Source organism: Ochlerotatus camptorhynchus, unplaced genomic scaffold (genome assembly GCF_037179485.1).
Source record: "Ochlerotatus camptorhynchus isolate MF236.1 unplaced genomic scaffold, CSIRO-AGI_Acam_v1.1 ptg000658l, whole genome shotgun sequence".
Classification (NCBI taxonomy): Eukaryota; Metazoa; Arthropoda; class Insecta; order Diptera; family Culicidae; genus Ochlerotatus; species Ochlerotatus camptorhynchus.
In genome coordinates, this window is record NW_027041137.1 from 325,188 (window position 1) to 397,276 (window position 72,089).

Sequence of the window (72,089 nt, forward strand, 5' to 3'; positions counted from 1 at the left end):
TTGGGCGGAGCTCTGGCGTGTTGGGAGGGTTCTTGTCCTTGGGAACCACCTGCACGTTGTTGGCGGCGTACCACTCCATGGCCTTTTTACCGTAATGGCAAGATGCCAAATCCGGCCAAAACAGTACGGAACAACCGTGTTTCTTCAGGAAAGGCAGCAGACGTTTATTCAAACACTCTTTCACGTAAATTTCTTGGTTGACAGTCCCGGAAGCTATGAAAATGCTGCTTTTCAAGCCACAGGTACAGATGGCTTGCCAAACCAGATATTTCTTTGCGAACTTTGACAGTTTCATGTGCTTGAAAACATCTGCTACCTTTCCCCTTCCTTTTGCCGTATAAAACTCCTGTCCCGGAAGCTGCTTGTAGTCGGCTTTGACGTAGGTTTCGTCGTCCATTACCACGCAGTCAAACTTCGTCAGCATCGTCGTGTACAGCCTCCGGGATCGCGCTTTGGCCGTCGTATTTTGTTTATCATCGCGATTTGGAGTCACTACCTTCTTGTAAGTCGATAGTCCGGCTCGTTTTTTGGCTCGATGCACGGTTGTAGACGATACACCCAGCTTATTTGCGGCATCTCGGAGAGAGAGGTTAGGGTTTCGCTTGAAACTACCGGCAACTCTCTTTGTCGTCTCAGCGGCTTCCGGTTTTCGATTTCCCCCCGATCCAGACTTCCTGGCTGTCGACAAACGTTCCCCAAACACTTTAATTACATTTGTAACGGTTGATTTGGCAACTTTTAGCGATTTTGCCAACTTTGCGTGCGAGTAGCTCGGATTTTCGCGATGCGCGAGCAAAATTTTGATACGCTGCTCTTCTTGCTTGGACGGCATTTTGATAACTGAAGAGTGAATTCCAAAATCAAAATAGGAGCAACATTCTACACACACACACCTTCAAAATGAGGGGTGTTTAGGTTTTTTAAATGCAAAATTGAAAGAAATACGTCAAGTTTATATTGACCAAATTTTGACCGTATCACCCTTTATATTGATTGTACTTGCTTGTAGAGGCAAGGTGGAAGACTCCTGATTCATATCCAGCCACAGGTCCAGGACGACTATGCTGAACACTGGCGGGAATCGGCACGACTGGGCTGGAGTAACCAGGAGCTTCCAAAGAGCGGTCTATTGTGCGTCCCGGAGATGAATTAGGATTGTTCGAACAGTAAAGCGGATGTTGCGAATGAGCAGTATCAGAAGTGCTTCTCAACTGGAAACAGCCGGCAGGTGCTTGAAGCGTTGCACTGGAACACGGAAACTGATCAGGCAAATGACTGTAACTAATGTATGCATACTTGCCTGAAGACGATGCTTGGGAGACCCCACCACCGAACTCGACCGCAGGGCCAGAACGACTCTGATGGCAGGAAATAGAACGACTTTGATGGCGGGAAACAGCTAGCGCGACTGGATCGAGTGGTTCGAGGTCTCCCATAATGTGACAGGCATTGCGTTCTGATCTACAGTGCTCCGATTTACAACGCAAAATCCAATTCTGAATCAGCAGACTGGGTCCAGTCCGGAAATGGGAGTTGAGAACTCGGAAGGTCCCGTAATAGGAGAGATCGTGATGGTAGGCGTGTTCAAACGAGGCAACCACATGTTTTTTGAACCGTCTTCAAATTCACGGAACAAAATTCCTTTCGTCCATGTATCCGATCTAAGAGCAGCTTCGCGTAGTTTGGTTCCAACTTTGTACGAGATGAAGCTCATACGGCTGATGTCGGATCCTTTTTTGACTAGCGGCACAACCTTAATCTGATCTTCGCACTGTACACAACCTTTCACCAGCTTCTCGATTGATTCCGATTTCACGCTAGGATGAATACGAGAAAGGTACAGCCAAAACAGCCGTTTTAATGGCGGTTGACGCATGAAATCAGAGTTTGTCGGAGTTGTCAATGCGATTCGTTTTGATAGCTGAGCGATCTGCTGTTCTTGCTTAGCCATTTCCTTCCTAAGCTCAGCGTGTGCGATTTCCTGTCTCTCGGTGATAGAATTAATCACACTGCTTAACGACGAGACGGCAGTTTTGAATCGAGCACATTTCATCAGCTTCGCGCACTTGTTACACATCCAAAACAGGTTCGGGCTAGTGTGGACAATGTTCAGAAAAGCCTTATTCAGGTTTGTGCCGCCACACTTTAGGTGAATCATCCTGTCGCAAAAAGCCATGCATGAGACGGATTCTTCATCGCCTTTAACTGGCTTAGCGCATTGGTCACAGGCGGAAGTCATGCTGACCCAGTTTCCAAAAGTGATTTAGAAACAGCGGTGGAGATACTCTAATACACAAAGAGGAATTGGATTCTCGACATCGCCCAATGCTAGTCGTGTACAATATGTCCGATTGGATAATTTTTTCACTGTTTTCACAACACAAAATATGCTCTAATTAGCCAATTATCGTAACGAACTACACTTTCCACTAACAACCAGTACAATATTATAAGTATACCGAACGGAAAAAAACGAATAAAGGGCAACCCACATTAAATCCGTTTGCGTTGCGTTGACGTAAATTTGACAGTTAGACAATAGATTTAGCTGTCACTTTGCCGCAACGCGTCCGATCCGGATCTAATGTGCGTGGGCCTTAACGATAGCCCGTGTGATAAAAAAAATGACAAATTTAGCTGCGCAAAATCACGACGATGTGAATAACAACAACTCTATATGATCTATGATGAAGAACAATGAGGAGGACCACACAATGGTTGCTGCCGAGAAAACAGACGATCGCGTGGCACACATCGAGAGTATAATCGCTATATTCAGAGAGTGGCCTGCTTTTGTCGACAGCCAAGTGAACACTGATAATTCCACTTAGTTAATGTTGATATCCATGTACTTGGGACTATGGGATGAGCACCTTCTTAAACTTTGATATGTCTTTAGTGGGAATGACACTGATGAAGACTGAACATTGTAGTCGAAATACGTATCACTCATGGATACCAACATGAATAAATTGGAATTAAATGGAAGGTAGTTTACCTGTAGCTGAGCTGTTTTGTTCAAGCATTTCGCTAACAACACAATTTCATTATTTCAAAATAATTTTGGCTACAGACCAGGTTATATAGGCAAATTTAGCTGCCTAAGTCTAAAATTGCCCGTATAAGCTTAACTGCAGTTTGTTGGGAAGCGCACATATGAGCAATATATCACTGCAAACATACAATACAGTATCGAAAATATTATGTTTTAATCCAGAATTAATCTTCGCCCTTAAATGTGGAATAGAAAGGGTACACGACGTTAGGCATACTGTCGTTAGGCATACGGATGTTAGGCATACGGACGTTAGGCATAAAGGACGTTAGGCATAATCTACCCATTGAATTCCAGAAGGATGATAATGGGGACCGTGTATTGATTACTGACATCGGTGGCAATAATAAAAGAGCGTTAATTTTTGGGACTCATGAAAACTTGCGACGTCTTGGACAGGCAAAGTATTTGGTTGCAGATGGTACGTTTGCCACAGTTTCTTGTTTGTTTCGGCAACTCGTCACTGTTCATGGAAGTATCGCTCCCTCACATCAGCACACGGTTCTGCTAGTATTCATTCTGATGACAACAAAAACATAATCGTTGTATCGAAAAGTATGGGAGTAAATCCTGGAAGCATCAGATATGTTTTTGTTATTGAATGAAAAATCACAGAATTCACCATTCTTCATTACATGAGCTGTTCTTTGACGAAAACCTTTTCTTCTTTGACATTTCCGGAGAACTTCGAGATTAGGGTGTAATTGCTTTTGTAAACAAACACTTCATATGACGATTTCTCGCGAATTAAAGCTCAATCTCAAAAACTAACAACACAAACAGGCAGATGAATGGTTCCTCAATCATTTGGTATAGTTTGTTCACGAGATTTTTTCTTTTATTCACCATCAGCGATTGACATGTCTGTTTACAAAAGCAATTACGCCCAAATCTCAAAGTTATGTGTGTATTACAACAAATGTGTGCTTTATTATTCCTATATGCGATTGATTTCAAGATGTAGTAAAAAACTATGCTGAGTTTTGTTGCCAGATTACTTAACCGCTATCGCTACTAATCTTGGATCTAAGTAAATATGTAGTTACGTCACTTATGATATAATAAATAATGGATTTCATTGTTCACCATGCTCGAAACAGTTTTCTAGAGTTGCACAGCAGCAAGGTATTTTATGCCAAACGTCCATTATGCCTAACGTATATTATGCCAAACGTCCATTATGCCTAATGACTTTATACCTAACGTCCGTATGCCTAACGTATTTATGCCTAATAGGGTACACTCGAATAGAAATATAACAAATTCAGAAACAAATGATTAATATCCAAGCAATTATGGGGAAACGTTTATTTCATGAAAACAGTGTTAAAATTGTCACTTTTTATTTGTACATTTTTCAAAAGTTTTTTTTATGAAAAATTTGAAAGCATTTAGTATTAGATTCATAGAGTTATTTCCTATCGATTGGTGTGTATGGATTTTATTTTAATCTATAAATGACAAAGTTATACGCGTTCAAAACCTAACACCTTTTCGAGACGGTCGTAATTTTTGATTTTCGATTTCCCTCTATACCATCCCGTAAGACGTATAGTAGACCTCTTCATTTTAACATAAATGTTCGGGATGCACCAGGTCAACCGTGATTACTGTTCTTCATGTTAATTTCTGTGCAAATTTTCAGCAAAATCGGTGATGATTTAGAGGTGTTTCAAGTTAATTTTATGTTTTTAAGGTAATTTACGGTTTATAATATTTGTATCTCGAGACTGAAACAACGAAAACTGCTGTAACAACTTTCATAGCAGAGCTTAATGTTTTATCTACCAACTTTGTGGCCAAACGTTGACTTTTCAAAGTGTTTTTTATTGAAGTTTGACTTAGTTTCATGCTCGAGGATATCTTAAAAAGTGAAGAATTTTAAAGTATTTGTTCTATGAATTTTCCACCCATATGATATAAAAATTTGTAGTCTACGGCATACTGTTCTAGAAATTTCGTTCACACATAGTTTTCGTGTAGATTCTATAGATTGAGATATAAAAATCAGAAAAGAGACCGTTATAGCTAAAATTCACAAGACAACAGAGCCAATAAAGTTTCAATTAGATTGACAGATCATAGCTGCATTGCTTTTGAATGCTGGCCAATGACTGTTTCATTGATAGATGATAATTTTAGAAATATGAATCCCCGGTAGACGTGTTTTTTTTATCAAAGGCAAGTGTCACTCGAGCCATAACAGCAATTTGGATGGATCGAGTGACACTTGCCTTTGATAAAAACACGTCTACCGAGGATTCATATTTCTAAAAATATCAAAAATATCGCATCTGTAAAGGATCAGCAATTAATGAACTGGAATTAAATGGAAATTACCAATCCATCTCTCTTTCTTTATTTAAATTTTATAAAAAATTACTTTAAATAGAAAAGCTTGGAAGAGTTTTGGAATACTTTCACACAAATGCCATCTCCAAAATCATCAGAAAAAAATCTCGAAATGTTAATAAACCAATTCAACATACGTACTTTTATCATATTTTATTGAAAAATTCATAACAGAAACATTCAATGATGAGGATTAAAATACGTTGGAAAATTGTTGTGTTTCTGAATGAGAAATATTGCTTTATCCAGAGAAGAAATCCAATTGATTTGTAACTTTTTTTTTCATGCGTAAACAAATGTGATGTCATGTTTGAGCTTAGTCCCCGTATGTCACAAATTGACACGTTTCATCAAACTTCATATCTCCCCATCTTAAATCCGTGACGAAATTTATGGATGTTCCCATTAGTAGACACAGGCAGCAAACTTCTACCGTATGAACAGAGCTTCGCCACCCACTACGGACAACGAATAAGGCAACAGACGCTAATCGCACTTTAAGCTGATTGTAGTTGAGTACTAAGGTACACCTAAGTATGTAGTGGTCGAACCAGACAGTCGGTGGTTGTTTGGCTCGTTGTCGCCGATTGCCACCGCAAGCTGACTGAAGAGTGAGTGTGTTAGTAGCCTCCCTTGTCCGGTGGGTTCGGAGCTTTTCGAATCCACATTCATACTTCCATGCTTCAGTACGGTTTCGTGCGCGAAGGTGAAAATACCTGTTGGTAGTGGACTGAGCATTTCGCAGATTGCTCCTCCATCGTGCGCGAAGACACGCGTTTGATTGTTATATTGCATGTATCGCTACTTAATACTTTTTTTTCCGGCGTGTCACCTGACTCAATTGACGGTGGTTATTGTTATAATCAAACTTTCCTTTGACGGAAGATCCGTGAAGTTGTGAGTGAATTATTGATTTTACGTTCGTTGTTCGTTGTTACTACTCGCTGAAGGTGAAAGGTGGATTCCCCGAAACTCGTTTGCGAGGGAGCACCACAGTTCTGTTTTTTCGTGTGAGAAGGAAACACCGAGAAGAGTGTCAACTCTGCTCATCGCAGGAGGCCGCCGAAGTGGTTTATCAATAAATTTAATGAGCCAAAATCGAAACGAAGCAAGCGAAAAACGAATAAGAAACGAGTGCATTAATTCAGTGATGGGAAACAAAGAAGAACTCCATAGTGCATAAATTATCAATAAACGCCAAACGAATGCTAATCTGGTGATTATCCTCAAATTCCTCCAAATTGTCCCTAGTTACCGAACGACAAAAACAAGCCCAAAGTTGTCATTTTAGTGTTTGTGCATCGAAAAGTGGAATGATTTTATTGACCTCAAAAGAAGTGTAAACCGTTTTGGTCAATGGTGAATCAGTTTGGTCGGTGAAAGAGAAGAATTTTTATTACACTGAACCGACCACCGTTAGCCGAGTTAACCGTGGAGAGAAACAGATGCTGTAGGGTCTCCTCAAAAAAAAAAAAAACGACGAACAGTCGAACAAACAGTAGGTGGAAGCTTTCTCTGAGCAGCGCCAATGCAAAGCAACGGGAACTAACGCAGCAGGTAGGCAGGCGGCGTCGGCGGTTTTAATCTAAGCCTCGGAGCTAATCTTAAGTAAACAAAAAATGAACAACAGAATGATTCGTATTATAGAGCAGCTGGGAACGTTTGTGCTTCTTTTTTTGTTTTTATTTTTTTTGGTAGATTAATTAAAGCTTATTACCTCATCTATTTGCCTAATATTATTGCTGCACTTCAAAGTAAGCGTAGCTGCTTGCGAGCTTTGCAATGCTTGAATGCTTTTATTTGTGAAATCAAATATTTGTTTTTTTTTTCGACCTCACCACCACCACAATGATCGCAAACACGTGCCATCGGTACCAGATCGTTTGCTTATCTAGTTTATTGTGGGCGAAATAGAAGTTTGTTTACATTGATTTTCCGTCTGCGCCAGTGGGTACATGTAGACCACTTGAGTCGGAAATGCGCGATAGTGCAAGTCCGCGGAAGGCGAACTTATCCATATGGTTGTGTTTACCATTGGTCTGCTCGGCGACAAAATAGGAACTGTTTGAAGAATGCATTGTAGGCACGTGACAAAAACAGACCATACAAAAAATAGCTTCTTGCGTCAGATTATTTGGAAACCGCAGCTTTCAAAGCATGTAGTAGTACTGTAAAACCCTTAGTTACCATAAATTGTATGGTTCAAAACAGTATATTCTATTGTAATTTAATTTTCATTAACTTTTAGCTTTATGGTTGTGATCAGTAGGCATTGTAACTCTAAGTTGTATTGTATTTCTATTATATTTTTTAATACAAATAAGTGGTGGGGGTGACCCCGGCGTAGTGGTTCAGACCTCTCACGCCAATGTCATGAGTTGAAATCTCACCCCGGGAAAGTCACGAATGACCTAAGAGCGTTAAAGTGACCATAATAAAAAATAGGAATCAGAGCAAATTTCCTAAGATGTTTCAGTTTTAGCTTTTTGAGACACTTTTGCGATGACTTATTATCATACGTCATTTAGGCAAATAAGAGCTCTTATAATCACTAGCAACTTTCTCCATTATACTAATGGGTAAACATGACTAGGGTAGGTGTTCCAGTAATAAATGTGTACCTATAGTTGCGGTATGGAGTTCGTGCCGGAATTTTTCATCGGTAGCTCTCCTAAAATAAAGCATATTTGCATATTTCAATCTTAAAATATGCCCAAAAGTGACGGAAAATAATTAATTTTCCTTAAGATTTTCAGTCCTTTGCACCTATAGTTGCGGTAGTGTTCCTATAATAGTGGAACCCATGAGAAACCAACGCATTCCACTATTATAGGAACCAAAGTTAGCAACTACCACAACTACTGGAACAGTGTTCCTATTAATGGAGGACGAGTTTTCTAAAATTGTATGCAATTATATTACAAAGTAATATTTTTCTATCAAAATAAAGGTTGAAAACTATACATTGACGAACCTTAATGGGCAAAGCTTGATATTCGGCCGAATACTATGGTGGCCGAATATTCGCTGCATCACTAGTTGTGAGTTTAGAAAGTTCAGAAAAATTGGAACCATATCTTTTTGATCAATAATTGTCCCTATTGGTCACTTTTTCATTGTTTTGAAGTCACTATTTTTTTGTTATTTTAGTCACTAAAGTCTACCAGCCCTGTTTTGTTTGACAGTAGTAGCAGTTGCAAATTAGTATAAGCTTGAATAAGCACACAATTGCGTGAAGAATTTCCCTACCACAAACGGTTGACAATCATCCGATTGTTAAATAAATCCCAATAAGGGGAAAATCTACGGACATTCTAAAGATTGCTCAATCTATTTCAGACATTCCGAACAGTTTTGCAAATCTGAGAGAAATTCCATGGGAATCAAATAACATTGAATTTTTTGAACGAGCTTTTAATAGCAATTAAAAAAATCTGGTAGCATTCTTAGAGGATTTTTCGATGATTTATAGGGGTATTTTGAAAACAAACTAAATGGAGTTCTGATAAGAAACTCATGAAGAGAATTGCAAGCACATTTTAAAGATATTTTCAAGAGAATTATGGAAGGAAATTTTCCGAGAAATTTGTGTGGTCATATTCAAGGGAATTCTGAGAATAATTCGAATAGGGTTTTTGATCTAATTTCCGTCCTACTAAGGACATGCCGCACTTTACCACGCTTTTTGGAAAGCGTTTGAACAAAACATGGAATGTTTTCATCAAAGATAACTTCTAAATTTATCCACCTCTCCGTACGTACCGTTGGATTTGGTAAAGAGTCAAACAATGTTGAGATATTATTAAAAATCTAACACTGCTTCTTGTGTGTGTGTATTCAATCTAACCCCCACTGGCCGGCAGTGGTATTATGGAAGAAATTTGCTTACAACAATCCTTGATGTAATAATTTAAAGCAAGTTTAGTCCGGGAGTTAGAAAGCGATAGCTCTACTGCAGATTTAGCAACCCATTTCAGAATGCCTGGTAATTCACGTCCATTCCGAGGTTACTTTCACATACAATAAGCCCCGCATGTAAACACTACCGTTATCATATGAATAATGGTACTGCAAACACACTTCCAGATTTCGAAATGTGATGTTTCGAAATCTGGCGCGTATTTAGTAATATATGGAAATGTGCATTTATGATTGATTATAAATCAGATGGATCTCACCAAATTCTGCCTCCGAAAAGGACCGGTTTGTTCACTCGCGGTAATCGAAAAAATCTTCCGCGTTGTTTTTACAACCCAACACGACATTTTGAATCACATTCGAAGTTTTTCATTTGCACCGAATTTTTGCTTGACACCTCATTTGCGTGCATCCTCCGGAAGGCAGCACGCCAGCACCAAGAAAAAAAATGCGCCGTAAAACTATGCTGGGGAGGGAGGCAAAGCACCAATAACAAGCGAAATGAAAAACCGACCGACGCGACACCACAGCAACACAGCTACTCGAAACAAATTCTTGTCCCAGATTTTTCACGTTAATTACAATATCACTAAAAAACCTCTTAAGACGTGATAGATCTTAATTTACACTTATCCACACGCGAGAACTAATATTTTTTTGATTTGGTACAATTAAAAAATATGCGAAAAACAGATGAAATCAGCGCCAGCGAAAACAAAACCAACCGTTCGCGGGCAGAGCCTACTGCGTTTTTTTTTTTCAAAAAATCTAACACTGCTTCTTGCTTCTAAATTCGTCCTACGCGTTTCAATTCCGTCCAAACGCATTGAAACGCCATTAGATTTTCTTCGTCCTACGGATAAACGGAGAAAAAGGGATGCGCTAGGAGCGCTTGTTTTGTTTTGAGAACAATGAACGTAAATATGCATACAATGCGCTCTAATAGGATTTATGTCGTAGCTAATGAACTAACGCATCGGAACAAACGTATTATTGTTTTGTGCATGGTGAAATCATTGATATTATTGATGATTTCTGCTCGATAGAACGGAAATGGGCGATTACGACGAAGTAGCGCTCTTCCCTATAATTTATTTCTTTATTATTATTATTATTGTCCATCTGACTTGATAGTCTCAATGAAACACTTAAATCTAAATGTAGTCACTCATCAAAAATTAAAAATTAGCCGACAGCAAACGATAACGAAACCTGGAGGCATTGAAGTCAAAGTCAAATAGGTCAGAGGCTTCGTTGAATTGATGAATCATGGCGACAAAGGAACTGTTTGCAGCATAGTTGGTTGCATGTACTACTTCATGTAGCAACGTTCTCGGATGGAGTGTTCGGGCAGGAGCATACAGATTAATTTTGGCCAGTAACTCAAGAACATCATATTCTGCGAGCAAAATTTTAGCAACAAAGACGACCTGCGATATGTTTCGTCGCTTAGCAAGAGTATCCAAACCCAGTAAACGACAGCGGTCAGCACACGGTGGTAAATTCATCGGGTCACTCCATGGAAGATAGCGTAGTGCGTATCTGACGAATTTGTGTTGAACAGCTTTAAATCGTCCACTCCATACTGCTTGGTAGGGATTCCAGACAATACACGCGAATTTCAGTAGTGAGCATACAAATGAACAGTAAAGGGCTTTAAAACACAGAGAATCACGAAATTCCTTAGATATCTTGAACATGAATCCAAGTTGACGATTAGCTTTGTCGATCGTGGTTGAGAAGTGGCGAGTGTATGTGAGATTTTCATCCAACATGACACCGAGGTCTTTAACGTGATCGACACGTTGAACTGCAGTCCCAGCAACGTTATAATCAAACAAAACGGCAGTCCTAGTTCGACGGAAACTAATTACGCAGCACTTTGAGACGCACAGGACCATAAAATAACGTTCACACCAATCATTAAAGATTTTAAGAAAGTTTTGTAGTTCTAAACAGTCGGCATAGTCTCGAACGACTAGATAAATCTTCAAGTCATCGGCAAAAAACAATTTACCTCCACGTAGTAAAATAAACGTTACATCGTTCACAAATAAAGAGAGAGCAGTGGTCCCAAAGTGCTACCCTGTGAAACTCCTGATCTGTTCGAGAAACAGTCCGATGAGTAGTTTCCGATGCATACAGTAACTTTACGTTGCACGAGGTACGATCTAAGCCAGCTGCAGAAGGAAACAGAACATCCAATTTTTTCAAGCTTTGCTAGCAGAACGCCGTGCACAACTCTATCAAACGCAGCTTTAAGATTAGTGTAGATGGCATCCACTTGAAGTTTCTTGCATACATTTTCCATACAGAACGACGTAAAGCTGACGAGATTAGTTTTCACGGAGCGGCCAGGAAAGAAACCAAATGAATCAATTTGAGACAATACTTCAAAAAAGTTGAGGAGAAATTGGAAGAAGGCTCAGAAAGTCATAGCATGCTTCAAAGACAGTTCTGAAATGAACTTCAAGCGAATTTCTAAAGAGTGCTCCAAAGTAATTCGGAAGAGTTTGCCAACACAATTCTAAGGAATATCCCATGAGAATTTTATACATGATTCAGAATTACGAAGGCAAGCTGAAATCTTTATCGGTACCTCTAAAATAATGCTAAGTTTATTCATCAAAATCCTTCAAAACGAAAAAAAAAAACGGAAGATTCGAAATATGTCTTAACTAAGAGGCAGGCATATCAAGAAGACTATAGCATGCAAAAATGACATAGAAAAAATCGTTTTAATGAATAAACAAAATTGCAAAAATTGTCTGGGGTAATATTGACCTCCAAGATACACACTCAGAAATTATTACCGACTTCGGTAATTTTTACCGAACTTTCAACAGCTGAACTGTTCGGTAAAATCAGGCATTTTAATTCATTAGATTTAAGGCTCCAAAACAAGGTAAACTTCGCTATAACAGCAAAGCTCGAATGTGTAAACAAGGCTTACAGTATTTTCAAATTAATATTAAGTGAAACAGCTTTTGAAATGAGGATCAAACTTTTACCGAAAGTTCAGCAGTTGAAAGTTCGGTAAAAATTACCGAAGTTGGTAATAGTTTCTAAGTGTGTACAGACCCCAAGATACAGACAAAGGGTTAATTGATTTTTTGTGAGAATTAATAAAAATATCATCACAGTTGACAAACAGGAGTTTTCTGCTGATGGGGCAAAAATGGATTACCAATTAGGATCCCAAATTTTTCTTTTCCCTCATTTGTTTTCCGTACTGAGTACCAATACTACCGACGCCAAGGAGGCAGCTCCCACTCCCACACCTGGACCCTACCTATCGACCTCATGGACCAATGGCTTTACTTTCCTTCCGAAGGACGGCGTGTTCAGAGATTTGCCTCAGAAAATCCCGGCGGTGCCGACTGGGATTGAACCCAGGCCTTTTGGGGTGATAGACAATCATGGTTACCACTACACCACCGGCGCCGATTATATCCCATTATTTTGTTCAGGGCAGTGATTTGCAGACTGTGCTCAACGAAGTGAAGAGCACGACATTTCAAAAAATGTTTCAAGGTTTTCGATTGTTGAATGTTTTTTGCAAATCTTGAATCTTTGGTTAGGATGGGTATTTTCTAAACTATTAAATTTTTAAAATTGTTAAATTGCTGAACCACTTTTATTTTTAGTTTTTGTTTTTTGTCAATTTCAAAAATGTTTGTGCTTAGTTATTATAATTTTTCATAAATCTTGGATTTAAAATAAGAAAATCTAAGCCTTAAGTCATCATAGCTAGAAATCTAAGATTCTTTTCAAAGTCTTTGATCTTAAAAAAAATACTAAGCCCCAAAATCTAGAAAATTAGGCTCAGTCCTTGAGTACAGGTCGGATTCGATTATCCGCAGTTAACCCGCTTCACTATCATTGTCGATTCCTCGCAATCAATATCATTCAAATCAATATTGCTAAAAGATTGAAGATTTATCTGTTCCATGGTGTAAGTTAATGGTCGTTTGCAAGAAATCAGCGATGGAGTTGAGAAGTTACACGCCAAATGACGAATCGGAAAAACTCGACCTTCTCCTCATTCATATTTACAAAAATTCGGCCAAAGTTGCAGAGACAAATAAAGTCTTTCTGGGATAAATCTACATTGTATTCTTGTTTTTGTAATGTTGAGTAAAAATTCAAAAATAGTGTTAAAAACTCAAATATCTCAACAAAAAAAATCCTATTTTTTTTGTTATTAAAAGAAAATCTTATTAAAAAAAAAACACTGCTCCAAAAATATATTTTGGAATATTTGAAACCATGGACACTTGAAAATTGACAAAAATCGTTTAACAAAAACTTTTGCGTGAAGTGAAGAACTTTTAGTTAAATATTTAAAAATTTAGCTAGGATGCTTTTGAATGTAATTTCTACACAGGAAACAATATAAGAGACATTTTAAACCGTTATTCGTGCCAAAATTACATGAAAAGCTTGTTAACAAGAAGTTTACAAATATGACCAAAAGTTGACGTATCGTTAGCATTTTTCATGTCCTTTATTAAAAAATAAATAAATTATAAATATTGAAAATATACTTTTTGAGATAATTCAGTTTGTAACACTTTTTTGAATTGTTACTCAAAATAACAAAAAAATACCATGTATATTTTCCTCAGAATAATTTTACTTTTCTAAACAACTTTGTCTCAGACGTCATTCCGATCAGAAGTGACGTTTTGGGGCTACAATTCAGTGTCAACATTACAAAGAGGCGTAAACCATGGCCCACTTACACGGGAAAAAATCCGATCTCCGAAATGAGAAAAATGACTCATGATTTCATGATGTTATGAAAATACACCATGAATAATATTCATGATATCATGAGCAACTTTTGCGTAACGCAGGAAACATTCCCAAAATCATGAATCATCCGAGTTGAAATCATGAGCTAAATTCATGGGTTTAACTTTTAACCAAAAAATGTAAAACGAATAAAATAAAGCATCAGACTGGATTCGAACGAAGAACCTTGAGATCATTAAATCCATACTTTGACCACTAGACTATCAGTACTTGTATAAGATGGAAGACAAAAGGCGTATAAGAGATACATATGTAGTGTGGTTTATGAACACGGTTTGCCAAGTACGTGTAACGCCTTGATTCCACTGCATTACGAAATCATGAATTTCCATGACGAAATCATGAATCATTGTTATGATTTTATGGGATGGCAAGTTTTTTCAATTCATGATTTTTTATTCATGAAAATGGAATCGGATTTGTTTCCGTGTAGTAAAGGAACAAACTCTTTTGCTTATAACAGCGCTCCTAGTGGACGTTTTCGGAAGCTTTTGACATCTATTTGTTGACAACAACAATAACAATAACAGTGTATTTTTTCAGTTCATAAAACGCTCTTGTTTTGGAGACAGTCACCATGCAAGAGGAGCGTAGAAAAACAATCGTGCACGGTCACCTGGAAAATCCAGCGTGGTCCGCGTCCATGGTGGCTAAAGTATTTATTTTTCCTAGAAACACCGTATGGCGCGTGCTCAAAACGTACAGGGAAACCTTTACGACGAATCCGAAGCCTCAAAGAAAACGCCGGAGTAGAACTGCCAACCGTCAGCTCCATGGAAAGGTCGTGAGGTCCATCAAAAGCAACCCAGGTATGTCCGATCGCGATTTGAGTAAAATCGATCAGTCAATCAGAATACCGTAGCTAGAACCCGTGCTTGAAAGCTGTCTGACAACCTGCTGACCAAGTGACCAAGTCCGGTGGGTGCATACTTATGGACGATGAAACCTATCTAAAGGCCTTCGGACAGTTTGCAGGACCAACATTTTACAAGGCAAAGGCTCGAGGAGGTGTCCCTGGCATATTCAAATTCGCTCGCAAATATATGATCTGGCAGGGCATTTGCAGCTTCGGCCAAACGACAAAGGTTTTCGTCACTGAACCGCATCCCTAGTAGCACACTTGTCGCAAATCGGTGGTAGAAACTTCGATATGACTTATTTCAGCCACAAACAAGTTGCTGCAACTGATTGTGACAAAAGTGTGCTACTCGGGATGTCTCCAGAAGCGAATTCTGCCCTTCATCCAGTCACATCATGGTGTGGTGACATTTTGGCCAGATCTTGCGGGTTGTCACTACAGCCGGGGAGTCCAGTTTGTTCCGAAAACTCTCAATCCGCCCATTGATTGTCCCCAGTTTAGGCCCATTGAAAACTACTGGGCAATTATGAAGAGGAAACTGAAGGTAAAAGGTACAGTCATCCAAACGGCAGCTCAGATAAAAAAATTGGTCGGATAAAATCGCCAAAGCAGTGGACGAGACCGTTGTGCGCCGCTTGATGGGTCGTATTGAGGGAAAAGTTCGAGAATTCCTTCGAAACCGCGACGAATAATTCGTTTCGATTTTTTTTAATATAAGGAATAGTATGATCGTGAATAAAAGCTCTCACATAAAAATTAACGATACCAACTGGTGGAGAAATGTTTCCTCTACAAGCTAGCAAAGTTAATTTGGAGAAGTGAGCTTTTTTGCGAAAAATCAACGGTGAAAACCATTGTTTTAAAAAAAATTACGCTTCATTGTTATGTTAGCACTTAATTTATTGAAAAATGTTAAAGACGCCATTTTGGAAAAAAAAATTACAAGCCGCATTCTTGCAAAAATGTGAAAGATTGTCCATAACACATAATTATGCAAAGTGTCATGGAAATCGCAGAACGTGTTGTCTTATATTTGTATTTTTATCCTATTTGGCTTGGAACTGATCAATTGTAAAGTCAACTGCGGATAGTCGAGTCCGACCTGAACAGCATATTTCTTGACACAATATTTTTTTAGTAAACCAAACATCATGAACATTTAATCCGTTTCCCCCCAATCTCAAACCTCATAACCTGCGATTTTCCAATTTATCCTTTTTTTAAATTTATTTTATTTTTAACCTATCGCACTAAGATCTATCAAATACTTCGAAGTCTCACAATATTGATTTTGTTTGTATAATTTGTTTAAGTTCCAGAGTCTCATCACTGCAATTCAGTATTTGAGGTACCTGATGAACACCCCTTTCTTTTTATTTTGTAAGGTCTGGCATCAATTAACATGTTTTCTCGGAAACTTCAACATTTTTCTGAATATTAAAATAAAATACCAAAATATTGTCCTTGTTCTACAATATTAGCAATGTTCAAACAAATTAAATCCTAATTTTTTTTAAATTTTCCTTATTCCTGATTTTTAAATCCTGCAATCCGAAAAAAAAACTTTGGTCCAAAATTATCCGAACAAGAAACTTTGCAAATTATATTGAAAACCAGAATGTTGAAGGATTTTCGGTGTCCAGAATATTTAAATAAAATCCAGGATTTTTCTACTTCGATTTTGCGTAACAGTTACAAAGTCTAAAAATGCTGGAAACTTTCCTGGTAATAAAATCTTAGATTGCTCTGCTGCTGCTTTAGAATGTTAACTTGTTCCTATGAATCAAACATTTTGAAATGTTTCAGTATGATTTATCAAAAATTAATACCCTTAAATCAACAAAAAATTCCAAATTAAGGAACTTTTAAATTTAAATCAAATGTCTGGACATACATGTCTTGTAAATTTTATCAAGGTTTTTGATTTTATAATAGTTCTATAAAAAATCAAATATTGCAAAGTTTTGACGCTATCAGAAAGGTTTGCAATGGTTCGCCAATAATTTTCTTCTGGTATTATAGTTTAAAAATGCTCCTAGGGTAATAAAGCATGAAAACCCCTACTCTGAAGTCTCTGGGGGTGATTCTAAGAAGTTTCTTAAACCATTCGAAATAAGTCTAGTGATCGATTACAATGGACATAATAACAAAAATCAGGCACAGAAAATACTTCCAGATTCCAAGACACTCAAGAAAATAACCATGATCCAGGATCTAAAAAAAAAACATGTATGATAAAAAATAAGCAATGTCGTTTGGAGACTAAACTTGTAAAAGGATACCACTCAGTCAACTACGGTGAGTGAACTGAACAGATGTAACTCGTAATACTGTGCAACCTCAAGACACGTTAACTAAAGATATCAGCATATCAATCTGAAGACCACAGTGGGTACAGCCTAAACAATATAGCACCGCACATTTTCCCAGCGCCAATTTCACACGCACCATTCCGACAAATGTCCATTGCTCGCTTACAAGACCGACAACAAATTGATCCATCAACCACCATTGTAGTGTGGCTCATTCAGACAACGCAAAAACACACAAACAATTACAGCGAGATCAAATTTCGCAAGATAATGTCAACCCGTCGCGCCGGTCGGTCCACCATCTGTGTGTCAACTTAAAACACAATAACACTCCAATCACGGCTGGAGTGGTATTAGAGATCATCAGCCTCCGGCTCCACTGGGGCTCCGCAGGTGGCATTCTGTGCAAGATCCAAGAAATTAATTTACGCCGATTTATCTCCTTCGCCTAATTGTAACAGTCAGTCAGTCTGGTTGTTTGAGATGACGGAAAAACGCCCCATGGGAAGATTTCAATTGAGCCCAGAGTGTCACAATAGATAGTGGAATCCCACGTGTAAAACATATTCAAACGAGGATTATGTTCTGTTAGTATCATTTCTGGATTAAAAGCCTAAAATGCAACCATTCGATGAAATTATGGTCAGCAAACGTGTGCGATTGTTATGTAATGTGATATCCATGAAGACTAAAAGTTCGCTGGTATGAGTCTGCAGTTTATTGCAGAATGAAGTTCCAGACACGTTCTCGGTGTAACTTATGGTGCGGAGTAATGCGGAACTGTAGTCTCGCTTGACGGTGAATAACAACATTCCTCCTATCCATTATTGGAACTTACGTGTCATTGCATTTAATTAGTAATCTCTGTTTATGGTTTTTACGAGCCTATGAGCGAGGTGTCATCTGAGTGAATACGCAAAAAAGCCCATGTCGAAGCAGCTCGGGAAAAGAAGCCAATTCACTTTCAATTACACGTAATCGTATGTGAGTTACATCTTTTGGGCTTCATGTGGCGCACAAGAAGTAGGCACATATGCGCCAGCCCAGCCGTGCCGGTTGAACCGGATTTGGACAAGACTGGTCGAGTATTTTAGATCGATGGCAGGTTACCGACAGCTGTGTTGCGTTGGTCATCACCGGTGTTGGCTATTGATGAATCATAAATACAGAAGGATGATAAGAGTGAAGGCATGGCAATGTACAAAAATGACTGTTTGCATTTGATGTAAGGACAATATACAGTCATGAGTGGATATTTCGTTATTCACACATTGGTAGGTGAACTGTATCAAGAATTTTTATTTTACACTGGAGATGTCAGCCACCAACAAGAAGTTTTGGGCTGCCTATAAACCACGTACAACTGTCCCACTGCGGGGGTAATCTACCATACATATCGATGTTGAAACCAATGATTTTTTTATGACTCATCGTGCTCCAAAGTCGTATTTCAGCGACTGTGTTTGAATTTTTAGCAATCGTCAACGACCTAGTCACGTTCGCAAGAAAGCGCGTTTGCATACCGAATCAGAAGGTGTTGCTAAATTATGCAACTGTCTTTGATTTGCATCCGTTTCACTGCTAAAATGACCTTCACCAGTTTGAACTCCAAGGATTGACCACAGCCCGATGAATCATGCAGGATCGGTATGAGAGAAGTAAACTACATGCTCATGGAATTTCCCATTCACTAAAGTTAAACCTGAATTCCTCTAAAGTCCACGTTAATACAGCAAATTAAAGACAATCTATAAAAAAAATAAAACTAGCTCATGAGACCCCACGGGCAACCAAATCATCTCCTCAGCATGACATTCACAGCTGTACCCACCACAAAGCGTACGAAACTTGTTTTGGAATGATCTGCCGTACGATCTTGTTCCGTCAGTAGATCGAAGTAAAAGACACGCATTAATCATCGTTCGTCATTCCAAGTGCCGGGTGGAAAAAGCGCCCTCAAATAACAAGGTCGTAAAGAGTGGTGGACTCCTTGCTGTCCAATCCGATCCAATGTAGAAAGTGGGAGAAGCATCGTAAACACATGCTGTGGACTCTTGCAGAGCTTCGGGAGATGATTAGTCATCCCGCTACTGCTGCTGGACTTCTCGAGAGACTTTATGGAGAAGAATGAAAAGAAAGCAAATTGAACCTGTTTTCGCAAAGGTTGGTTCTGGTCTTCAGGGAAAGAAGCATGGCTCAAGTTGTGGAATTCTGTGCATTGCTTGGACATGAGTCATTACGAAGGCAAGAAGAAAAAGGCATAGGTGATCACTGTTCAATCACGTTGAACGATAAGATGATTAAAGAGAAAACACAATTGTCGATCTTAATTTTGCTCGATTTTATCAAGCTGAATGAAGAAAGTATTTCCAGCTGTTTTACCATATCTGCCAGTGGTGTAGTGGTAAGCGTGACTGCCTCTCACTCCATAGGACCTGGGTTCAATGCCAGTCGACCCCGGTAGCATTGGTCTCAGTACGGTAAACAAGACCGTCGGAAAATAAATCAACAACAACAAAAGTACAAAGTTCAAACAAATTCATGCTGGAATTCAATATAATTTCGCATTTGAATAAATAAGGGAAGAATGTCCGTTCGGCAGTGAAGCCTTCAAGGTCGCGTGATTTGTTCGTTCGTTCTTTGTCCACGCTACATAGCATACATATACCATGGAAACTAGTCAGTCAACTTTGAGCTGCTGCTCAAGTCGAGCGGTGGTAACTTTGCGGTGTGTTGGTTTAGCTGCTTGCGACAGCTACGCTCAATTGGCTGACGGTTCCAGACAGTTCTACTATATGGTCTTTGTTATGATTTGCACAGATACCACGAGGCATTTGCATTCCGAAGCATAGTGCTAGTAATATGAACGAACAAGCATTACGTTCCGGCAGTGCAGTTGTGGAATACTTCTGGCATTGCAGTTTATTTTTTATGATTGAAATGAGTGTTGAGCACTGAGATCTGTTTTGAGCAAGTCACTTCACTTAAGTTGCCATTTAAATCATTTTAATCACCACATGTCACTCGAATCGCAGGTAACCCCCAGTGTTGTTGACATTCTACACATTTTCACGTAGAACTACGTCTTTTGGGAACAATCCCCACTCTTACCTGATTGCAAGGACGTGGCCGGCGTCGTTATCTACCTTTAATATACGGAGTCACTGAAACTTGTACAATTAGAATGGTCGGTCACTACCAACCCCATTCAATTGTTTCTTTTTGCATTTTTACTCATTCTGATCAAGCACGGAGTAGCAACCATTGATATGTGCAGTCATTCTAAGGTAAGCTAAGCTAGAACTATATCTTTCGGGAACGTACTGGATTTTCAACTGAAGAAATCTTGACAAACTTTAAATGCTTTTTATAATTTGGTTAATAATGGAGGAATTTTGATTAATCGCAGCAAAATCTTGTTAGATTTTTTGGCAAGCACTGCACACGAATCCAGTCAGTAATGTTTAGCTGGAAAATTCGAAAATGAGAAAATTTATTCCGAACTTGTACAGACTTAGTTCTGTTAGTCCCATTTAATGATAGAAAATGCAATTTTTCGATTTAATTGATTCCTTACGGATAACGTTCATTTGAATTTTAACCGACTTTTTCAGCAAAAAATACTGACTCCTGTAAAATAATCTAATGTATCATAACAAATTTCATGGTAAAATTTCACCAACAACTTACTTACTTTCAGCTAACGGAAACATGTTTACTTTTCACTTTGGCATTAAAATATTTTGACACGGTCTTTAAAAAAACTTTCAAGATCCCGAGTTAGGAAAAACAAAATCAAAACCATTGGACCAAACCAAAATATCGAACATTATTCAATAAACCATGATTCCGGGCATAATACAAAATTCAGGACACAAATAATAACCATAACCTGGAACTGAGATAATTTTTCAAGACGAACTTAGTGAAACTAACGAGTTTCAAATATATCTTTGATTTTCCCGTAAACAAATCATTCATACGTTCTAATCTAAGCTAATCTAACACCAATACAGCCAGTTCATGAAAGTATCCTGGAAAATGATAGATATAGGGGAAATGGCTCTAATGTTGGCCTATGGATCTAAGATTGGGCCCATCGCTAAAAATCTGCTATTTATCAATTTTATCTAGATTAACGCGTCATTGGGACGGTACTAATGGATATTTTTGGCTACTATTGAAAATTTAGTCGATTGCTGAATTTGAACTATATGGGCCCAAATTAGGGACACTTAGGCCGACATTACATACATTTCCCCTACCTCCATCCTTTTTCAGAGATGCGCAAAATATATCAAAACGGCCAGGCCTACTGTGCAGCATTTTAGGGGCAAGATGATTCAGAAGCATCGGGCCTGTTTAAATCAAAGATTTAAACACGATGCTTCAGATTCCAATAAATTTATGAAACGTGGACATCTCGTACCGATTGGTCGTTGGGAGCATCTAATCTAAAAAATTAAATGATGCTCCATTTCCTCGAGTGGTTGGGACATGAGCACTAGCTCTTGTATTAGCCCTATATGGCTGATGATTATGGCACCATTACGCGCTTTCTGAAAAGAAAAAAAATGGAATAAAAGGCCGTAAGAGAAAGGAAAAGGCGGAAAGAACCCAAGTTCTATCTTCCCTTGCGTAAAAACTGAAAAACAGGTCTCTAATCAATCTACAGGATTAGTTCGCTAAAACTCACAATGACTCGCGAACTTATCCATTTGTGTGCTTCATAAAACCTCGCAAAAATTTTCAACGCTGAACACGAACGCTAGCTAGATTCCAGTAGAGAGCAATAGAACGAAAATATATTGTAAATTTAAAAACATATAAATGAAAATAAAGTGAAGATCTCAGCAAGTTTCATAAATTTTGTACTCTTACTGTTCTGCTGCACTACTGGCACTTCCAATACTTTTCCGGGTTATTGCGAAACTAGTTCAAAAATTCTTCAGACAAATCATGATCACAAAAATGGAACTTTAAGGTGTTTTCTATATCTGTTTTGTAACTCTAAAACCAGAAAAAAAGCACTAGGACGACCCTCTTGCCGAATGAACCAATCTATGTAGGAACTTGGCCATACCCACTCGTTCCCAACCTTTGACAATAGCGCACTAGAAATTTGATTTCTCATCAAAATACAGCACGAAAGGCTCTTTAAAATGATGTCTAAGATAAAGTTGTAGAAACCGAAGCAGGTGAATATATAAACAGGAACGATCTCACCAAATGAACGATGGTTTACCAGTGAAGCAAAAACTTGGAAGACTGTTACATCTCCTAGTTCTAGCTCAACACTTCAAACCATTCCATCGGATCTTCAAAGAAACTCTTGAACAATCCGCCTCCAATCCAATCAGAATCATCGGGCCAACTTGTCAATCGCCTAATAACAGTTCTGACGAAAAGGATGCTGATAAAAACACTTTGAAATGCATTTTACCCGATCACTTGCACTTGCTTTGCACTAAAGTTCTGTTCTAGAACTATGTTATCGAGTGGCACATGGTTTCGGGCTAAAACGCGATGAAAAATCAATGATTGAGCTCAGTAAGCAAAATTGGTCGCCACAAGGCCAACGAGCTCCTTAAATCATAGAAAAATTACGATCAAGTTCCTGTTCAACTTGCTGTCACTAGATTTCGATCCCAGCGGTGATCTTACCGACGTTGACAACAACTGCTCTTGAGAAGGATTTTATATGTAATTCCGATCAACACATTAGCCTTAGTGTCAGCGTTGCTACGGTATACTTCGGATACTAGTGACACTCACGTCTCTTTTGAAATTCTTTGTCAGACTGTGTTCATGAATAATGCTAGGAAGTTAACATTATTTCCAATCTAAACAAGAATACCAAAAGCATGACTGTCACTATTCCCGGCCAGGCATATATTTACTGTAACTAGGGATAGGAAAGGAAATGTTGATGTAGTACTTACTCAACGAGAAGCCACCGAATTAGTGACACCCTCATAAGTACTACGGAGTTGGAGTATTGGGTACAGTATTGGGTCAGGAAACACAGCAAAAAATAAATTTTAATATAACATCCAAGAGGATTTACTTAAATCATGTCGAAAATCTTTTTTGTGGCCACACAAATAAAAAAAAAATGCAGTTAAAGCAGCTCTATGTCAGATCATGCAATGTATTAATAATTACTGTGTCCTTTTTGGCAAGTAATATTATTTACACCATATTTTCGACACGATTGAAGTAATATTAAAATTAATGTTTTGCTGTGTACGCCTCAACCAGGCGATAAAACCAAAAGCATATGATTGTTTTTTTTTTAGGAATTTGAAAATAAACCCACGATCTTATGCACAGTAAGCAAACGCAGCAGCCGCTAAGCTAGCCGAGTTCCTCAATTTGTTTTCCTAGCACTGTATTAGCGAAATTTATATGGAACATAATGTTACGAACTAAATAATTAAAAACAAGGATCTCACCAAAATAATCCTCGAAGCTCCCGAATACAGTTCAGAAAAGTTTCTTAGATCTTGATTAAGGAAAACCGCTACTCGTTGCCAGCCCTCGGAAAGAGATGCATCAAATGTAACAGTTCGGTGTATCTCGGCATCACTATAAGCCTGCTGGATTCACACCATCGTGATCATCTTGGGATCTTAGTTGCCCATCAGCTAAGACAGCTCGAAGCAAACACCGCTCCTGGATCCTACTTTTTCTTTTTCACTTATCATCCGCCATGGTTTGATCTATTTCGATCCCATCCATGAGACTTTGAACAATTGAACAATCGGATGTTTGTTTGAACATGATTAAAATGGTTAAAATCACCAAACGAAAATCAGCAGCATAATATAAAACGTGTCAACTTTCCAGCCGTAAACAAAAACTTAAGTTCAAAACCTACAAAACAAGGTAAACTGTATCCTGATGAATATGGGTGTGTAAGTGGAATACCTGTATAAAGAGAAAGAGAAGTATTAGTGGTTTAGTAATTTCCATTTAATTCCACTACAAAATTTGCTTATCCTTGACAATGTGCAGACTTCTTCAGTGTCGAGTATTAGTACTAGACACAGAAGAAATCTGCACTTTGTAGACGAAATACGCGTATCTGTTAAGGATAAGCAAATAAGATAGTGGAATTAAATGGAAATGACTAATCCTTCGCTATCGCTCTTTAAGGTATGTTGTGTTGTTACTGGCAAATATTTACACCTATTTTTTCTCACAAAAAAAAATCAAATCAATTTTTCCATTGCATTTTTGTCTTAATCCGTGTGATGAAGTAAATCCAGTGATGTTTCAATGCGAAATTTAAACTCGTAAGCTCAAATTAGAACCAAAAAGCAGTGTCAGATTTTTAAAAAAATATCAACAAATTGTGTCTCTTTATCAAATCTACCGGTCATTCGGAAAGGTAAATACATTTAGAAGTCATCTTTAATACAAATATTCCACTTTTATGTTCAAAACCCCGTTTCCAAAAATAAAGGGATGAAGTGCTTACTAGGTCATAAATTCGATCTAAACCCTACTCATAAGCATCTTGTAGGCGATTTTCTAAAAACATATGTGAGAAGCTTACCTTAAAACAGGCCTGCTAAACGTTTTTGGGCAGACTGGAGCTTAATTAAGAAACCTCTTATTAGAAGATTCTTTTAGGGGAAGACCGCTTGCGGATTAAATACGGTTGGTACTGCGGTGAGATTTGATGCCTATGTGTCATAAGCCTGTGTATCGAATATGATTTCTTAAAGCCCTCTATTCATAGTGTGGACGTCTGCCAAAAGCTGTTCCAATCGAACTGTCAAAAATCGCTGCTCAATTAGATCAACTTTTTTCAGTTTTCTAGTTTCAGTTATCCATACTTTTAATAGAGGGCTTTAGGGGGGCTCATAAACACCTTTATGACCTACTAATCATGTGTACTCACTTCTCAGTATCCTTTCCAAAAAAACTGACTTTTTAAGAAACAAGTTAACCCTAGAGACTTGGTATTAAATAATTCTCGCTTGCCCGTAACTATGTTCCTCGATCTAAAACGACACGAGAAGGGTAATAAACCTGAGAAACTATGCACCCGCATATACGTTTCGACTAATCTAGCTATTCTTAAGGCCTGGGGAGCATTTCAGCGTTTCAAATGCACAACTGTATAACAGCGCCCTCTTCACGCGATTGATTGTCGGTCGATTGGCTGAATCACTAATTCAGTGAAATGGTTCCTCTTCAGCAAAATTGAAGGACTTAGGGCCAGGAAAGGTAAGGAAGGTTTTTTACCACACTCGCTTCGTTGTCGTATGCGACAGTCTGTATTCGTACCAGTGATGGCATCATTATTATAGCGAATTTGTTTATTATCCAGGTTGGAACCAATTCCAACCCGTGCGAACCCAAGCTTATTGTCAGTGCCAACCTCAATCCGAGCCAGGTTACAAAAACAAACGATCACACTGACGTTTGACAGACAACAAGCAGACCCACTCTTGATACCCGATCCAGGTTGGAACTGAACGAAAAACAAATTCGCTATTAGTAAATTGATATTTTCCCGCTCTCATACGCTCTCAATATCACGATTGATATTGGAGCAAAATATAATGTTTGATATTGATTTTACAAGCTCCTTCGATATTGTGAGACTATTCACAACGTGCAAAGTTGAAGCCTCGATTGAAGCTGAGAGTTGAATCGACACAGCCAAATGATTCCATTGCACCTCGTTACCTTAGAAAGAGAAGATTTAATAGTGCTATCTCTTTTTTTATCCGATGGCAGACACAAAGTGACTGCTTCCAGTCGTTATGGAAGTTTCGGTTGCGTTCGTGTGTAAAGCAAAAACCATGAAACTCAATCTCACCACAGTTTGGAGAGATTTGCAGCTGGTGAGTTTTGTTAGCTTGTTGTGCCGGGCTGCAACATCACAGCTAGCCATATCAACCGCAGTTATGTGCTTGTTGATTTTTTTTCTACGAAAATGAAGCGTGATCTTGGGCTTTAGTGAGATTTGATTTTTTTTTATATTTTCCCAACACTGATTCGTACACTCATACCACAGGCAAACAGACATAACACTCGCAAGTTGTTCATAGAACACGCATTTAACAGTCAATTTAAATGTTTTTTAGTTGGTAGTACCGCCTCCTGTGGCGCGCCTAGTCTATTCCCTTGCGTTTGACATTTACACTACCGCCATCTGTTCAGTGTACTACCCATCACACCCATCACTGAACAGAAGGCGGCAGTGTTTTAGCATCGATGTTTTCTAGTGAGAAATATTCAATGTGTTATGTCTGTTTGCCTGTGCTCATACTCTACCGTCGTCTCTCTCACAAAACAGAAACGGTAGAACAACATTCGAGCAAAAGGAAAATGATCAAATAACTATCATTTTACCATGCGTTATTTCGTTCTAATTCGTCAATTATGTGTAAATTCAACCATTTCTGGTCAGAAATGTTGTAACTAGGAAATAGTTGCTAGCTATTTTAAGAATTCACACGTGCACAATATTACCAATTATTATCAAGAGGAAAACTACAATCTTTTCTTTATTACTTACTTTTGTACGTGTAAGTAATAAAGAAAAGATTGTAGTTTGGAAAAAAATATTGCTTCCAAAAGGATGTACTTCAATCATGTCGAAAATCTGATGTAAGTTTTATGGCCACAAAAGTAAACAAATGCAGTAAAAGCAGCGTAATGACGGTTAAAAAAAATATTTTTTTGCTGTGTATTCACAAATATTAAAAATGTTTTTGTGAAGAAGTGCAAATTTTTGCTATTTCCCAGGAATCTTGAAAATTTAGCCTGAAATCTTGGATGTTTTCAATTTTAGAATTGAACTAGAGATCGAACATTTCTTATATTTATAGTATGGTTTCATCAAAAATATATTGATCCTTAATATTATGAGAGTAGTAATGTTGCAATTTTTGACGTAGGACTACGTCTGTGATTTCTATATGGGGGTACACTTTGTGAAAACCGAAAATGAAACATGTAACAAAATTATGAAAGATTTTGAACATTAATAACTCAGCTGCCCCTGGACCAATTTCAATAATTTTATCACCAATCGATCAGAAATAATTCTACGCATCTGTTAAATTTAAGACTTTAACAATTTCCCTAACACAGATTTCAAAGTTGAATTCCATCCGGTTGCACCAAACGGTGTTTATTCAATCATTGCGTGGTGAGTGTGATGTTCTCCAGTACACGACGGAAGGCTGCCTCAAGCAGAGAGCTGCAGCCCACATTAGCATCCATAGAAGGAGGAATAAGCCGCACAGCTATTGATCAGAATCAGTAGCTCGTGAGTCTCTGTGGGCCATCTATGTCAAGCGCATCATACTAAAGAGTATAAACAGAGATAACCCCGCTCAAATTCCTATTTCTACACAAAACACAAGCTCCTGCTGCAGTTATCAAAAAAGATTTATTATATAAGACCACGTAGTTCTACGTCCCCATTTAGTCCCTTAGCTTTTTTAGTCTTGTAGTTTTTAGTCTTCTAGACCATTTTGAGCATATCGGATCGACATGAAATTAAGAAGCATGCAAACTGAAATGGGCCATTTGAGATGTTATCTATAGATTTTTACCACAACAGATGATAGTCGTCCCGAATCGAAGTAATTATTTTGAAAGAAAAACTACTTCGTAATGATTTTAGATTAAATTGATTATAATTATGACCCAATTGCTCAAAGATGAGATTAGCCGCATTGTGACCGACGGACAGCTCCCCACACAAAATAATTAATCCCAATTACGGGGTTCATCCACAGCAAAAGTGAGAGGGTCTGAGCCGCAGCTCTACCTTCACCTGAACCTTTCCTGATGAAAGGTTGCAGCAATTATTATTTTTCATCGCTGAAACTAGTTTGGTTGATGTCTCATCACACTTGGAGGTGAATTATACGCCAGGTCGTGAAATTTCCGAAAAAATTGTTACGATCGGTAGGCAATCATATCTAAATTATGCGAAAATTATTTGTTTTATACGCCATCAGTTAATTCTTTGCAGAAATGTGAGTCACCCGTTGTGGTCGGTTTCGCAAGAAGGCTCTGCATGATTATCATCTATCGAACTGGGGAAGCCTTCAAGCTGCCGGAGATGCATGTGATGCTGACTAATGCGCATCTAGTGGCCGGACTGATCATCAGCTGATGCTGGGTGATTCAATAAATGGTGTCATCATTTTATCCGTTGTCGTCAAGCCTAGTTGTCGGATGACTCCAGTCATCACTTTCCATTGCTATTATTTAAATCAATTTTCGATAATTCATGCTAATGGTCATGCGTGTACTAACGCACATTGAAACTCACTTGAAGTACGATCAATCAGAGTAGTTGTACACAGGACCGTACTCAGTGAGTGACGAATTTACGGGTGGTGGGATTACTTAACTAGCAGGTTGTATTTCCTGGTCAAATAAAAAAAATAGTTTCTCACTCCACCTTCTCTGATTTGTATGAAAGTTTGCATAATTGTTTGTGATGGTAAATTATTCATATTTTAGCTAAAATTCGGCCATTTTGACTTTTGCAAAAAAAAAAATCAAAATGGTGAATTCGAAATTTTTTCTCAATTCAGTGGAACTTTTCAGAACCCAAAAATTTCCCTATACTGGGTGTTGTGTGTTGTCCGTTGTCTAGTGTTAAGTTTTCAATCTGTGCAACCTCTGGTTGCAGACTGTGTCAATTGTCTTTATAACTTGAAAACTTTACATCCAATCGAAAAGACGTTTGAGACAAAGTTGTAGGAAAAATAAAGACGGTAATATTATTCAAGTGATCTTGGGTAAAAAATTGAAGCTTAAATAACAAAAAGTAAGAGGTTGTATCCAAGACACGACCGTAGATTTGACGTAGGATTACGTGCACGGTATCAATATTCGGTGACTGTGTTAGGGAAACCACTTTTTCCCATCACGGAGACGCCTAGTTTCCGTGCACAAAACGCACGGAATTTTTGGTTTATTCAATAGATAATAAAAAAAAGCAAACATTTTTTGGAGTTAATTCTTGCTAAAATTTTCCAATCGTACTCGCGATCAATCATATAAATTCAAGATTTTGTTTGCTTTTTTCTAGTGTCCTGGAGAAAACCTTACGTTAATTCGAAGTGTTTCAAATATTAATTCATTATCAAAGAACTTTGAGGGTTTTGTTGCTGGCAGCAAGGCGAGCGAACGTTCAATGAAAATTAACTCTTAAACGACGATAATTTATGGTGATGCTGAGCTATTAGGGTGTTCAACACACATGAGACTGTCGAGCTGTATGTACGACTCACGAAGAGCTACTGAATCCAATCAATAGCTGTGCAGCTTCTTCCTCCTTCTTCGGTGAATGGACGCTCATGTGGGCTGCAGTTCGCTGCTTACGGGCAGCCTTTCGTTGTGTACTTGAGAACAATGGATGGAACAACCAAACGTAAACAATGGCTTTAAACACAAAATACTCAAGAATCAAAACACTCTCACGCAAACTAACAATGCCATTCGATAAAGGAAGTTTGCTCTATCAGATGGCGGTGTTAGATTGCTTGGATGTGCTTTGATTCTCGAGAAATTTGCGTTTAAAGCCATTGTTTACGTTTGGTTGTTCCGTCTATTTCAATTGTTGGTCTAGAATGTTCAACGCCACGTGCCGAAAGCACTGTTGCTGCTGCAGCTGATGACGACCGACCGGACACCACTACACATGGTGATTGAATAAGCACCGTTCAGGGAGACCGAATAGTATTCGATTTTGAAATCTTTGTTAGAGAAAGTGCTTTTTGCACGCAATCGGTGATAATTTTGATCGCCTTTACACCAGTTGGACATTTGTGTAATTTTCAATAGTGATCTATTGAAAATGGATAAAGTATTAATTTTACGGATTCGTTGAAAAATTTCCAACCGATTGATTTGATAAGAATTAAAATCCACAGATTGACAGAGTTATAAGTGGTCAAAACCTGACCACTTTTCGTAATGTGGTTGATTTTGGTTTTTTGGAATTGCACCCCCAATATGTTGCCGAAAGACGTAATCCTACGTAAAAAAAAGAATCAAGTATGATGAATTGTGCAAAACAACTTTGCGGATCTTCGTCACATATTGCCAGTAAAGGACGTCACTTGTGAGTGATGCATTAGCAAATTAAAATTGATAAAACTGCCTGCATTAGTCAATGAACCAGGAAAGGTTAACAAATCTCTTGCATTTTTTTCAAACAGACCGAATCTTTTAATCAAGCTTCTCTTTTGGTAAAGGGTGGAACGGTCTAAAAATTGGTCAATCATGATTAAATACCCACTGATTATGTTATTGTATAAATGATCAAACTTTATTTCTTTTTGAAGTTCAATGACTACAAAATACAGGTAAATTATTTGATTAGGCTTCCGATTTTCCAATCCTTGGGTACGACTTGCACGTTGTTGGTGATATACCATTCCTGAGCCTTTTTCCCGTAGTGACAGGAAACGATGTCTGATGTAAATCACCTGCCAAACCAAGTATTTTTTATTTCGGGAACTTTGACAACCTTTTCAGCTTAAACTTATCTTGAACCTTGCCTTTTCCGGTATTATTACGCAATCAAATTTCTGCCGCAAACCAATCTGCGTGGAAATAATTTGGAGCAAAATTTTGATACGCTCTTCCTCTTCGATGCCATTTTGACAACTGAATGGAAAATGTCAAAAACAAAATAAAGACAACATTCCGTATGCACAGTCCTCCAAAACGAGGGGTGTTCAAGCACGATTACAAAAATATCGCCGAATTTGAGTCGACCAATTTTTGACCGTTCCACCCTTTAATAACTCGGCTACAAAAACGTTCCCTGGCATATTTGACGTAATTGAGTAACCATTTGAAGAACGTATATTCAAATGTTCATAAGTACTTTTGTAAACACTAGCCATACTAAAGTGTTCGTTTAATTTGAGAATAAGTTCTATCTCCATTTGTAGATAAAACAACTTTATTCACTTTCTAGTGCGACCTGAGGGATGGATTTGCAATATTGATGTTTACAATACAATACAATCATTACAGTAAACGCAAGTAACATTTTAAGTGTTATGAAGTACTACAAAGCTACTCTAAATCAACATTCATAAAACGCTGGTCAAGGCTGCTTTGCCATTGATGCATCCACCAAAACTTTTTATGACTAGAATCTGTCTAGTTGGCCCATCCTGGAGAAGGTTCTGAAGCTACAATAAAACCTATTTGGCAACAATAAAAACCTCTCTTGAGCCATTGTTATATGGTGGTGACATAAAAGTTGATATTCATGGACCATTTGTGATAAAGCTATTTTGATTTCAAGAAATCCATAACAAATTCATAAAGATTTAAAATGACTTTTATGAAGAAAACTTGCAGACTGAATTGTATTTATCTAAATCCATTTTACTTGATTCTAACCCGTTCAGATTTATGACAGTATTCATGGAGGCAAAGTTGCCTGCAAAAAATTGAACGTCAAAGTTTGTTTATCTTTCGATAGTTGCGCTGTGCGATCCAGCGTTTTTCCATGCGATTTTTTTCCCAATGGATTGGAAACAATCACGCTGAAAGTGTGCGATACTGTGTAACAACATTTCGTATTTCGAACAGCTGAAAGTTCAATCGTTCCCGAAAAAGATCCCCTCTTTCCGGATGGTTCCCGAAGTGCACCATCAAACGATGCAGGAATGTACGCTTGAATGAATTTTTTTTCGAAGAGTTTACCCTTTCGCCGAACAAAATCTCCGCTAACTGACAGTTGCTGTGAGAACTGATGCAAGTTATTCCGATCGACATCTATTCGCAAGATCTGGTCTGTTTTTAGACTGATTCAGCAATGTTTTGTGAATTCAAGTGCCACGCTCACTTCACTCTTCTCCGCCAGATGTTCAGTCGTTGCTGGTACCGGTTCAGCCGGACGTGCTGGTTCTTCTAAAGAAGTAAATTTTGCTGAAATCCCTACGGTCGTTAGCATCGCTTGAACTTTTCATCCTATTTCGTATGTCCTTCGAGATTTCCATGTCATCAATTTGGCTTTTATTCACTAATTCGGAGGATTCATTAGCTTGGGGACATAGAGATGAACTAGCCTAAGGCTAAAAATCTCTTTAATAAAGAATTAAAAAAAAATAGCTTGAGGACAAAATCGATCTGGTTGGCAGCATACCACTCCAGAACTACCTTGGAGTAGTGGCAGCTGGTCAAATCGTGCTAAAAGATGGCTTTGCCACTATGCTTGCGGATGACCAGCAATACACGCTTTTTCAGGCATTCTTCGATGTAAACTTGGGATGTCATAGTCGAGGATGTGACGAATGGTTCCGTTTTCAGGCCACAACTGCAAATCGCTTGCCAAATCATGGCCTTCTTCGCGAACTTGTCGGTAAACACGAACTTGAATCTTCCCGGCACATTCCCACGTCCAGTCGCGATGTAAAACTTTTTTTCCTCATCGATCAAAGTGCAGCCCTTGTGTTTCGTCAAAACACGGTCGTACAAGAGCCATGCACGCTTTTTGACCACGGAATTCTGCTTCATGAACCGGTTCGGATGTTTACTGGCTTGGTCCGCACCGTTTGAAAGTTGGCGTTGTACCTTTTGGCCACATCTCGGATCGAAGGACCGAGGTTGGCTTTAACGCACCTCAACACCGTGCTGCGCAGCTAACGATCCCTGATTCTAGTTTTTTCGTAGGTCCGCTGATTCCTTTCCACACTCAGGGTTTCTTTTTACGTTTTGAGTACTCGACAAACTGTTGTTTTTGGCATCTTCAGCACTTTAGCCAGCTTAGAACCGAACCACTCCAGATTTTTCAGGTGTTTGTGTACAAAAATTTTTCTTCTTTCGAGTTCCATTTGACGTTATTTATGAACGCGATCGACTACTTTGATCAAACTTGCACCAGTTGTTTTCTATAGAAGTGTAAACAAACCAGTGCTGCAAAATATCAATATCAATAACTACAAAATGCTGATTTTCACTAGCCACTTGATGTCAGTATCCGTTCACACAGTAGAATATCAATATAATTAGCCTCAATGTCAGTTTGCAAATGACATTGACATCGTAAAGGGACTACTGATATTCAAAGTTCTGCCGCAAATGTTTCTTATGTACGCCAGCTAATCGAATACCGATCGTTAAAAAACTCATCAGTAATATTCTTGGGGCAATATCTGATTTGCTTTAGATGCACCTCGAGTAACTCACATTGCTCAGTGAGAAAGATCACTGTCATTTGCTTTCTCTCTTTTCGCATCACAGCAGCATATGAAGGTGCCTTCATGCGAAACCGAAAAGCTACTGTCAATCAAAACAACAATAAAATGAAAAACATGTTTACAGAACTCAATAACTCAGCGAAACTCGGAGACACTTAAATTGATTGATTTGATTATCCTGCATCATCTCTGCTTAATAACCTTCGTTCAACCCTTACCAACTGTGAACGTGAACGGAACCTATTGCTGCCTAGCTGCCTTACCAAGGGCGAATGCTTGTCCGGCTTGATATGGTGGAAAAACTCGATCTGCCTGACCAAATACTCAAAAGCCGGCAAATTACGTACCCCGCACGTACTACAATACTCGTCGAAGCAATCCCGTTCCCATGGCTTGGAAAACTACCGCTGGATGAAACTGCGAACTGAGCTCTGAATTACCACTGTGCCGTTCTACTGACGGTGGACATCCATCCTTCCTCTTTTGGTGCTTCTTCTGTGCCTTCCGGATGATCGTGATACAGTTCCGTCTCTGCGATACACCACCGTGATTTTGCTGCGGCCGTCGACGGCAGTCTCCTTTAAAGTAGAACATCACTACATACGTGTGTTCTTCGGTTTCTTGTTGGCTAAATCCATAGCGGCCCAGGTGTAGAATTTGTTGTTCGGGTCCATCTATTTTATGAACAGCGCTGACGATGCGATCTTGTGAACTTGATCACGTCTCATGATAATCCTGTACTTCGTCTTCCTGATCGGTTTTCACTTCGATTTCGTCCGGTTGATCGTTGATGGGTTTGAAGTCCGGACGAGGATGGCACTCACCGGAAACATTGGTAGCGGTTACTTCAACGTCCTCCTCCTCTTCGGCTTCAGAAATGACGGCGGCTGCTCTGGCTGAACATTCCGCTGGGACTGGCTGCTGAGAAGGAAGAACAACTGCAAAGCTGGCTGGAACTATTAGTTTTTGCGGGTAGTAACCTGACACCGGCACAGGTTCTTCTGTAATATTCAAGCTATTCGAAAGCCTAAGAATACACTTGGGGTTACTTTGTTTACAAACAAAACTGACGTGTAAAATGAGAAGCATATTCTTAAAGGGAGCAAACGGAGTAAGCAGAGAAAAAAATCGCTGAACGTCGATTAAATATTGCGGAACATTGAGTTACTCGCGAGTTAAAAAGCAACTCAGAGTAAATCTGTCTCACCCCTTCGTAATATTAAAACAATGCAATGGTTATACCAAAAAAAAGTTAACTTATTGAGTTATTCCTAATCAAAAGTAAGAATTTCAACTTTTCGCTAGTGATATTCATATGGTTAGTAATATCAAAGCCTGATATTATGCTTACTACCAAGGTTGCTTCCACTCACTTGCTATAAAAAAAAAATATTTTTCGGAATTATGCAATCATTAGATGTTATAATGATATGTTGTACTTGTAAGTAACAAGAAGAGGGTGTAAAGTATGTGTTTGATTTATAAAACCTGTCAATTTCGCTTTCAGAGCGTCACAATCAGCGATCTTGTGATTCGTGAGCGTTCACTCAGATTGAGCGCTCACGAGTCGTAAATTCGCTGATTGTGACGCACTGAAAGCAATATTGACAGATTTTATGTGTCAAACATATACTTCATGACCTCTTCTTGTAACTTACAAGTACTAATAAGCATTATACTATTTCATGATTTCATAATTCCGAAAAACATTTTTTTATAGCAAGTGAGTGGAAGTAACCCTGCTTACTACAAATATCAGTGTCGGTAGTGAAATTCAGTGCTAGACCAATAGCTAGCGAGGGGCGTACCAATTTACTTTTAGTCAGCCTTTATCTCGATGGTCCCTTCAATATTGTGATATAGAGAGTTAACTGTAGTACAAAAAATACCGTATCATAATTGCGAAAATACCGCGCTGGTAAAGCCAATCAAGTTAATATTTTTTTAATGAACAGATGGACTTTGAAAAAAATTATAGAGACTGGACCACAAAATGCATTTTAATTTGTTTCTATGCCCAAAAGATAGCTGAAGCAAATGTCTAACTGTCATGTTTGTCGCAACGTACCAAATCCGATGCCGCTCTTAACTCCTAAAGGTGGTGTTTAACTAATAGTTTGCGTGGACGAGACATTGTTTATAGAAGGTCAAAAGACCGTTTAATTCATCCTTGAATTATTCTTTTTGAAATATTTAAATCAAACAATGACATTTTTCGAAGACGCCAGTTTTAAAATTTTACAAGATCCAACCGACCGAATTTTTGGCAAAATGTGAATGATTGCCCATAGCAAACATTTATTCAAAGTTTCAGTCGACTTTTCTTGGAACTGGTTTATGTTGGAAATTTGTTTATACAATGCATTTATTTTGTATGCATTAAAATTTACCCTGGAAGAGTTTACCACCAAACGAAGAATCCTGAGTACGGCTCTGGCTGTACAGACCCATTAGGGCCGTCATCATCGTCGTCGTGGTGGTTTCACTTTCTTCCCTTTCAACACACCATCTCGCGGCCATCATTGACCATAGCGCGGTGCATTTGGGGGAATTTAATTGTAATCACATAGGTTTTTCCTCCGAAAAACCGGTCATTGCCTTCCGACTGACAACACCAACAAACCTAGCACCCGGCAGCAAACAAATGTGACCTCCATGCTGCTTCCATCCACTGTAATGAAGTGGGAATTAGCATTTTCCACACAGCAACACTTTCCCGACAAATCTAGTAAAGCAAGAGATTTCGCCGATTTCCCGTTCGTACATAGTCGACAGCTGCTGTAGAGACAAATGGTTGGAAGTCTGCACCGACTATGGTTGAACGTTGAAGCTTTTCGTGGATTTTCGCTTTCGGGCGGCAATCAGAAGGTGGAAAAACGAGTTTCCCACGTCTTGGGTACAATTGTACATTGCGACAGGATGGGACGATGGGGGAGAAGAAATTATTTTCACGAACGCGTTGCATTTCGCAAGTTGGACGTGTCAATGCGGAGGTGGTTGAAGGGACTCGCCGCTGCCACAGTCACGGAGGTGGTGTAATAAATTTTTGTACACAGACGTCGTCGTCGCAGGAGAAATTCATTTTATTCTACAAACAAGTGACTCAAGGTTTCAGCTGCTTTTGATTTCGTTTGTGAAATTGCGGGTGAGAAATCAAGTGAAAAGAAATGGCATTATTGCTGTTGCCGGGTTGGGATGGTTAGCATTGAAGTGAAGGTTTGGCTATGAATATTTAAGTTTAGTGTGGAATGCATAAACGATCGAAAAGTATGATGTTGTGTTCGTTTTGCAGAGTTTGTAAATGAATTATTGTTATCTGTGTTTCGTAAAATGCACGTTGAATATGAATTGAGACTGGCGGAAAAAGGTTGCGTAAGTTTATACTTGCTCCACTACTGACCGGATTCAGTCTTTCTGATATTGTTGCTTATTTTACATTGAAAGGTCACCAGTCACCAGTGCTGAGATTTGTCATTGTCATGGACAGACTTTCGCGTGATATTGACAGAATTGTTTTTCACTGACAGACTTGATCCTCAAAAATACCTTCGTCAAAACCTCATGAATTTTTTCGTCAATGACAAAGATTAGCCTGGTTACGATTATTGTGATTTCGTGCATTCTGTGTCACATTATTGTTATCTAAGCAGTTCAGGACGTAGTTGCTTGTTCACTACAAGTCATTTAACTTCATTTCAAATTCAGTTAATAAAAAAAATATACACATGTCCGTCACTGACAACATTGTCATTGACAATTGACATGATTTGCCTTGACGATGACTGTTAGCTCAAATGAGTGACCAAAGCAGAATTGTCAATATCACCGTGTTTTGTCGAGAGTTTGCAGCGCTGCCAGTCACTGCATATGAAAACTACATTGGTTTCGATAAATTCATCTAATCTTGACTCGCATTTTTCAAAGCCATTGTTTGATTTGCCAGTGCAAATTTTAAATATTTTTTGCAAATATGGGCTACTGAAACTCAATTTGTAAAGCAAACTCTAATCGAATTGTCTGCTAAATATATCAGCTCTAAAATAGAGATTATCATTCTTTTTATCGGAAATTTATTTCCAGAATTCATGCACTTTGATATTGGAGCAAAATATAATGCTTGATATTGATTTTACAAGCTCCTTTGGTATTGCGAGACTATTCACAACGTGTAAAGTTGAAGGTGAGAGTTGAATCGACGCAAAAATGATTCCATGGCGCCTCGTTTTCTTAGAAAGAGAAGGTTTAACAGTGCTATCTCTTTTTTTTTATCTTCACCGATGGTAGACACGATGCGACTGCTACCAGTCGTTATGGAAGTTGGGGTTGCGTTCGGGTGTAAAATAAAAATCATGAAACTCAATCTCACCACAGTTTGGAGAGATTTTCAGCTGGTGAGTTTTGTGAGCTTGACATTCCGAGCTGCAACATCACAGCTTGCAATATCAACCACAGTTGTGTGCTTGTTGATTTTTGTCTACGATAGTCAAGCGTGATCTTGGCCTTTGATGAGATATTTTTCCAACACTGATTTATCCAATGAACATGAACATTTATTTCAAATTTTAGTTAGACCTTAGTTTAACTCGAGCACAATAACTGGAACAATTACCCTATTGCTTTACTCTTTATTGATGTGCTTATTTCCTTGTTTGATGATTATTATCGATGATCTCATTCTGCATTGTTTTTTACAATATCCTTCATTATGTTTACTGTAGAACCCCTGGTTTGAATAGCTAAAGTTGCAATTAAACGGCGCTCATTGAGAACTGTTCAATTGTACCAGTTCAACACCCCTACAAAGGTGCGTAACGCCACTGAACACCTGTGTAGGGGTACCAGTTCAACCAATTCTAAATGAGCGTCGTTTAATTGAAATTTTAGTTAGTCAAACTAACGGCATTCTGCGGTAAATGTTTCGCTCTCTCTTCGCTTTTCATAAGAGAAATTTATCCTACTGTTTCAAATCTAGTTATTGTTCGATTGCTTTTTGCACAGTATAGCTTATTTTAGATTTACCTACCATAATTTCAGCTACCAAACTCATCTAACCCATTCTCCGATCTGTATCGTTCTTTTCAGATCATAACCCCAACCACCGCAGCTGACCGTCAACCACCTCGTGGACAATGACCATTCCGGTTGTTTTCAATGCTCCACATAGGCAATTGAGTGGCTGCAGGTATAATTTCAATTAAATCTCAACCGATACTTCACCAGCACTAGCGATTCCAGCAGCTCAAGGTCAAGTTAAACGAACGAGTGAAACCCACCAATTGAAATTCTCCGGCTCTGACCACGGTGTGGTGTTCGCAAGTGTTGTGAGATCAGATGATTAAGCACAAAGAAATCCATGCAAAAAAATAAGAAGTGCCAAACAGTGAAGTGAAATCTACCAAGTTCGTCGTTGTTGTTGTTTGACATAGTCGGATGGGTCTGCAATTGCCCAAAGCTAAAAGAGTGCGCAGCGTGTAGGTGTGAATTACCGTATGCTGTACAAAGGTGAAAATTGTAATTGCTGAGACATCCGCGTGAGCGCGCGACAAGTGACGTGATTTGATCAACAGTCTCGCAGGTTTGATTGGTGATTAAAAGGAGCTACACACGGAAGAAGCTCACGAGGTTCGTTGTTTGCAGCGAACAAAAGATTTGGCACAAACATCTGGAAGGATGCTGGAATACCTTTGGGTGTGTTTGCCCATTGATTGGTGATTTGAATGAGTGACTAGACGGTGAAGAAACTTGGTGTGGCACCCAGAATAAAATAAGGTGTTGGTGTTGCTTTTGAGCATTAACAAGATTCCGTTCGAAAATAAGAAAATAAGAAGCAAATAGAAGAAGGAATTGCGCAAGTAGTGTGGTGGCAATACACTGGAAGCGGTTTCAAATTGGATTAACCTCGATTGGATATTTGTTTTTGAGAACGAATGTCGATTCCACCAGCAGAAATCATGAGGTAAGTGATTCCGTTTTTCTCGTTAACCTTAGGAAACTATACCGTTTCGAAAGATTGAGCTGGTTTTAGTCAATTATTAGATTACCACTTTCAGTTAACTTTGCTCTGCAGTTGTTTATGCTTCATTTATTATAATATTAATTGCCACTTTGTTCGTCAGTGCTATAATTGTAACATTTTTATTGCCATAATGCCTCGTTGTTTCATCATTATCCCATTCACGGTCACACTTTGTGTAAGTGTAAACTTGGGCTCCGTCGTAAGCATGACTTAATTAAGCGCACAGAATAGTGGATGAGGGCTTCAATGCTGCGTTGCAACCTTGGCCTGTTCTTCAAATCTCGCCGCTGCTGCTACAATTCCGTGCCCAGCCTCTCTACACAATTGCTTGGTAACATCGGCACTCCTCTAAATTTACAACGACGGCGGTGAATTGGCCGTTGTTCCGCGCGGTTTCGAACAAAAACGTTCCAAACTTTGAGGGTCCTAAAAACTACTTTCAAAGCTCAATGGTGGCGGTAGTTTTTTTTCTTCTAGTGTGTGTATCCAACAATAACAAAAACCACCCATATAATACCCGTTCCATTCGGGTGTATGTAAATGGATGGGGGAAGCGTGCGTCATTGGATCCGCTATCCAATGGCTATGAAGGTTCATGAAGAAGTGTACGGACATGTGGTGATTGTGGCCGCTTACCGGAATAGGTACGGATTGTTGTTGATCGGTTTCAGGTTCTGTTATTTTTTTTTTTCACGAGTGCATTGAACGTTCATAAGCATGTTTTTTTGAGACTGTTTCGATACTTTTGCTTTCGAGCGATCTATTGGTAAGGTCAGATACTTATTTGGAATCGAAGGATATCGATGTTGAATGTTACGAAACTGAACAGTATTCTAGATCTCCTGTTATAAACTATCTCGTTTGGTAAATTGTATTCATCGATTGTCAATCATACGACTTCCATCAACGGATGACCTTCCACGGTTTATTAATTTGACCCCAGGCTACATCAGTAGATGGTTTTGCTTGATAACGAATTCGTTGTATTTGCTTATGACTCATGTTGACATAATAAATAAAGACTTGTTCAGCTAATATACTCCAACTCTGCACTCTATGCTGTGCAAAAAAAAATATTTCTGCTTAAGAAACAAAAAAAAATATTTATGAAAAGAAATTTCATAAATTTTACTAAAAACTGATGTTTTACGACTTTGTTCAATATCAGAAAAGTTAGCATTTTTGCAAAACTTTCAAGTGAACATAAGTTTAAAAATATTAAAATTGAACAATTTTTGCTATTGAAGTTTTTATCAGTTTTTGTGTATTTTTGGCAAAATTTGTTATTATTTTCAGTATGCCTTTTTTATGAATTGGCAATCCTGTTTGCTACAACCTATGTTGTTGAAACATATCGAATTCACCATTTGGGAACCTAAACCTTCATCAATCTTTACCTTTTTTGCACTGGCTCATATTTTGGGGTTATGAATCGAATTGAAGGGCAGCCTATACGAAATTTAACACTTTTTTTTTTCAAAATGATGCACCCTACTTGACATAAATTGAACTTACTTTGTTGCATTGAGTCACTAACTTGTCCAGGCGGATTGGCAGTTCCTTGACTTGACTGCAGTTCCAGGCAAAATAGCTTGCTAAAATTCGGCCATTTTGGATGTTGTAAAATTTTTAAAATGGCGTCTAGACTACCATGCGTTCCTATCGATTTATAGCGACTGTAACATGGTCACGACGCAAAGTAGTCTATGCGCATAGAAGTATTGAGGGAAAACCCAAAAGTTGATAACTTCTAAAAAATATTACTCAAAACGTAGAAAACACATCGCTAATTTTGCGATACAATGTGTAAAAAAACCTAAATTTTCAGGACAAAATATAAAACCATATTTCGGCCTCTATTTACAAACCATTAAAACAATAAAAAACAAATACAATCAATGTTTGTCAATACAAAAAATCAATTTTTAATATTATTATATTTTTATTAAACATTTTTTAAGGGGGTAGTACACTTTGAGCGTCCAAAAAGTAAGGCATTTTCATTAATTTTTTTAAGCAATAAAACACTCAGGGTGGGCAAAATGTTATAACCCATTTATTAGTCATCCTTTGAACTACAATTTGTATTTTTTTTTAACTCGATTGGCGTCTCCCCGTGGCCGGTGCACCAGGTCGCGCGGGCGTCCTCGCGCGGAAGTTGGAAAACGGCGTGGGAAAATACTCCTTTCCATGTGATCCTGGAACATAAATCGAACAAAAATCCTGATTAGTAATAAAATTTGGGTTAGAAATAGGGTAACCAACTGATTTTGGACCCCTAGAGGAAGTGAGATCACGTTTATGTCAAAATAATATTATTTGTTTATTATTATTATGCAATTTACATGCGGTTGTGTTCGAAAACTACTCATCTTGGATGTAAAATGTCACTAGATGTTTTATTTATTGATATATACTCGAAAAATAATTCTTTTCACATCATGATATTCACATATTTTGGACCCTTCCACTTGATTTTGGACAGTGTCCATAATATATTTTGGACACACTGAATGGGAACGAAAATATTTTGGACATGCTGAAGTTCTTTCAACCTATGAGCCTAAAATTAATTACGACGGTCACTTCTTCCTATCTCGAATTTGTTAGGTCCGTCTAGGTGGGAAAATTTTCAAAGAAGGTTCCGTAAAATGGGGTGAAATTGATCAGCGGGGTGAATTTGATCGCTGAGTATACCCAATATTGTACTTATGCATAATATTTTTACAATGTATACAAAGATACATTCGTACGCTTAGTAACGAAAAACATGTTACACATGAAAAAATATCACGAGAAATTTCAGCGATCAATTTTGCCCCGCTGATCAATTACACCCCGTTTTACGGTATGCATAAAAGTTGTACAACACATATGAGTTTTCCATTGCCATTTTGTTGCTGCCAATCGATCTGAAACCAACTTGTATTCCTCAAAAAACTTATTTTGAACTAAAAAAGCTAAACTTTGATTACAATTAACCCCCAAAATGCGGATAATAGAGAATGTAAATGGAAACCGCGTAAACGGTGTACATACTACGTGGGATTGACTTAATTGGTTACAACATGAAATATCTCGAGATCCTGACCAGATAGAAAGTTACTGTCTTCGGCAAAGTTGTTCAGGAGATCAAAGCCTATTTCTTAGTGTACAATAGTTCAGAATTATCTCACTTCGTGGAGCTAGTATCCATGTGAAATTCTCGTGTATAAAATATCTCTAGATCCTGACCAGATAGAAAGTAAATGCCTTCAGCAAAGTTGTTCAGGAAGTCAAGCTCTTTTCGTTGGTGAAGTGGTTCAGAAATTTCACACTACGAGGCGCTAGTATATACGTGTAATTCTCGCATATACAATAGCTCGAGTTCTTGACCAGCTAGAAAGTTACTCAGTCAGAATTTTCTCACCACGTGGCATATACACTTCTCGCATATGATATATCTCGAGATCCTGATCAAATAGAAAGTTACTGTCTTTGAAAAAGTTGTTCAAGAGGTCAAAGCCTATTGCTTTGTGTAGAATAGTTCGGAATTTTCTCACTATGTAGTTCTAGTATACACGTTAAATTCTCTCATATAAAATATCTGGAGATCATGACAAGATAGAATGTTACTGTCTTGGGCAAAGTTGTTCAGGGGATCAAGGCCTTCTGGCTAGTGGACGGTAGTTTAGAATATTTCACTTCATGGTACTAGTATATACGTGCAATTCTCGCATATGATATATCTCAAGACATGCTAAAAATGTACTGTAATCGGCAAAGTTGTCCAGGAGATCAAACCCTATCGTTGGTGGAAAGTACATAATTTTCTCACTAGGTGACGTTGAAAGACACGTGAAATCCTTGCATATAAAATATCTCTGAATGACCCGCATACTAGTGCCACGTAAAGGGAAAATTCTGAATTACTGTACACCATCAAAAAGATCCTAATATCCTGAACAACAGTAACTTTCTGTCTGGTCAGGATCTAGAGATATTTTATGTGCGAGAATTCCTCATGTATACTAGCGTTGCAAAGTGAGAAAACTCTGTACTTAAGTCCACCAGGAAAAAGGCCTTGACTTCCTGAACAACTTTGCCGAAGACAGTAACTTTTTATATGATCAGGATTTCGAGATATTTTATATGAGAATTTCACGTATATACTAGCACCATATAGTGAAAAAATTCTGAACTATAGGCTTTGAACTCCTGAACAACTTTTTCGAAGACAGTAACTTTCTATCTGGTCAGTATTTCGAGATATATCACATGCGAGAACTTCACATGTATACTAGCGCTATGTAGTGAGTAAGTTTTGAACTACTGTCCACCAGCAAAAAGGTTATGATCTCTAGAACTACTTTGGCAAAGACAGTAACTTTCTATCTGGTCAGGATCTCGAGATATTCCATGTTGTAACCAATTAAGTCAGAACCCTCGTAGTATGGACACCATTTACGCGGTTTCCATTTACATTTTCTCTATTATCCGCATATGTTGGGGGTTAACTGTAATAAATATTTAGCTTGTTTAGTTAAAAGCAAGTTTTTTGATGAATACTCGTTGATTTCAGATCGATTGGTAGCTCGGCTGCAAAATGGAAATGGAAAACTCACACTGTTGTACAAAGTACAACGCGTGAGTACTCGTGTTACAAAAGTTGGCGCGAGTAACGGAGGAGTCTCAAACACAAAATTTAAAAAATTGTATGGACCGTAGACATCTCCCACCCCCCTAAAGCGTCTACGTAGTTTATGAACAGCCCCTTAGTTAAATGCGTTTGGGAGATAGGAAAACTTTTGTGGAAAACTAGGAACTAGGAAAACTAGGAAAACTCAGAGTGGACCACTCTACGTGTTTTGCTGTTTTTCCCATTTTGAATCGCCTGATAAACAAGAAATATATTTAAAAACAATGAATTCATATTATTTTGATTGATTTACTTACCAATTTAATCAGAAATCTGAGATAATAGCACGATCGACCAACCGGAATTTTTTTGTCGCTCTTTTGATGATTTTCATTTGATAAGTGTCCAAAATAAGTTGGTAACATTTGTTTACGATCTTTTTTGGACACTTTTTATTTAATACTTTTTAAGTAAAATCTTAAGGTGAAATCTTTATAAACAAGTGGAATACATCTTCCAAAGTCAGATAAACTGATTTGATAAAAAAATCATTGAATTGTATATTTTAGACCAAATTTAAAACAAGTACACTAACGCCGATTCCTCTTGACAAACGTCGAAACATGAAACTTTTTCGATAACATTTTCTAAAACTGCATAAATTGAGCAATTGTAAGCAATTTGAGGTGAACTAATGATCTTGAGACATAGCAAGTAATTGAAAGAATGTAATTACAACATCAAACCAGATGAATTTGAAGAAACTAGACAGTAAGCGACGAAAATATATGAAAAGGGTCCAAAATATGTAGGGGTCCAATTCAAGTTGGTTACCCTACGTATTCCGATTTTTTTTAAATTAATTTTTTCAAAAGTTGTGGCCTTAGGAAAAAAAAGTCCATTTTTTCACCCTAAAAATGCTTACAAAATCGTGGATTAAAAATCCATTTTTGACAAAATCGAAAATGTGGATACGTATTTCTAAGCAGAATTTAATTCTGAACAAGAAAACCTAGGCGATATCCAAATTTGATGATAACTGGTTAGAGTTATTTCCCACGCCAGTTTGAAAAACCCCGTTTCGAGATAAACACGTTTAAAGATAAAATTGCTCTCTCAGCGCGCCGGTACATGTTTTAGGAAATCGCTTCGTAAAGCGGAATATTCTGGCGGACTTGGAGTCTTTTCTAAATTAAAGTATACATCCCAAGAAACATTTTAGGCCAAAAAAAAAATGATTTCTTTTAAATCAAAGTGTACTCCCCCCTTAATTACATTTCATTGGATATTTTGATATTTGAAATCGGCCCAGTGATTCCAAAGTTTTATTTTTTAACCAACTTAAAAATGGTCACCCTAATGAAAAAAATATAAAAATATAGGTCTAATATTTTGCTATAAGGAACAAAACTACCAATTTTTAAGAAAATCTGATAATCACTATACCGTTTTGCTATGGAATGGCTGCATAATTTTCTACAATATTAAAATATTAAAATTTATACAGATTGAGCTTCTCAACGATCAATATAAGCAGCAAATATGCTTCTTCAGCTAAAAAATGTCTTATTCAGCCTTTAATCCACACAAATTGTTTATTGGGCTTAACCTTCCTTTTCTATTGTGAAAACAGTAAATTTTGTTTTTAATAGAATAGATTTTTAAATGGGCACCCAACTCTATTTCTCGGCTGTTTTCCAACCAATTGAACTGATTTAGTGTATTGAGAATGTGACGTTGATTATTTCATCCTGCCCCTTTACACTCATTGAAAAATAAAGTGCTTAACTCTCATAAAGACTGGAACGCGCAAAAATTGGTCGATAAAAAATCATTTCTTTCAGTCAAAATTCATATCACAAAAATCTTCTTATTTTTATGTTGGTAGTTCAATTCATATATTTAAAGGAAACAATGTTCGTTTATTCTTTTGGTTTGCCAAATCCGAACAGCCGTGCCTTCCGTTTAACCCCTTCCATTAAATTTTGCACAGTGGTCTCATCGACCTTATTCGCCGCTTAACGTCAGTTAGATTTGAACTGCTGCTCGTTGTCCATGGATTTATTAGTTATTTTGAGATTCCGTTTGACCAAGGCCCAATACCGTTCGATTGGGCGAAGTTCTGGGCTGTTGGGAGGGTTGTGGTTGTGTACCACAACCACGTTGTTCGCATCGTACCACTCGATTGCCTTTTTCCCATAGTGGTAGCTCGCCACGTCCGGTCAGAACAGCACAGGTCTATTATGTTGCTTTAGGAATGGTAGCAGCCGCTTTTCCAGGCACTCCTGGACGTATATCTCTTGATCAGCGAATCCAAATACATAAAGTAACCAACGATACAGACAAAACGGTTGCTACGACTACCATGACAAACTCGCTCTGTAACATAGCTCGATCCGAGTGGTAAAAGGATAATGATATATCGCTTGCCTGCTTTGTTGCAATATACACGGATGAGGACATAGCTTGATATGAATCGAGAAAAGACATAACAAAAAAATTCCGATTAACACACGTGTATCATGTTCGGCTCTACATCTTGAAGCAGCTTGCCAACAATTTGCTCGTTTTCTTCTACCGTCCCGAGTGGCTGCACGGGCTGATTGTCATGAAAAAGAAGGAAGAAGATTATATCATTATTGCTTTGCACTTCTAACATAGCGTTATTATTTGGTTCGTTGATCGCTTGTCATTTTGTCATTTGGAGATATTTTTGATTCCTTGCTCTTGATTGATAGTTCCCGTAGTAATGAAAATGTCGCTTTTTAGACCACACGTGCATATGGCCTGCTAACGAGATGTTGTTTCGGGAACTTCGATAGTTTGATGGTTTTGAAAATTTCTGCCACCTTCCCTTTTCCTGATGCGGTATAAAACTTCTGTCCCGGAAGCTGCTTGAAATCCGCCTTCACATAAGTTTCGTCGTCCATGACGACACAGTCGAACTTTGTTAGCAGATTCGTATACAGCTTCCGGGACCGCTGCTTTGCCGAAGTGTGTTGTTTGTAATCTCAGTTCGCCATCTTCACCTTCTTAAACGTCGACAACCCGACTCGTTTCTTGCCCCGATGCCCAGTAGTATGGGGGACATTGAGCTTGCCAGCGACGTCCCGGATGGAAAGGTTAGGGTTCCGCTTATATTTCACCGCCACCTTCTTCGTCGTCGCTGCCAAGTCCGGATTACGATTGTCATCGCTTCCAGGCTTCCCGGCGGTCGACAGACGCTCCCCGAACACTTTTAAAACGTTTGTCACGGTCGATTTGGCCACATCCAGCAATTTTGCCAACTTGGCGTGTGAGAACGTCGGATTCTCTTGGTGCGCGAGTAAAATTTTGACACGCTGCTCCTCTTGCTTGGACGTCATTTTGAAAACTGGAGAGCAAACGGTGAAAAATAATCATAGCAACCATTGTTTATACACTTAACTTTCAAATGCAGCTTTTAAGGTTTTTTAATGCATTTTAATGTTCTAGAGTTTATTCCCAACGTCCAAAACAGTATCAGTATAAAACGATTTTTTTTTTCAAAATCCTTTAAATCTCATCAATACTGCTCAGGAATGACGGATTTATGATAGTTTTAGCATTTTTCTGTATCAGACGTGGGGGGTTTGAGAGTTAATGTTCTTGATTTTTTTTTTTTTACAAAAGCTAAATACATAGAAAACTTCAATATTTTCAGAAGTTTTAGTTTCAAGTAATGGAAATGTTAAATAATGTAAAGAATACTTTTTATTTCGAATTCGAGAATGAAAGTGCAAGGCCCACCTGGACCGAGATTGTCAATTGCGTCAAGACACTGGAGCCAAACGTTGTTGAGCTGGAAGCAGTGATGGAAAAGTTCATCAAAGTTCCCTATGACTCGCGAACTTTTCCCTTGGTGGACTTCGTGAAATATCGCGAACTTTTCCAACACTGATTGGAAGCAACTTATCGGATTTCGGAGGGGAAGGCGGTTTTCATTAAGGGGTTACGCCTACCTGCAAGACCGAAAAAAAAGCGAAAGTTTGGATTTTTTCTCGAAAACGACGCAACATATTGAAAATCGGTTTTCTGCCGTTTATTGAACACACATTAAATGGTACATTTATCAGTCGATGCTGTAAAAACGAGGTCCTGGTGCCCCGCACGGCTGCTTTTTAGACGATGTTCTAAAAAACGCTTTTTGCGGTGCCAGCTGCGGTTTGTGATGTAATCATCTGAAATAAAAAAAAAAAAAACCATGCCAAATCGTTAAGCATGTTTAAACTAGTCCTTGATCGTTCGGTTTTTTTTTTTAATTTTTTTGACAAAATGGCGGCCTTGCAAAGTTGAAGTGCCGATTTTTGATCCTTAAAATTTGTCTTTGATCGGCTGTAAAAAATCTAAATTAAATGATAGACGAAATCCGAACGATCGTGGACTGCACAAAATAGTACTGAACAAAATAGTACTGAACAGAAATCAAAACGAATCGGACGAATCGAATGTATACATTTCGAGAAATTTTTGGCACCGGTTTTGAAAATATGATCCCGAGATAATCGCGTTTAAAGTTTCAAGTTGGGTTTAGTCCACTATAAGTGAATATTTTTGTACGTCGCATAACTTTCACAATTTTAATCGGATCAACTTGATCTTTTGAGGAAATATTATTGACTTCATATACTTTCGATTAGGACACTAAAAAAATCGATTTTTTGAAAGTTTGCAGGTAGGCGTAACCCCTTAAGTTCAAGCCAGAAGAGTCTATGCTGTATACATTTAAGATCAACTGTTATGAACTTGTGGGACGCTTCATTCAATGTATGCGATTTGCCACCAAAAGTCTCAGATCGTGATGAAGCGTTGGTGCTGGAGAAATACGGAAATTTTAAGTCTCAGTGGAGCTGGGCCTCGACATGCACACCGGTGTACGAGTTGTGTACATGCTATGTCAATTTACACAACTCGTACACCGGTGTGCATGTCGAGGCCCAGCTCCAGGCCTCCTGGAAAAGGAGACTCCTGTCCCGCTTGATTTCTTATGATGCTATCAAGAAAAAAAAATTTCTTGTGCAAGATAGAGGGGACACTGAACGATTGCCTGCCTCAAACGGTGGGATTGTTGCTTATACAGAGAAAGAGTGGATAAATGGCAAAGAGCAGGTCAAGTGGCGGGCGTTGGAAGAGGAAAAATGTTCGGATGAATCAAGGGAGCTGCATGCACGGCAGAAAGCGGAAGCCAAGTTCAAGTTGCCTCCCAGGAAAACTAAAAAGAACTCACAATATATCCTACCAATTGCTTCTATGAAGTTTTACTTTGAATTCATCAAAATACGAGGCATTACTCCTTAATAGCTTAAACAGATGGTGCACAAATCCACCACTCAGGAAATTGGGTAAAATGGAGGATACGACACACCGAAATCTGGCCGACATCTGAAACCTGTGGATCAAAAGCATTAGGAAGAAGTTGTCGGAGTCATCAAAACGCTCATATGATAAACAACTTAGCCCCTCAAAACGATGAAATGGTTAATACAGTGTGGCCAGTGAATTTTCATTTTGAAATTCCCGGTTTTTTCCCGGTTTTCCCGGTTCTAATCTTAAAAATTTCCCGGTTGTTAATATTCAACAAAAAGCTGGAAGGAATTTACTGCAAGGATAAAAAATGTGATTTATGGAGATTCCCAAAATTCTGGGGCTTTGAAATGTGTGTAGAGTCTGAAACTAGAACTTTTCTTCAAAATTTGTGATAAATAACAATCTTCGTGATGCAAGATTTGGAGAAAAAATAATTAAAATGTGAGATTTTGAAACAATTTCAAGATCACAGATTTGAAGAAAAAAAATACTTATGAGTCGTGGAGTCATAATTTTCAAGCTCTTGGAAGCATTTTAAGGGTTATAAAAAATTACAGAACAATCTATAGAATCTTGCGGACAAAGCTTGGAATTTTTGGTAAAATTTATAAGAATTCAAAGTGTTGATTTCGAACATATATTGAGAAGGATTCTCACACCGTTTTCGAAGGAGAAGTTCTGAGCAGAAGTCCAAAATTAGAGTCCTTAAAAATTGTTAGCTGAATTTGTAGGGATTTCTGTGGAGAAGAATGGAAATTCTAAATTAATTTTTAGGTAAATTTAGAAAATTTCACAAGGCGGCTTATTACGGATGTCACTTCACGCTGAAAACTTGTCACTTGTCGTCATGGTGAAGTGATTCCCATTTGATTTGTACGGCAATCACGGCTCTTATTCTGAGTATCACTTTCTTATCACCGTGTAGTGACACCCGTAATAAGGCCCAAGGAGTTATGAAAAACAAAACTTTAAATCGTGAGGAAAATGACAGATGAATTTAAAGAAGAATTTCAAGAGAATTATGATCAGAATTCAACATGAAACAGAGTTCTAAGAGTGTTCTTGGGATAATTTCAACCCTATTGCGAAAGATTCATCACAGAGCTCCAACAAAATTGATTGCAAAACATTTGCTGATAATTAGAAAGAAATTCTTTAAAATACTCCAAAGCGTTTCTAAATAAAATTTCGAAAGATTTCTGTTGTTTTGAATAGAGTTAAATTAAAAAATTTCAAAGGGAATTCTAAGAAGGATTCCAACTAAATTCTTAGAAGGGGTTTCTAGTAAATTCCAAAAATAATTCAACGGTAATTATTGCGCGGAGTGTTTTCTGGTTAATTTCAGAAGAATTCCATGATAATTCAAAGCAGAATTCCAAGTTCATTCTGGAATTCATACCATGAGAATTTTGAACAACGAAAAATTGAAACCCCGGAAAAGAATAGTTCAGGTTCGGTCCAGCATCTTAATTATTTTCTTTTAAGAACCATGCACTTTTCATCTGAAATTGAAACGACAAAAATCAATATGCAATATTGCTGAGTGATTAAATTCTCAAAACAATAAGACGGGAAACTGCAGAAAATTATGCAGCAAATAGAGCAAGACATTCATTTGGTAAAGGATCACTCTGTTTTAATGGTTTATTCTGAAATCCTGGTGTAAAAAATTGTTCCTATGGTATGGTTAATTTATTTTTCCCGGTTCTCTCATCGAATTCCCGGGTTTTTCCCGGTTTTCCCGGTTACTTTTCAAATTCCCGGATATTTCCCGGTATTCCCGGTTTTCCCGGTTTGCTGGCCACCCTGTTAATACAACTACAAATTCCGAGCGATCTTGGAATGCCAAACGACAAATACAAAATTGGATACACATATAGTTTCTTCTACCGAGCTCGGCTGTGCAAATCTCGGCAAAAAAAGTTTTACTGAGATCTCAGCAAACATTGCATTTGTTTGCTGAGATTCAGCTATGCATTATCCGAGACTCAGCAATCAAATGTGCCTTTTGCTGAGATCGCAGTGAAATTTATTCTTGCCGAGATTTTCACAGCCGAGCTCGGTAGAAAAAAAAAACTAAGAGGTTGTATCCAAGACACAGTGGCGTCGCGTAACCTCACTTTTTACCTGTGCACCAACTTTTAAAAACAGATTTAATGCCATATTCACACTCGAATCGGTTGAAAAACACACTTAATCTTCTAGTTAACTCGATATCTATCCATTGCAAGCAATATTTTGATAATTGTTTATGTTTTGAGAGTTGGTGCACAGGTAGATTGAGGTTAAGGCGACGCCACTGCCAAGACACGACCGTAGATTTGACGTAGGATTACGAAAGTTAGTTATGATGTCACAGCAAAAGTAAAGTAAATATTAAATTGATTTCTTAACTCGTTATCAGTGAAAAATTTCGATACGTTGAAATTCGGAAGCAAGTTGAGAGTTCTGTTTTTAAGGTGCTCTGTCGATGTTCATGTAGTACAAGCCAATCCTGGAAAATATGTCTTGGATTCAAGCTCTTAGTCTTTAGTTTACTCTTTTATGTTATTTGTGGTCCTGAAAAGGAACGATGGGTTGGAAGCTAGTTAAGAACAATACTGTGGAATTTTTTTCTCGATGTTTTTGGAAATGATAGCGTTGCGGAAATGAAATATGTAACAAATGGATTGTATGTCGACCTAAATGTCCCTTATTTTGGCCCATACATAAATCCAGCAATCGTCTAAATTTTCAATAGCTACCAAAAATATCCATTTGTACCGTCCCAATGACGCGGTCTAGATAACATTGTTTAATAGCAGATTTTTAGCGATGGGCCCAATCTAAGATCCATAGGCCAACATTAGAGCCATTTCCCCTATTAGGGAAAACACATCAATCACATAATCTGAGCCTACCGGACGGTACCAACGTTTATACCCCCTTCTATTAAGAGAATTCGGCAAGGTTTTTTTTTTGGCATAATGCTTTCAATAGGAGGGGCTTAAAATTTGCACCGAAATGCATAAAGAAATGCATAAAGAAGCATACCGTCTGGCATGCTCAGTGCTTTGTATCAATATTTGGCGACTGTGTTAGGGAAATCACTTTTCCCATTACGGAAACGCCTCGTTTTCTGATGACAAAATTACGCATTTACGTGCACAGAACACACGGAATTATTGTTTTATAGATAGATAATAAAAAATCGAATATTTATTGGAGGAATTTCACACTCAAATTTTTCCGATCGCGATCAATCATATAAATTCGAGATTTTTTTTGCTTTTTCTAGCGTCCTGGAGAAAACCTTGCCGAAGTGTCTCTGCTTAATTGACAAGGTCATGTGGTATTCGGCCATTGCGAGAATATGTATGTACTACTTCAATACTGTTACGTATTTGACCACAAACGTTTGGTTGCTGGGTACATTATCAAAGTGTTTTGAGGGTGATGTGGCTGGCAGAAAGTCGAGCGAACGTTCAATGGAAATGACCGTATTTTCGTAATGGTTGAGTAATTCTGAGGTATTAGGGTGTTCAAGACGGATGAGGCTGGCGAGCTGTACGTTGTTTTGACCGAGTTTGACGCGCTTGGCATTGATGACCCACAGCTACTCACGAGGAAACTGATTTCGATCCATAGCGGTGCGGCTTCTTCCTCCTTCTATGGATGCTCATGTGGTCTCTGCAGCTCGCTGCTTGCAGGCTGCCTTTCGTTGTGCACTGGAGAACAATGTTCAACGCCACACCGTGACCTATTGAAAATTAATAAAGTGTTCAGTGGTAGATAAATTTACAATCGTTTGGCTTGTTAAGAATTTAAATCCATCTGCTATTGAAAGAGTTACATGTGGTCAAAACCAGACCTCTTTTCGTAATGCGGTCGATTTTGGTTTTTTTTAATTGCACGGCCAATATGTTGCCAAAAGACGTAATCCTACGTCAAAACTAAGTGTGTAGAATAGAAATACAAAATAGCCGAAAATCGTAAAAAATGCTTTGAAAAGCCAAGATGGTCAATCGCAAAAATAATTTTAAAATAATACTTCAAAAATATTGAAAATGCCAAATCGTAAATAAATGCACTCCAAAAACTCCAAAATTTGCCTTACATACACCAAAATTACTCTAAGAAAAGAACAATCGTTTTTTAATCAATGGTCTAGATTTTCCTAAATGACTTTAAACACTCTGGAAAGGTCAAGCATTGCCAAACAGGCTTCAACCACCTTAAGATCACCAAAATGTGTCTGAATTGAACGCCAAAATAACCCACGAAGCGTGAAAATGGAATCTTGAAGATGGTTATGTAATAATGCCAAAATAGCATCCTGTTATGAGGTTCGATTTAGCATAAGAGAATTGAAATTCTTTCTATTGATTCAAATTCAAATTCATCTTGTTTCAGCAATTATTTAAAAAAAAAAGAAATTCAAGCCGTTTTAACTAACTTGTATGCAGATGTTCTGCTCGTCCATGTATTAGGTATAGTAAAATACGCTACGAGGGATCTTAAATTAGTCAAACCTATGGTAGTATGTAGGGTTCTAATTTCCATCCAACGGGTTTCAATAAAAAATTTAATTGAGAATAAATTAATTGCAAACATGTTATAATTGCATAATGTAAATACTAAAGTTTATATTAATGTTACATGTGAATCAGTTAACAAGTGTGTTTTACTAAAGAAATAATGATAAGTGTAAAGCAAACTTTAAACCAACAATTCTATTGGAAATTAGTAAAATATCGGGTTTTCCTTCAGGTCGGTAAAGGCGCAGCTTTAAAGCAAAATTTTGTTGAAGGCCACTGGAGTATTCAAATTTCCACACTGGACTGGCTGAAGCCGAAGGAATCCCCCATCGGATAATGTGGTTACGATTCTGTGCTCAATTCGCGACCTTTGGCAAACCTAGTTTTCAACATCACGTTGGGAAAAACCATCCATTTAGAAAGACAAAACCGGTTCCTAATTTTTTAATCTTAATGTTCAAACACCATCCCATCCACGGTTAGTGGATCTATTTAAAAAAATCCCTGATCACCATCGAATCCAGAACTCGATCTGCCCACCCTAATTTGCCACACGAAAAAGCAAGTCAAAAAAGTTGCCAAATCGTGCAGCCACAGAGACGTGCACAAAATTCAGCATCCAAGTTTTCTTATTTTGGAATGGAAGATTTTTTAGTTTTCGTTGAGAAACCGGTTTCCGAAAGTGTGAAATTGTGTTTATTTGACTAATTTTCGAGCGTGCGGTCATCCTCGGTTCCGAGGTTAAGACGACTATTTTTTTTTAAACAAATCAAGTTTAAGTGGGCCACTTACCTTCTCATTTTTTCCAATGTGAAGGCGTTCAAATCCTGTTTCCGTCGACGAATGTTTGAAACATTCTCTTTTTTCTTGTTTAGGTTTGGTTTCCGTAGAGCACGCACAGCTTCCGAACTTGACCTAGGCACCGTGCAGGCAGGCGGTAGCTAGCTAACACTCACCCAATGGGATATCAAATAGTAATTTGAATGACGCGACCATCGCTCAGCTTCACACCACATGAAGCCAATTTATCAGCTATAAATGATCTGTCATTCGGATGGGGAGCTCTTGACTTGGTTGCGATGATGAGGAATGTCAGTAATCAAATTCCCATTTTCCGTTTTCTATCAAACGGAACACACGTGAAGGGAAACAAACGAACTCATATGGCACCCAAACGAGATAGTAGCACAGCGACGGCCGCCTGGTGAATGGGCGGCGTAGAAGTGAAAGTGCCGATTTGTGAATAGGATGGAAAATATCATAAAAATCGAGGCATTATGAATAAGGTGATAGGAATTGTGTAATCTTGAAATCTCTATTGGTTGAGTATGGATAGGAAAAAGATCCTAAGTAAAGGTAGAGGAACTTGACTCACCATACGCACTGTTCTGACAGGATTTTTTATGTGAAGCCAGAAGATGATGGATTTCAGGTTTTGTAGAGAATTTTCACTTTATTTTTTTTTCGTGAACCACTTAAACACTCTTTACGTTTGGCTTTGAACAGCATCCCTGAAAACGTGATATCTAGCAATTTTTAAATTCGATTTTAAAATGCACAGAATCTTCTAGTTTCACTGATGTATATCCATTGCAAGCATTATTTTGAGATATGTTAACATTTTGAGGGTGTGTGCACAGGTAGATCGAGGTTAAGGTGACACCACTGGCTTTGAACTTGTGACCTTCAGAGCGATAACCAGAAAGCACTTATTAATTGAGACCAATGCATGAATTTGTAAATAGTGTGGCAAGTATGTGCCCAGAGAACTTAAGAAAATTTACAACCCGAAAGATGTTTCAAACCGGATCGGAAATCGAACCCACTGCATCCGGTTTGGTAATACTGCGCCTTAACTGGCTGCGCTATCTGAGGCCCCAACTACCACTAACCTTCAAATTATTGAAAACTGCAAATTTGTATGTGATGACATGATTTGATGGGCTGTATGATATGGTGTGATTTTTCGAGAGCCGTGATCGGGAAGTACGACGGTGGTGATTCGGAAAAGTGGCACATGGTTGAATCGTGGAAAAACCCGTTTTAAACGAAATAGATTGCTGTGGAGACCGGTTAAACGATATTTATAGTACAATGAAATGCTCGATCCTGATATGAAATCATAGTACATAAAACCGGGATGCTAATCATTTTTTTTTATTCTTTGTTTTAGAGATTTTTAGCCGAAGGCTAGTTCATCTCTTAAGGATGGTAATCTTTACTAGCGCTCAAGTGTTCGTAGTGGCTTGTAGTGATATGATAGACTCGATAGTTTAGTGGCGACCGTTTTTGCTTGCTGAGCAGAAAATCATTACTTCAATCTCAGGATCGTTCACATCAAAGAGGTTTTTCCTTTTCTAATTTAATGAAATCTTCATGTTGCCAGGCGACCGTCGTTCGCAACAGATTGTTATTATGTAAAGAGCTTGGTGCCCTAGTAGCAACCCTTAATGAGCCGAAGATCGTGACTTACATACCAGGCTCTTTTGAATAATAAATTGTTTTTTGCAGAAGTGGACGTCGAAAATTGCTACTGATATAACTCCATACTGATATAAAGAAAGAGAGAAGGATTAGTAATTTCCCTTTAATCACTCTACCTTATTTGCTTATCCTTGACAGATACGCGCATTTCGTCTACAATGGGCAAATAGCGGTGCCGGTGGTGTAGTGGTAAGCGTGACTGTCTATCACTCCAAGGGGTCTGGGTTCAATCCCAGTCGGCCCCGTCGGGATTTTCTGAGGCATAAAATCTCTGATCACGCCTTCCTTCGGAAGGAAGTAAAACCGTTGGTCCCCGGTTCATGAGTTGATGGGTCGATAGGGTAGGGTCCATGTGTCGGAGCTGCCTCCCTGGCGTCAGTAGCATTGGTGCTCAGCACGGAAAACAAGATCGACGGAAAACAAATCAAGGAAGAAAAAACAATGTGAAGACTTGTTTAGTGTTTTGCACTAATCCTCGACTGATCCATACTGATATAACCAAGCAACATTGCCAGTTTTATCGTGGTTTTAAAGTCTACAAGTCTAAATCATGGTCTACTGAACTCTCATAAAGCTCTCATACATTTTTTCGAGCAGGACAGTTCCTATAATTGATCCCCGATAGTTAGGAGACACTTGCATGTCATCGAATCACCCTCATGCGGGGATCAAGTCTCCCCCCATTTTAAAAAAAATACGTTTTTGGACATCTTTCTGGAAAACGTAATTTTGAGAACTCATGTAGGTATCTCGTTCGAGGCTACGGTCGTGATCGCAAACACATCAAACCACCTAATTGTCCTCAGATCCGCCCAATCACAAGCGTAAACTGACTAAAACCATAAAATTCAATTTGCGTGCATTTTCCCCAAGCGCTCGCATATCATTTCTGATCACACTATCATTGGAACATTTTGTGAAAATCCGAACCGTAAACACTAGGCTCACTTTCTGTCAAATACTTAGACATTTTTTTTGCATAGCAACGCTTGGTGAAACGATCTATCAATGGTTTATATTTTAATGTATCAAGTAACACATTTAGTTCAGATTTAAAAAAAAGCTCCCTGTATTATTGCTGCTAAAAATTGTTTACCCGCAACGCAAACAACAATTGTACGTCATCACGATTAAAAAGTAGACTAAGGGTCTGTGCCTAGGGGCACGAACGGAAGCTTGACGTAGGACCGCTAGTGGACGGAACAAATGTGAAGAGCATTTAGTTCTTTTAATTGTTCTATGGTTCTAAATATGGACAAACAGGCACAGATAAATTCTATTCCAGCTTTTTACTGTAATAAGCTTGATTTAACCTCCAAAACCGTACAGAGAGCGTAGACGACATCCATGGCCGCTTATGGATCTCATTTTCCAGGAACACGTTCAGCACACCTCATGGATCTCATTTTCCAGGAACACGTTCAGCACACCTCGTAGATCAGACCGGAGATACGTTTGACACCGCCACGGCTAGCCAGACGACGGATGGCGGTTATCACGAAGAACCTTGCGAAGACGCTTGGCGCCTCCTTTACCAAGACCTTTTCCTCCGTTGCCACGACCAGTCATTGTTGCTTGTTAGGTAGAAGCGTGGACTACCTTGTTAGGTAGAAGCGTGGAACCTAACCGGGTACACGACGTTAGGCATACGGTCGTTAGGCATACGGACGTTAGGCATACACCAAGGACGTTAGGCATACGGACGTTAGGAATACGAACGTTAGGCATAATGTACGATAGGCATAATGGACGTTGAGCATAAAGGACGTTAGGCATAATGGACGTTAGGCATAATCTACCCGATGAATTCCAGAAGGATGATAATGGGGACCGTCTATTGATTGCTGACTTCGGTGACGGAGAGCCTTAATTTTAACTCATGAAAACTTACGATGTCTTGGACAGGCAAAGTATTGGGTTGCAGATGGTACGTTTGCCACAGTTCCTTGTTTGTTTCGGCAACTCGTCACTGTTCATGGAAGTATCGCTCCCTCACATCAGCAGACGGTTCCGCTAGTTTTCATTCTGATGACAACAAAAACAGAATCGTTGTATCGAAAAGTATGGCAGGAAATCCTGGAAGCAGATGTATGTTTTTTGTTATTGAATGAAAAACCACAGAATTCACCATTCTTCATTTCATGAGCTGTTCTTTGGCATCATAATTTTTTCAACCTTAGCTGTTTTTTTGGTATTAAATGAAAAATCACAGAATTCACCATTCTTTATTTCATGAGCCGTTCATTGAGGAAATCATTTTCTTCTTTGAAAATTGCAATATGTATGTAAGAATATATTTCAACAAATGTGTGATTTTTTTTATTTCTAGATAAGATTGATTTCAAGATATAGTTCAAAACAATGCTGAGGTTTCATTGCCAAATTACTTAACCGCTATCGCTACTAATCTTGGATCTAAGTAAATATGTAGCTACGTCACTTATGATAAGATAAATAATGGATTCCAAACTGTGCTCATTAAATAAACTTTGTTTGTAAAACTTGTATCATTTTTAATTCAACGCATAGCCTAATTTAAGCATTGTTTACCATGCTCGGAACAGGTTTCTAGAGTTGCACATTAGCAAGGTATTTTATGCCTAACGTTCATTATGCCTAACGTATATTATGCCTAACGTCTTTATCTTTATGCCTAACGTCCATTATGCCTAACGTCCATTATGCCTAACGTCCATTATTCCTAACGTCCGTATGCCTAACGTCCGTATGCCTAACGTATTTATGCCTAATGGGGTACACTCTACCTAAACTACCACCACCTTCCTACTGCTGCTATTGCTGCTTATGCTGCCTGCTCACCACGCCGTCCGAAGCGAAAACAAGTTGAGGCTAGTAAAAAGTAAAATTTACGTTTATTTGCTGTTTTTTTTTTAAGTTTCAACATTTGGTTTTACATTTCAATTGGTTAGCCTTTGGCGCTTCATCTTTGTTCTAGTTAATTAATTATACTAATGTGATGATTGCGTTTAGTGCTAATTTACAGGATACCCTTTTAAGGGATTGTTTTTGTTTGAATTTAAAAATTTGATAACCTACCTACTTGAGCACAGGAACCTACCTAACTACTTGAACTAGGTTGCCAAATCACGAATGATTTGGTGGTTTGATCGCAGACAGGCGACTCTGAACCTTTCAAGCGTTGACGTCTTTCGCTCCTCGAGTGTTTGAAGACCAGGTGGTGGTGGAAGGTCAGGTGGTGAATCTCAGAATTACGAGTTCGCGGTGGACTGTTAAGGATCATTCTGAGGAGCTTGTTTTGGATCCTCTGAAGCTTTAGGTGGTGGCACTTAGCACAACTCTCTCAGATTTGCATACCATACTCAATAGCCGGCAGAATGATCTGCTTGTGGACAGCAAGCTTGTTTTTGAGGGACAGGGTGGACTTCCTGTTTATCAGAGGGTAGAGCGACCTGATCAAGATGTTACACTTGGTGGGTGTCATGTCCACATGGGATCGGAATAGCAATTTGCTATCGAGGGTGAGACCAAGGTAGACTACTTCACTCGACCATTCAATGGGAGTGCTATCAAGATGGATCTTGACGTTAGCAGGCGGAACAAGCCTAGGTGAATCCGAGTGTGGAAACAGAATGGTTTGTGTTTTAGCTACATTAATACAAATCTTCCAGCTCTTGAAATAGTCGGACAGAACATCTAGGCCTGATTGTAGTTTACTGGCCAGATCACGGATCACTCGACCCTTATAGATGATGGAGGTGTCATCTGCGAACATTGACAGGATACCACCACCCGGTAGGGGAGGCTACTCTGAGGGACCCCTGCATCAACGTTGAATGTATCAGAGGGGACAATGTTCAAGTAGACCTGGAATTGTCTGCCCGACAAGTAGTTTTTGATGATCTTCATGAGGTAGATCGGAAAGTTGTATCGATGCAGCTTGTACACTAGGCCATCATGCCAGACATTGTCGAACGCCTTCTCGACGTCCAACAATGCCATGGCAGATGTATTGGAAACGGACTTATTCCGCTTGATGATGTTAGTAGCCCGTGCGAGTTGGTGGATCGAAGAGTGGCCTTTCCTAATCCCGAATTTCTCTTCGAGAAAGATGTTATTATCATTTGAAAACACCAGCAGACGGCTGAGTATCAACTTTTCGAATAGCTTCGAGATGGAGGACAAGAGGCTGATGGGGCGATAGCTTTTGGCACTGGTCGTATTGGAATCACTTTGGCTAACTTCCAGCAGGCAGGGAAGTAGCCAAGCTCCAAACATTTGTTGAAGATAACGGTAAGATGGTTGGAGAAGCCAATACTCAAGTTTTTCAACTCGAGGTTGACTACACCATCCATACCCGTGGCCTTCATGCTTCTAACAGCTGCTATCACCTCATCAGCCGATATTCTACTATCATCATGCACTACTACGGGGGTGTCAGCGACTCTAGACATTGCCTCCAGTACGGCAGACTAATGGGGGCTCACCATGGCTTAAACTCTACCTATTCTTCCAGTTGAGGCTAGACAGCAGCGCTGTTTTATATCTTTTCAGGTTAAAGCAGAATGATGTGCAACCAAGTGGTACTCGATTATGACGACTGGGTTTGGGAGGAACGTTTATTTCATGAAAACAGTGATAAAATGATCACTTTTTATTTGTACATTGGACAATGCTTGACATTACCACTTTTTCAATAGTTTCTTGTTGAAAATCATCAGTCGGAAGCATTGCTATAGATGCGTAGATATATTTCTGATCGATTGATGATAACAAGTTATTTAAATTGGTCAAGGGCAGCTGAGTTTTTTTTTCTTGATAAGTTTTCCGTTGATCTTGGGGCTTATTACGGAGGTCACTCCACGGTGAAAACTTGTCACTAATCGTCACGGTGTAGTGATTCCCATTTGATTTGTACAGCCATCACGGCTCTTATTCTGAGTATTACTTTCTTATAATCGTGTAGTGACACCCGTAATAAGGCCCGATCAATGCTACCGACGCCAGGGAGGCAGCTCCCACACCTGGACCCTACCTATCGACCCATCAACTCATGAACCGGGGACCAACGGCTTTACTCTCCTCAGAACATTCCGGCGGCGCCGACTGGGATTGAACCCATGCCTGCTGGGGTGAGAAGTAATCACGCTTACTATGGCAGCTGAGTTATTAACGTTCAAAATCTTTCATTAATTCGTTACATGTTACATTTTCACAAAGTGTACCGCCAGTATAGAAATTAAAGACATACTCCTACGTCAAAAAATGCTGTGATCATTAAACACTTTTGTTTGATGAAACCGCACAGCAAAAAAATAATTTCGATATCACATCAAGTGGGTTTTTTTTTTTAATTCTTTATTAAAGAGATTTTTAGCCTTAGGCTAGTTCATCTCTAACATCAAGTGGGTGAACTTCACCTTCGTGTCGAAAATAAGGTGTAATATTACTTGCTAAAAAGGATAAAATTGTCATTAATACAGTGACGCTGACATTTCGCTGCTTTTACTGTATTTGTTTATTTTTGTGACCATAAAAATTACATGAGATTTTCGAAATGATTTAAGTGCATCCTTTGAATGTAATATTAAAATTTATTTTTTGCTGTACGGGAAAAAACCTAGAATTTTAAAATTAAAAATCGGCGTAAGTTTTGTTAATATACGAAATGTTTAGCAAATCTCTGAGTAGTTGGGATCCTTGAAAAAGTTCAAACTACTTCAGAGACGTTTGAGAGCTCAAACCAGTTCAAAGAATCACAGCTAATCATTGTACACAAATAATAAGTTTATGAAATCTTACAGTAGTTCAGAGAATCTCATAAAATTTAAAGAATTCTCAAGAAAGTTTAGGACTTCTTTGGGAATTTGGAAAAATATATATGAAGAGGCCCCGAAAGGCTCACAGGACTATACAAAAAAAGTTCACGAATCACACTGCTATTTTTGTAGCGTTTGCTACATTTATTCATACCAAAACTGTCATATCTTGTAGTATATCATCTTCGAAACTTGTAGTCTACTCAAGTCATTTTAATATCCCAAATTGAACAAGTCGGTCATATTGCAATCAGTATTTTTTGCAGTTACCAGCTCCTAACCGTACTTGTAATCACATTAATCATTGGCTTCGCCTGGTTTCGTTATTTTTTAGCCCAGCAGCAGCAACGACCAGTACCAATACGACGACGATCACCAACAGAGGGTGCCAAAAATTTCTCTTTCACTTCGGAAGCGAACAATCGCCTCTAGGCGCTTACACCAATGATTTTGGCATTTTTGTTTTCGACTCTCGTTGCCAATCGGTAGCTGTCGCTTTGTTTGATGTGCCTACAACTACTAACGTGACACAATCGGTTGATTGAATCGTGTTGATAAACACACTTTTCGAGAGTCGGTGGACATGAACTTAATACCCTTTTTGGACTTACGGAACTAGATTTGCTTGCGATGGCATTGACGTGTTTGGATTATATTTCTGCAATCGATCGTTACACAACAAGTGTGGTTTTCAATTTCCATCAAGTTGATTTGGTTCTTTTTAAGATGTGAATAACAAAAAAAAATCCAATTCTTTGCATATCACTCAAAATCGATATTGATCAATATTTGCTACGCAATGGTAAATGGATACCAGAGGCCTGTTATACATTTAAATAACGTTTGAAAAAAAATCAACCTCATTTTTCGAGAAAAAAAAAACCCTCACATTTCAATTGATCGTCATCGAAATTGCCCAACAAAACCATTCAAGGAATGACATGGATTGTAATCGTGAAGGAGAGTAGGTAAATGTGACCTGAAATACATGCCTACTCAACACCGCCGATCGCATTTTGCAACCTTCTTTCTTGAAAGGGAAAAATACGGTGAGTCAAACTTCAAGGCATGCGTGCGGCCGCACGTATACAGAATGGCAAATTCGTGAATAAGGCCTACATATTGGATCACTTGTGGAACTGATCCAATCCCTTTTAATGATAATTTGCATGCAGCACCGGGTCCAATAAGTGCGCTTTGAAAGCTTCAGATTGAATGATTGCAACCAGGGATCGTTTTAAATACGCAATCAAATCGACAGTGAGTGATAAATGTGGCTGCCGGCGGATGGTGCTGAATGTGATGATGGTAAGAATGTGTTCACGAACCAAGTGAGTACGGTTTTGAATCGATGGCGGAAACGTGGTCTATCCGAAGCGTGAATTCCGAAGACCTTGGGAAGTGATGTAATAATTAGTATGCTTGCAATAATTGGAGCACTAGACTCGATACTGAACGATCGTGGCATATTGCACGACATAATTGCTCGCTAGGCATACCGTAAATTGCATGGGGACATTTCAGAAAGCATTTGAATACGAAACTCAACATCACCTCAATACCTCAACATATATTAATAATAAACTAAATTTTAAACGAACAAAGCAGATAACACTGCGCATCATTTGATTATGTTCATCATTTGAGCTAGCATTATAATCAACCATACCGGTTTTCACGATTAACGAATACATCGAACCCATTTTAATTAAATTTATACATCACGTCATAGTGGCCGGTTTTTGTCCCGTTTGTTTCATCTTGTGTTTCGCTAATTGGCATAAACGTTTTTATTTACTTTTGGAAGCCTAGTGCCACCCGTCGCCACCTCAGGTCGTTCGGCGGCGGCATAAGAGATTTCGAGGAAGTGCGAGTTGTTCGCAACGCTGTCCCACATTTGCCGCCATTTCACTGGACATGGTTCAGTTAATTAGTTTGACAAACGATGCTTCCTTGAGATGGTTGATAATAATGAAAAATGGGAGTTTAGGTATTAAAGTTTATGTTATGGATTGATGGCAAATTTCAACCCCTTTGAATTTAAAGGCCAAACGCCCTGTCGCTGCTGAATGACTCGCCGACTTTTAACAAAGTCACATCAGATAAAATTACTCACTTAACCGCTCTGTGGGCGGTGTTTATTTCCGACTGCGCGGGTAATTAAAATGTACAAATATCGAAATTAATCGTCTAATAAGCGCCGACCGCGTGCGCACTTTACTCTGCGGTTATGAATAGTGCAGCGATTAACCTGTATTGCTGCATTAGCATTTTTCCCACGCCTCAGTGAAGGTGAGGAAAAGCGCTGTGAAAATCATGCAGCGACAGCAGAAGGTGTATGGAATGAATCTGAGTCCACTGCTGAGTGAAAATACAAGATCAAGAGAGACGAAAGCTCATGCTCACCACAGAGCTTGCGCTCTTTTTCTCTCGTTTTAACTTTATTTTAAGAGAGCTTGTATGTTTGTGTTTTGTAGAGAGCATCCATTCTACCGTGAGATAGCGGTTATCGGATAGCGTTAGGTTTTTCGTACTGCTGCAGAAGTTATTGCCGGCCATGATTTGCAAAATACGCTTCGAGGTGCAGGGTGGCAAGTCAACCAAGAAAACCGGTAAAAAGTATTTTGAAAAATACACCTGGAAAATAATCTAATTCCAATGATTCAAATAATTTCCGAATTTCACATAGGTGATAATGGCACATGGTTTAATAAATCCAATGTAATCATTTTTAAAATTAGTAATTTCGTTAGTTCTAAAACTTTTACGCAAGAACCAATTTGTAACAAGATGAACACAATTTACCTTAAGTAAGGGTTTAGTAAACAAATTGAGTACCCGTATAAAAATATAGAATACAAGCAATTGTTAAAATCCAGTTAAATCTTTCGTAGCTACCATTAATTTTATTGCCAATAAAAATAAAAATAAAATACAACGATTTGTTTAACACTATAGAATCTATTGTAAACATATCTTTCACAGTAGATGAGGGGGATTGCTATGTATCTTAACCATACATATATCTATTTTTCTCAATCAAATTTGATCTCATGTAAAATGACATGTAAACATAATTCAACTCAGACATTTAGAGGACTACAAACCAAATTGCACACGACCCACAATCGCAAATTCCACAGAAACCTTTCTTCTAGACTCTCCAAGTTGACATACGCTAGACACCTCAAAAGGCAAACACCAAGCACAAGTACCTTCCGCACAACATTCAAATTATTACAACCATATGTTTTGTTTTCCGTTAATGCAAATTGAAATGATTTTTCCCATGCTTGGTCATCAACACCTGACTTTAGGTGTCGTATGAAACTCACTAGCTTTTCGGGAGATGAAATCCATGTTTCATAGGGCTGTACCAGACCCTTATCAAAGAACTTTGTTCTTCTGCTTAAAAGTGCTGTATAGTTGCACAATAAGTGTTTCGAGGTTTCAGGTCTTTCTTTGATAGGCTACGGAGTTTTTGTGTGTTTACTACATTTGCACGAACTTTTTTGATTGCCAGGCTGTGATACTATATTTCAGTTGGAACTACCCTTCATCTTTTCCCAGTTCCTTAATTCCATCTCTATTGAGCATGGAGAGACTCCACAGAATAGCTCAGTTCCTTGAAATTTTTGAACACCGGTAAAGACTGCACATTGTAGTCAAAATAATCTGTCATGAGTATGAGCCATGACCATACATTTCAGTAGTTGCTACTCCGATTTAGAAAAATTTCCATTCTCAGTATACAAAATCCGGAAAATCCATAATATTTAGGTCAATTATGGCGCGGCCACGTCTTCACGGTCATCGGGGAGGGAAAAGATTGTTGTTTCAACAACCGTTGCTACTAGAGACCGAGTATACCTCTGCATCTCCACGGTTGTCACGGGAAAGACGTTTTTGTTAGTGGGAAGCAGGCATGGAAAATCAATTGCATTCATTTCATACATTCATTTACATTCATTTGCCTCTTGCTTTTTTCATCAACAGCATTCCGCAAAATGATGTACAGAGCTTTTATAGGTTTTTTAACTTTTGCTCATAACTCAAATCTGTATCTCTTATGCATCACGAACTAGAGCGGGCAGAACTTGTTACTGTTTTTCAGTGAATGTAAAATACATTGTTTGAAAAACAGTAGTGGCTCCTGTTCGCTATTGTTCGTCATGCATAAGAGATACGGATTTTACTTGTTTCCAAAAGTTGTAGTTAATAACAAAACCTACAAAAGCTGTTATTTTGTGGAATTTTGTTGAAGAAAAAAATTAGGGGCAAATGAATGTAAATGAATGCACGAAATGAATGCAAATGATTTTCCATGCCTGGCGGGAAGGGTAAATTAGATCTGGATTCACATTGAAAAGTGATACGATCTTTTAAATCCTTTTAAGCAAATGACGCGACCCTATCAACTCAGTAATGTAAAGAGGCTTGGGTTTTAACCCATGATCTTCTACTCATTGAGCAAAAAAAGTTGTTGTATAGCCAACGTGCCCCTTACATTATCACAATCTACGACCGACTCTGCTAAAAGTTATTCAAATGAAGCGACGTCTCTGAAAGCAGCCAACAATGTCTTCCAAACTGGATCACGCATACATCCTTTCCGAAATTCATGGTTTAAACTATTCAAACTATTTATGGTTATTAACTGCGCTTTATGCTCTCGTAACCCAAAGATGGTAGTTTATTCTGTTGTGGGAGAGCTTGGGATTAAACCCATGATATTCTGCTCATAAAGCAAAACCGATCCCTGCAGGTTTATCGAGCATCTCACAACCACAACACTCCACGACAAAATATGATTAAGTCTTCACTTGGTATGTAATGAACAACAGAGATACGCGGTAATTCATAAAGTTTCAGTGGCTGATGGTTAATTTTAAATATACTAACGGTACTGCCTACGGCGACTACGACGATGATGACGACCGCGACTACGACCGCGACTACGACCACGACTACGACGGCGAATACGACGGCGCCTACAACGACGACAACAGTGAATTTGTAACTTATTATTTGTCTAGGATATAACACCTTTGCCCGGTACCTCCACGATTTTTTCAATGCACATTGTAGTCAAAATAATCTGTCATGGGTACAAAAATAAATTAAGTGGAAGTAAATGGAAGATAACCTTAGTTTGCTGTTGCAAAGCATTCCACTAACAACCCAATTTAATTACTTCATAGATGATCCATTCCTGACTAGTTCATCAGTCTATTCATAACCTTCTATTATTTCTGATAAAAATCTGTACCATTATTTTTTATGATTTAATAAACAATTCCACTTTATTTATTTCAAATATTGTAACATAGGCTTTATTTAACAAATGACGCGTTAGTTCTCATTTCGGAGATGTTTATACATTGTCTTGCAAAACTTTGACTGCATACTCTCAGTAAGTACCAGTTTTGACTGCCACCCCGCCGATTGATCAAATTTTTAGATTTCAGGATTCAGTTGATTATGTCGTTGCCAAACCGATTTCGAAGTTTTGTTTTATTGTTGTTATATAGGGAAAAATCCGCTCAACGGTTGCTGAGGAGTGAGGCATTATAAGAATATTATACACAAGATGTCGAAGCGCTGGAAATGCATGAGATCCGTCAATTATTTTCAAACCTGCGATGTTTGTCCACCAATCCTTCACATGTGCAACTGATTTTTTATTGACGCAGAGACATTTCTTTCCAAACGCATAGCTTAAGAGTAACTGCTGTTTTTTTTCAAATATGAGTAAATTTTGTATCAAAAAAAATCTCTGAGGCAATTAAATTCATTCGTTGAGTTGGTATGATGGGCCGTGTTGTTCATTCAAACACAGGGTGCACCAAGGGTTGCATCTCAAGTGGCTTCATTTAATGATATTATTAATAATATTAAGCATAGCTTGAAAAAATCCGAGGTTCAATATTATAATTTCAGCCATCTAAAAAATCTGTACCAATCTGTACTTTTTCACAATAATTTGTAATCTGTACAGTGCAGAATCTGTACCAAAAATTAGCAAAAAAATTTGTAACTTTCCAGATAAATCTGTACATGTGGCAATCCATCAGAAACGAATACAATAGATCCTGACTGTAACTAATGGTTTGCTTCGAATTTGTTTTAAAATATGTTGGTCCTAACAGAGTCCTGCTTACAAAGATTAAGTTCGTTTGAGCCTTAATGCATTCTCCAGTTGTACGAAGTTTCTCGCCTGTTTCGTTCGGCTGCTATCATTTCTGATTCTATCTGCAGTCGTCAGCTGTCAAGTAGGATTGACACTAGTCTTTTAGCGAGAATTAACTTATCTTTTAGCGTCCATAATTGCATTCACTTTTATTCATGCAAAATCGATTAAAATGCTTCTTTTACCAAAACACAAAGCTATGGAAAGGTTTGCACAACTATCATAGAAAGGGTAACATAATATTTTTTTGATAGAGTGAAAGTCACATTACCTTGTGATCATACACACTAAAATTATTTTACCGAAATCTGTGAAATTTTACCGAAATATCAATAGCTGAATGTTCAGTAAACAGTTCGGTGATTTTCAAAAATTTTCTGGCAAACTGTGAAAAATCACCGAACTGTTTACCGAACTTCAGCTATTAAGATTTGGGGAAAGTTTCACAGATGTCGGTGAAATAATCTTAGCGTGTACTTAAACACTTTGGTGCCCTCCTTATGACTGAAATTTATATGAACTTATTAAATTGGTTTGCATGAACTAGATTGAAGATATAAGCATATTATGAACCATTTATCTGATTTGAAAATGTTGGGTCCAAAATTGAGATTAATTTATTTATGTTATGTAAAAGATTGTAAATGTCTAAATATTGAAAAATTTCAGACAATTTAGACAAATGACCAATCAAATTGAAAGAAGGATTTTTTTTTGCTTTATTTAGGAGATTTTTAGCCGTATCTCCGTCCGAGTCTCCGTCATAGAAGGATTTAAATATTCTAAGATCAAATTTCAAATTGATTTTTAAAATGTAAATTCAGTTGCCAGGTTGGTTTCAAATGGGTCAGAATATACTATGATATTTGTGGATGGTTCAAAATATAAATATGTACCATGCACTATGTAAATACCCCTAATAAAATCCTATGAGTCGATTATATAATATGTAGGTTATTTTTAGTTTTTTTTATTAATTTAAATATTTGATGAAAAAATAAAACAATCTACCATTACAGGTATGCACAAAATCACTAAATTCTCCTTATTTTGTTTTATTAAGTCGCTTCTGGGACTTCAATTCAAGCCGGCTTTCAACTTAATGTTCCTCGAGCACTTCCACGGTTGTCAATTGAGAGCTTTCTAAGCCTGTACAATTTTTAAACTACTATTTGTGGCAAGTGCAATCACACTATTCATACTTTATGCCCAGGGAAGTCGAAAAATTTGTCAACCTGAAGAATACCTAGACCGAACCGGGAATCGAACCCAGCCGCCTTTACCACGTCTTGCTTTACAGCTGCGCTTTTAGCCACTGTGCTAAGCGAGGTTCCCTAAATTAGGTAACAAGCCCAAATTTTCCAAAAAACTTTTTGTGATTATCCTTCGATTTCATTTGCGGTTTCTTATCATATTTTTCAAACAAAATATGCCATTCCTTCAGCTACTAACCATAGAGCTGCTTTAAGTTATTTATATCCTATTATTAAAGGGTGTTGTAGGCATTTATATGCAAGGCCGATGACATACTGAGAGCGTTGCGTCTTGCGTGAGATACAAAGGAAATTTGTATTGTTGCTACTATTATTATCGTTTGATTTAATTTTTTTTTTCATTTTCATTCGCAATTCACAAATAATATTTTATAATTTTATTTTCTTTGCAGGTACGTAATTTTGCTTCGGTATGATATTTTGGTAAGAATAGGCATAGTTTAGCTTCGAAAACTAGAATGTTAATAATCTATAACGGAAAAATGCTGCCAAATTACCGCTTACTTGAACATTTGTTTATATATTTATTTATTTATTTATTTATTTATTAATTTATTTATTTATTAATTTATTCATTTATTTATTTATTTATTTATTAATTTATTTATTTATTTATTTATTTATTTATTTATTTGTCGTCAATCAGTGTTGACCGTTTTACAATTGTTGTCTTAAGTGCTATTTTTACATTTTTTTCTTTGTTTAGATTTTTTTATAATATGTCTTGGTGATAAGTTAAAAAAAACTTCTAGATGACGTTAGAATATTGCTTTAATTTGGTTTTTGTCATTGTAAAGTCAATGTTATCGCAGTGCTTATTATATGTGTCCATCATTTGGTTCAAGGGTCCAAATTTGGCATAATTCGTACGATGACGATTTGTAGCAAATATATTTCTATTTCATAAATGCCTAGATGGTGTATATAAATTTAAAGATAGTAATAGTTCTATTGTATCAATGCGATGTGATACGATATCGTTTACGAATGAAATAATAGCAAATTCACGACGCTCTTTTAATGTTTGGATTTTTATGAGCATGCACCGAGCTGTGGAAATACAGTCCAACCTAACTTGCGGAGTGCATAAAATAGAAACTGCTTTTGAGCGGAGTCTATTCTTTTTTCGTGTGTGACTGAAAAGGAGTCTTCAAAAAATCCAATGATTTAAAACGATCCCACTCCTTATGCTGAGAGATTGAATCATTGATTAAATTCCACGTTGGCGTTGGTTTGGTGGTGGAATTTGAGTTTCAACTTCAGAGACTTTCCACCGATATTAGCTATGATTATTTTTATAGTTTGAAATTTGTCGATAACCTAGGTCTAGGAATAATCCAATAGGTACCAATAGGATTATCGTAAAATTTTATTAAGTAGAAGGAAGCCTATCTGATCGGTAGCACACCAATCCGTTATTGTTTTTTTTTTCAGTAGAAATCATTGCTAATAAAATCTACCAGTTTAGGTGATATGTATCAAGCTTATATCTTTTTTTGTACATTATTTTATTTGTACAGGCTCAATCGAAAAAACTTTACAATAAAACATAATTGATATCTTAAATCTAGATTTAAAGTAATTAAATGGAATACTAAGCTTTCATATGTCTAAGGAATTTAATGGATGTCGAAAACCACCACAAACCAACACAAATACGCGATTTGCTTAAATCCAGTAGGGTAAAGTAGTGTCAAGTCCAATAAAATTTATTTATTTTTCAAATAACAAAGATATAAATTTATATGAAGGTGTAAATTTCAGCTTATATGAATTGAATAACAGTTTGTTAAACGTGTAATTTTAATTATATTTTTTGATCGAAGTTGAAAATCTCAAATCCTACGTCATTTATGGTAGGGTAAATTAAACTAGTTTTACCTGTCAAGCTGTTGCCTGTTTCCAATAAATGCATCAGTACAGTAGTGTGAGAGCTTGTCTAGGAGATAATGAGAGTGAAGAACTTTGAGCAAACTCTCTCCACTACTCTCACTCTCAGTTTTTGCGATGAACACATCAGGCGGTAAGCTTTCAGCGTTTCTTGTTTGTGCTACTTGCTCCTAGATGGCAGCTCAGAGCGCGTGTGAAAATAGATGCACACGAAAAAATTTAGCAACCTCGTTTCATTTCCAGATGCCTTTTGAATTTGAGGCAAATGAAATTATGTGGAAATAAATATGGTATATTAACAGCCCGTGCTTCCCAAGCAATTTATTTATTCCAAAAAGCAGTATATTCAGAACTGGCTGATATTTGAGTGATTGTTTAAAACCTAAGTTTACTAAAATGTCGAATGTATGTAGAGCTATTATAATTATTAAAATACTATATATTTTTTT

At 38.0% G+C, this 72,089-nt stretch overlaps 1 long non-coding RNA gene across 1 annotated transcript; it reads left to right on the forward strand.

The window, feature by feature from the left end:
- The first annotated feature begins 6,113 nt into the window (after positions 1-6,113).
- LOC135714521 (uncharacterized) lies at positions 6,114-38,878 on the forward strand. Its single transcript, XR_010518844.1, has 2 exons — positions 6,114-6,964; positions 38,611-38,878. It is a non-coding gene; the product is annotated as an uncharacterized LOC135714521 (long non-coding RNA).
- Positions 38,879-72,089: the final 33,211 nt, after the last annotated feature.